Here is a 63,098-nt window from a genome sequence, read left to right on the forward strand (position 1 = left end):
TGCGGGATATGTTGCGTGCCATTCAAGCGTTGGGCGAGAGAGTTGAATCTTTGGCTACGGACCGTAATCAACTCATGGCGGATGTAAAAGTGTTAGTGTCAGAGTGCCACATTAGAAAATCGTGGGGATAAAGTGATTAGTGCGCAAAGTGTTATCAGTGTTGCGACCGAGGGTTCGTCTGTTCGTGCTTGTCGTTCGCCTAGTCCGAGACCTCTTGCAAGCTCCCATGCACCAGGGAGAAGTAATGTCGTAGGACTTATGGGTACGAGAGGCTTTAACCAACGAACAGACGTTCCCTCTATGGTTTCGGGCGTGTCTCGTCAAGACCGCCCCTACCATAAGACGAGCGAGGCGGTTTTCTCCTCGTCATCCGAAGGCTTCTTGCGTAAGAAACCGTGGAGCAAGGTTTCGAGACCCTTAAAGCGGAAGTCAGTCCCTTCAGGACAGGTCCAGCGTCCTGGCTGTAGCCATTGGGACAGCTCTGACCCTGTGCAGTCATCGGAAGACTGCTTGCCCCCTAAACAAAAGCGTAACACGGGCTCCGAGTGTCTTAGTTTAGGCAATGTTTTGCAGTCACAGACGTTACCATCGTCTCGACCCGTACCGACTCCCGTTGATCCTAAATGGGTTGTCCTGCAGGATATGCAGAATAAGCTTGCCTCCCTTATGGAGGAGTATACTGTTGAGCAGGTTCACGATGATCCTCGCCGTTACGCTGATCAAGATCCTGGCCGTCAGCCGCCCAAACGAGCCTTTGCTCGTCCTGTTGACGTTGACGTTACAAAGTCACGTCAGTCACGTGACTTGGAGCCTCACTCGATGCAGTCCCGTGTTGACTTTCAGCCGCTTGTGGACGTTCAGCCGCTGCCGCATGCTCGTGTTGACGTTCAGGACGTTCGCCAACCAGCTAAGTTGACTTGTTTTGACGTTGAGCGTCAAGCACCGCAGTCAAGAGTTGTTTTAACTGCTCAATCTAGGCAGTCAAGGCAGTCTCGACTTGACGTCGAGCGTCCTCCCGCTCCTGTTGTTGTTGCTAGTCAGTCCGTTAAGCAGTTACATGACGTAGCGTCCTGGACTGCTACTGATGCTCCTTTGCGTGTGGACTCTGCTTGTCAAGCATTGCCACCAAGGCAGGTCTCTCCCTTGCTTGAGACTCATCAGTTGTCGGACGAGGTTCCTTCAGATGAGGACGTTGCTGATCCTCCTCATAATGATAATCCTTTGGACGTTTTATCAGATGTAGAAGAACCTAAGGCTGTGCAACCTTCGATGGATTTTAAGAAAATCATGATGATTTTCAAGGATCTTTTCCCAGATCATTTTGTTACTGTTGCTCCTCGTTCGCCTCCGTCTGAGTTTGCGCTAGGCTTAGCTGCTACCAAGCCTGCCTTTACTAAGCTAGTGCTTTCTCGCTCTTCTAAGAGGGCTTTACGTCTTCTAGGCGACTGGTTGGTTACCAGGAGGAGTTTGGGGAAGACGGCCTTTGCCTTCCCACCTTTTAAGCTAGCTTCTAGATCGAGCGTCTGGTATGACACGGGAGAAGTTCTCGGCTTGGGAGTCCCTGCCTCTGCCCAGGGTGACTTCTCAAGCCTCGTAGACTCCCCGTCGCCTGGCCATGAGACGCTCGAAAATTTGTTGGTCCTCCTCGGATCTTGACCATCTCTTTAAAGGCGTATACAGGGCCTTTGAAGTTTTTAACTTTCTAGATTGGTCTCTAGGAGCATTAAGTAGGAAGATCTCGTCTGCTGACCAAGATGTATCCTTACTTATTATGTCTTGTATGGACAAAGCCATCCGCGATGGCTCTAATGAGCTCGCCTCCACCTTTACGTCGGGAGTCTTGAAGAAGAGAGAAACCCTTTGCTTTTTCCTTTCATCAGGAGTTACTCCCTGTCAAAGATCGGAACTGCTCTTTGCTCCCTTATCGGCTGCCTTGTTTCCACAACAGCTGATTAAGGACATTGCTGCTTCGCTTGTGCAGAAGGACACACATGACCTGATGGCTTCTTCTGCTCGCAAGGGAGCTCCTTCTTCATCCTTTGTTGTGAGACTCAGAATCGAGACTCCTGCGTCTAGGTTTATCCCTCCCTTTCGTGGCAGAGCTCCCAGCAGGGGAGGCTCTCGTGCCGAGGGAAAGAGAGGTAAGAGGAGAGGAGCCAAGTCCTCCCGTGGCAGAGTCTGACTGCCCACGTCCTCAGACAGCGGTAGGGGCCAGACTGAACAGCTTCTGGCAGGCCTGGGAGAAGAGGGGTGCAGACCAAGAGTCTGTTCTGTTGCTCAAGGAGGGGTACAAAATACCCTTTGTACGCAGACCTCCTCTAGTAACAGTTCCCATAGACCTCTCTCCCAGGTATCGAGAGGAGTCAAAGAGACAAGCTCTACATCACGAAGTGTCTCTGTTGCTAGAGAAGGGAGCGGTGGTGAAAGTCTCGGACCTTCAATCACCGGGGTTTTACAACCGTCTCTTCCTAGTCCCAAAGCATACAGGAGGTTGGAGGCCAGTGCTAGACGTCAGTGCGCTCAACGTTTTTGTTACGAAAACAAAATTTACGATGGAGACCACGAAGTCCGTCTTAGCAGCGGTCAGAGAGGGAGACTGGATGGTCTCTCTCTCGACCTGCGAGATGCGTACTTCCACATTCCTATACACCCGGATTCCCAACCGTTTCTGAGGTTTGTTTACAGGAATGTGGTGTACCAGTTTCGAGCACTGTGTTTCGGCCTCAGTCCTGCTCCTCTCGTGTTTACGAGGCTCATGAGGAATGTGGCAAAATTCCTTCATTTATCGGGAATTCGAGCCTCCCTGTACTTGGACGACTGGCTTCTCAGAGCATCGTCCAGTCATCGCTGTCTGCAGGATCTACACTGGACGTTGGGTCTGGCAAAGGAGTTGGGACTTTTGGTCAACTTAGAAAAGTCTCAACTGATTCCATCCCAGACGATTCTCTATTTGGGGATGGAGATTCGCAGTCTAGTTTTTCGGGCTTTTCCGTCTGCCACCCGAATAGAACAAGCCCTGCTCAAAGTCCGACTCATGCTGAAAAGAGAATGTTGTTCAGTAAGAAGTTGGATGAGTCTCGTAGGGACTCTGTCATCCCTGGAGCAGTTTGTCTCGCTAGGGAGACTTCACCTTCGCCCTCTCCAGTTCCATCTAGACTCTCACTGGAACAAGAGCAAGACTTTAGAGGTTGTATCAATCCCGGTCTCCGAGCCAGTAAAAGCATGCCTGAACTGGTGGGACAGCAACATAAGTCTGAGAGAGGGTCTGTCCCTAGCAGTCAAGAACCCAAACCACGCGTTGTTCTCAGACGCGTCGGATTTGGGTTGGGGTGCGACTCTGGACGGTCGGGAATGCTCGGGTCTTTGGACCTCAGTTCAGAAGAGCATGCACATCAACGGCAAGGAGCTATTAGCAGTCCACTTGGCCTTGATGAATTTCGAGAGCATTCTTCGGAACAAAGTGGTAGAGGTCAATTCAGACAACACCACAGCTTTGGCGTACATCTCCAAGCAAGGAGGCACTCACTCCCACACGCTGTACGTGATCGCAAGGGACCTCCTCATATGGTAAAAAAATCGAGGCATCTCCCTGTTGACAAGATTCATCCAGGGGGACTTGAACGTCTTGGCAGACTGTCTCAGTCGGAGAGGTCAGATGATCCCCACGGAATGGACCCTCCACAAGGACGTGTGCAAGAGTCTTTGGGCGACTTGGGGTCAACCCACCATAGACCTCTTTGCCACCTCATTGACCAAAAGGCTCCCAATCTATTGCTCGCCAGTCCCAGATCCAGAGGCGATCCACATAGACGCGTTTCTACTGGACTGGTCTCACCTGGACTTGTATGCATTCCCACCATTCAAGATAGTCAACAAGGTACTGCAGAAGTTCGCCTCTCACGAAGGGACAAGGTTGACGTTGGTTGCTCCCCTCTGGCCCGCGAGAGAGTGGTTCACAGAGGTACTTCAATGGCTGGTAGACATTCCAAGGAGTCTTCCTCTAAGGATAGATCTCTTACGGCAGCCCCACGTAAAGGATCTTCATCAAAGCCTCCCCGCGCTTCGTCTGACTGCCTTCAGACTATCGAAAGACTCTCAAGAGCTCGAGGCTTTTCGAAGGAGGCAGCCAGAGCGATTGCGAGAGCTAGGAGAGCTTCTACCATCAAAGTATACCAGTCGAAGTGGGAAGTCTTTCGAGACTGGTGCAAGTCAGCATCTATTTCCTCTTCCAGTACCTCTGTAGCCCAAATCGCAGACTTTCTCTTACATCTGAGAAATGTTCGCTCCCTCTCAGCACCCACTATTAAGGGCTACAGGAGCATGTTGGCTTCGGTCTTTCGACATAGAGGCTTAGATCTTTCCAATAATAAAGATCTCCAAGATCTCCTTAAGTCTTTCGAGACCTCTAAGGAACGTCGTATGGCAACTCCTGGATGGAACTTAGACGTGGTCCTAAGGTTCCTGATGTCAGACAGGTTTGAGCCATTACATTCAGCCTCCCTGAAGGATCTTACCCTCAAGACACTTTTCTTAGTGTGCTTGGCTTCGGCTAAAAGGGTCAGTGAGAATCATGCCTTCAGTAAGAACATCGGCTTTTCCACAGATAAAGCCACATGTTCACTTCAGCTTGGTTTCCTGGCCAAAAATGAACTGCCTTCTCGTCTTTGGCCTAAGTCATTTGATATACCTTGCCAGTCAGAGATCGTAGGCAACGAACTTGAAAGAGTACTGTGTCCAGTTAGAGCTTTTAAGTTCTACTTAGCTCGTACTAAGTCCTTACGAGGTGGATCTGAGGCCTTATGGTGCTCAGTTAAAAAGCCATCTTTACCTATGTCAAAGAATGCTTTGTCATATTTTATTAGATTTTTAATCCGAGAGGCTCATTCTCACGAGTGAAAAAGACCGTTGCTTGCTTAAGGTTAAGACACACGAAGTAAGAGCTATAGCAACTTCCGTGGCCTTTAAGCAAAATAGATCTCTGCGAAGTATTGTGGACGCGACCTTTTGGAGAAGCAAGTCGGTATTCGCGGCATTTTACTTAAAAGATGTCCAGACTCTTTATGAGGACTGCTACACACTGGGTCCATTCGTTGCAGCGAGTGCAGTAGTGGCTGAGGGTTCTACCACTACATTCCCTTAATTCCAATATCCTTTTAATCTGTCTCTTGAAATGTTTTTAATCTTGTTTTTGGGTTGTACGGAAGGCTAAGAAGCCTTTCGCATCCTGGTTGATTTGGCGGGTGGTCAAATGTCATTTCTTGAGAGCGCCCAGATTAGGGGTTTGATGAGGTCCTGTTGTATGGGTTGCCGCCCTTGATACTTCAGCTCCTGGGAGTCTTTCAGCATCCTAAGAGGATGGCTGGGCTTCGTGAGGAAAGCAGACTAACAAGGCAGAGTAATCGTCAAAGTCAGCTTCCTTACCAGGTACCTATATTTATTTGGGTTTTGTTATGATATAACTGTCAAAAACTCTAAGCATATACGCCGTAAACTGTATTAATACTGGTCTCTACCCACCACCATGGGTGTGAATCAGCTATTATATATTCACCGGCTAAGTTTAATATTTAAAAATGATATTTTGATTATAAAATAAATTTTTGAATATACTTACCCGGTGAATATATAAATTAAAGGCCCCCCCTTCCTCCCCGATAGAGACCCAGCGGGATGAGAAGAACTGGAGCTGTTTACATGTATATGCGGTATCTGGCCGATAGTCGGCGCTGGTGGGCACACCCGCAACCTTCATGGCGATCGCTCGCGAGTTTTTGTGTTTTTCTGTCGAGCCGTCCGAGACGTCAGCTATTATATATTCACCGGGTAAGCATATTCAAAAATTTATTTCATAATCAAAATATCATTTTTATTCATTTTTGTTAGGCGCGTTCGTGAATGATAGAAAGTTTATTATTTATCTTTGATTATAGTGCGATAGTTCAGTTAGTTAGGAGTGTTCATAAGTGTTTTTCTTTTTTATTTTGGCAGGCCGTGATTCCTCCTTTGGAGAGACTTAAATTTTTGAAAAGTGGATATATTGTTGATGACCTGGCCTGTATTAGATTGTATTAAGACTGCTCTTGGATTACGCAACCGTTGATGACCTGGACTACGATTAGGATTACGATTTGATTGCACTGAACGATTCTCTTGATTTTTGGGCTCAAGCCATGGCGCCCTGATGGAAGGTTCCTTTCTGGTAGCTTCCTTGGGTATATAACTACTAAATATTCCCAGAGAATTTAACCACAGGTTATCACAGAATTCTAACTTCTGGAGCGAGTATCCTAAAGGTTTCCCTTTAAGACATCGTATGTCAACAGGGGACGCATGTATTAACGCGCCACATAGCTATCTGCACCCCACATAGAGTTAACACTTCGATGTGTAGGGGCGGAGAATAGCTGGGGAGCTGTTCCACAGCTAATCTCGTTCGTGGCTACTTTTGGTACTCGAGACGTAAACAAACGGGCGCCATTGCTAAATGACGTCACGTCCGTCCCCCATCCTTTGCTTAGTAGCTTGCCTTACTAGACAGATTTTTCCCTGTGCGTATCTTATCGACTTGCATCTTAGCCATGTCTCTACCCTCGGCCTCGCCTTCTTCTGGAAAGTTGAGTACAAGGTTCCAGTATTGTTTAAATAAGCTCTGACCGTAAAGTAACTTTTACTTTTCGAGATATTTTATGTTTTGTGGCAGAGCTGTGCTACTACCGGACCCGCCATTTTATGGCGCCGCTGTTGTTTTGCATGCCTTATTTAGCTAGCCTCAACAGCTTTTTCCGGCCTCATTAACTAATCGATACTATTAGTTATTTAGTCTTCATAGCTAGGAACTTTATATATCGTGTTTTGACGCTCTTTTATTGGTCATCGACTGACCCCATACCAGTTCGCTAGTCTAGCCCCTAGGCCAGAGTGCCTATCCTCAGTGTTCATGCATGATATATTACAGTGATCCTAGGTTTAGTTATGAAGATAGTGGCATTATTTTATGATACTGTTTACTGTGATGCAAGTCTTTTCACCTTCAGGGACCATATAGGGGATAGGTTTGACAGTGTGCCTCTCTAACCTAACCTACTTGTAGGCCCCCTATATGCTCCCTTCACCCCCTGCCTTAGGGCATTCCCTCTGTGTAGCCTTGTCCCCCCTACCACGTAAGGGGATCAAGCTCATACCAGAGTACTTATCTCTTCTCTGTCCTCCCTAAGGGAATGATTCCCCCTTAGGGTTGCGTCCGAGAATGAGGAACGGCCTGCCCTTCCTCTATTGCTGAGGTTAGGTTACCTGACCTTCCCTGAAATGCGATATGTCTTCCATCCTTCCTGGTTCAGGGTGTAATATCCCTGCTCTAGGTTAGGCTTGGGGGGAGTTAGTTCTGTGCCTTGCTGAAACGGTACCCATGCACCGTTCTCAGACAGGTTGCCTAACCTTAGGCTAGGGAGCGTCCTTCCTTCCTTGGTGGCCGCTTTGGTACAGAGCCTCCCCTATAGAAGACCCTTCTTCTTCTCCCCTCCCCACCTATCTCTTGTATGGCCTAGCCTATACTTAGGTTAGTCTATACCCATCTGTCCCCTGTCCTACAACTCCTCCTTAGGGTGGAGTGTTAGGGCTACCTTGAATCCCTGTGTGCAGTCCGCTCTGGTACATATACCCTTCATAGTGTCCTATGGGGTTAGCCACTGGATGCGTTTTGTCCGCAGGAGTTCTCCCCCCTCTTGGGTGTTCCCTAGCCCTCCCTTGGGCTACTCTGGCTCCCGGCCACCTGCGGCCCCTGCCTCTGGGTGATAGGGCTAGCCTCTATCATGGGTACACCCATTCAGGTGGGATGTCTTTGGGTCCGTGTCCGTACCCCTACATCCCTCCTTCTGTCTCTTTCTCTGTCCTGGTGCCGGTCCCTTGCCGCCTCTTCTGTCGGTGATACCGAACCCCCTCCCTTAGTGACTTTCCTTGCCCCCCAGGCCGTCAGTCCTCCGCGTGCTGGAGGGCTGCCGCCTCCCGTCGGCGTACAGCCGATGTCCTTCCCTTATACCTCATAGCTTCGGTCGTCCGTCCATCGGTCCGGCCCCCGGAGTGCCGGCATCCATTGCCGGCAGTCCGGTTCTGCTATAACCCATCCTTGTCCCTGTCACCAAGCCGGTAACCTTCGGCTGCCGGAGCCGCTGCCTCCCGCCGGCGTGCTGCCGTTGTGCCGGCGGCCGCCATCCTGGCATTACTCCTGACTTCTATATTTGTCTTCCCTAATGCCAGAATCTCTGCTGGAGTGGCCTCCGGCGTGCCGTCGGTCTGCCGGAGCCTTCCGGAGGCGTCAAAGCGACTTGCACCCCTTCTCCTAGCTATCAACTCATGCTGATAGCCCTACATTGCAACCAGATGGTTTGACTACATAAATAGATAGGTATTGTCTTACCTTTCTATTAATGGCCATGCTGTCTTCTTGCATATCCCAATTTTCCAGCATGCTGTGTGTATCTTAGCACGGCTGGTTGCCGGAAACAGTTACCCTTTGGGATCTCCTACATTCCCAACTCTATGGTCTGAGTGGTCTCAGTCCCAGTTTTATATCCTTGGCAATTCCTACCAGAATTCCCCCCTGCCTTCCTGGCAATCTATGAAGAATTCTGCCTTGTGCCTTTGGTCACAAACAAATTGCCTATGGATAAGGTTACGGTAAGCAGCCGGGCGGGTTACACGGAGTCTGCGTCTATCTCCTTCATTCCCGCCCACTCTCAAAAACATCACAATGTTTATATCACTTAAAATTAAGTTAAAGATTAATCCTTTAATATTTAACTTTAGAATATGTCATTAATATGACTACCCCATACTCATGTTCTCTTTCTCTTACAGGAGGAATACGTGAAGTGCGACCACGGCTTCTGTGGAGTGAAGCGCCCGCACTTCTATGGGCACACGGCGTGTAGGACTCGAGCCCCTTGCGCCAACAAGAAAGGCGATCTGAAGTTTTGGGACCCGCAGAACTGTCCGGTCTGCCAGGACCGCCTGGTCGAGGCGTTCAATAATCCTCCCTCAGCGGAGGTTAGGGACGCTTCTCGAGAGAAGCTATGCAAGTGGGTGCGTGGCTTCCAGAAGAACGCCACTGGACCATACCTTGCCACTGAAGACTCGAGGGCCTTGCTTTTCCCGAAGTCATCCCCAGACTCTGTGGTCCCCAAGGATCAGATCCCCACCGTCCAGATAACGGTGGAGCCCGATGTAGTCATGGCCCAGTCCATGCACGAGTGTCGCCTGGATACCGACAACGCAGAACGTATGTCGGAGGTGTCGGAGACCACGGAGAGGAACCTCATGGCCGAAGAACTGGACTATGAGGAAGACTAAGTGGAATACACCGAGTTGGAGCAAGAAGTCGCTCCACCTTCCAACCCCGCCCCAACTCCTACACCGACGGATGTATCACTCCCGTCTACCTCCGCCACCCCGGACCCCATCCCATCCAGCGCCCAGGAGATGTTCCGTATGCTCGAAGCTCTTATGGACAAGAAACTCCGTGAGACACACGAATACATCAGGACCATGGGAAGTTCAAAGGAGCCGAAAACTATTTTGGTTAAGGACCTCCCGGCATGTTCGCACGCCAACCCCTGGAGGTATGCCGAACACATGCCTATCGCAACGGGCAGGATCTTCGTCAGTGAGAAGGTCAGCTCGGTTGCCCTGGAAGAAGTGAAATTCCTCCCGAGTTTTGAGGCTTATCCGGACTGTTACGTCCGACTTCGTTCCGAACCTGCCTCTAGAGAAGAGACCGAACCTAAGGAGGTGATAGTGTTCGATCTCCCGAAGGCCCAGGCTATGCTGGCCAATGCTGTTAAAAGTAGGGGTTTTACCTGCTCAAAGCTTCCAGCGCTGAGCAAGAAGCACCCTACCTACGTCGCACCAGATGATGCAATCCTCCCCTTCATGGAAAAGGCCTTCGCTGCGGTACACAAGGCAGTGGAAGAAGGGAAACCTTGCCCTACATTGGAGGAGTGCAGACCCTTCTCCCTGGTTACTCCCCCCGATGTTCGACACTGGAAAGATGTCCAGCATACTTTCGTGGTGGGGAAACTAGAACCTGACATTGCTGGACGTCAGTTTAACGAAGACCTCCCGAAACTTAATGACCATCTCCTTCGTCGGGAACATGACACGAAGGAAAGGCTCGCCGCATCCATGTCCCTCCAGGTACAGCTCGACGTCATGGCCGGTGACACTAGAGTCCCCGATCACTACATGGTGCTCGCCAAAACGCATTTGGCGACTGTGGTTAAAGACCTGTACAGCTTCATGAAGGCTCGTAGAGCCTGTCGTGAATTCGTGTTCTCCAGTGCCACAGTGAGACACGAACCCCGGAGGCTGATTTCCTCCAACATCTGGGGTAAGCACCTCTTTCCCTCTGACCTTGTGAAAGAGATCACAGACAAGGCCGCCACGGAGAACAGGAACCTTCTCCACAAGTGGGGCATGTCGAAGAAGAGGAAATCCTCTCAGGATGACGGCCCTCAACCTAAGAGGAAATCCTCCAAGCAGAAACCCCAGCAACGTCAACAGAGACGACAGTTTCCGGGACCCGCTACTCCCCAAGTGGCAGCTCAGCCACAGCAGACCTTTCAGCTGGTCACCCAACCGGTCTTGTCACAGTCGCCGGTTTTCACCCCTGCTTTCGAGCAACAGACGACTACCTTTCGTCCCAAAGGTAGAGGCTCAAACAGAGGTGCAGGCAGAGACGCATCTCGCCGTCCCTCCAGAGGCAGAGGAGGAAGGGGAGCTAGCGGCCGAGGCAGTAAACCCTCGGGACACCAGAAGCAATGAAGTGCTTCCGGTGGGAGGAAGACTCCGCCAATTCCAGGATCGTTGGACCTTCGATCCCTGGGCACACAGCATCGTCAAGAAGGGCCCAGCACCCCCACCAAAACCGATCTCCTGGTCCCTGGACAAGGTGCTCCATTTTGCCTCCAACTTGGACAATGATTCGTGCCCTCTCAAGGATCTGACTCAAAAAGTTATTTTTCTTTTTGCTCTTGCCTCAGGAGCCCGAGTCAGCGAAATAGTGGCATTATCAAGGGACGAGGGTCACATTCTGTTTACAGATTCAGGAGACCTTACCCTCTTCCCGGATCCGACGTTTCTCGCCAAAAACGAACTACCCACCAAAAGATGGGGCCCTTGGAGAATATGCCCCCTGAAAGAAGATACCTCTCTATGTCCAGTAGAGAGCCTCAAGGTCTATCTTCGTAGAACTTCTGACTTTGGTGGAGGCCAACTCTTCAAAGGAGAAACATCGGGCAGCGACCTGTCACTGAAACAACTAAGAGCGAAAATCACCTACTTCATTCGCAGAGCGGATCCTGACAGTACACCCGCAGGTCACGATCCTAGAAAAGTTGCATCGTCTCTGAATTTCTTTCAGAGTATGGATTTTGAAAGCCTTAAGAGTTTCACAGGCTGGAAATCCTCACGTGTTTTCTTCAAACATTATGCGAAACAAGTGCATGAAGTCAAACATTTTGTGGTAGCCGCAGGTAGTGTTATGAAACCTGCACCTAACTCTGCATAGAACAGTGAGTTACTTGGGACTCTAACTCCTCGGGTGCCTATGTTGACCCTCGTGTGATACGTAGTGATTTCAAAGACATTTAGTGCTTTTTCATATACTGTTCTTCTCCCAGGTGAAATGTCATAGTCGTCACATGAGTGCCGCATGCCTAGAGCGTGATGTGTTTTCTTTTTAAAGACTGACGTTCCTCTGGAACGAGTGCCTACTAATAACTTGAAATTCCCTTTCAGATTCAAGAGCAAGTCTTTCATTACTATGTACATTATAATTTGTTGTAAATTACTTTTACATACCCTTTTGCATTTAATTACCATTTTCTGCAATTGTGAAATAAAATTTCTATTTTATTACTTGTGCGTCTCAATCCGCTCCTACTTATACTATGAAATACATGACTGTCATAGTTTTATTATCCTCTTCCTCTTATATACGATGAAGATTACTTAGGATTCAATCCTTATTATATACTCACCTCTGCAATGTAATATTCTTACACGAATACTTACTTACATCATGCCTTCTAGACCAGACGACTTTCTCTTCACATACAGTGCCTAACCACCACTTGTCTGCCTTGAGAATGTTCCTATATGAATACCAACCATTCAGTCTTTTCTCAGAGTTCTTCATGTTCTCCCAGCAAGGTGGGTAGCCCTTCGATGACCACTTTGATCTTCAGCATGGTCTGTGGGGACTTCACTGCCAGGGGGGCAGGAAGTTTTTCTTCCCTACGGTTCCTCTATTGAGATTACTATGCTAACCTGTTCAAAGCCCTCGGCACTTACACTACAAGGGGAAAATCTATCACGATACATTGATTCTCTGGTATTCTTCCATCAGGACGCCATGGCTTGAGCCCAAAAAACGGATTTTGAGCGAAGCGAAAAATCTATTTTTGGGTGAGATAGCCATGGCGTCCTGATGGACCCTCCCTGCTACTTCGTCCAGTTTTTTCAGGTCCCACCCTGTCCTGCTGTATCATGGTGATCGGCAAGCAACTGGCTTCAGGATGAGGACGGACGTGACGTCATTTAGCAATGGCGCCCGTTTGTTTACGTCTCGAGTACCAAAAGTAGCCACGAACGAGATTAGCTGTGGAACGGCTCCCCAGCTATTCTCCGCCCCTACACATCGAAGTGTTAACTCTATGTGGGGTGCAGATAGCTATGTGGCGCGTTAATACATGCGTCCCCTGTTGACATACGATGTCTTAAAGGGAAACCTTTAGGATACTCGCTCCAGAAGTTAGAATTCTGTGATAACCTGTGGTTAAATTCTCTGGGAATATTTAGTAGTTATATAACCAAGGAAGCTACCAAAAAGGAACCTTCCATCAGGACGCCATGGCTATCTCACCCAAAAATTGGATTTTCGCTTCGCTCAAAATCCGTTTTTGATGCCATAATGACCCAGCCCGTTTGAAGGATTTTCCGTTAGGATCACCGATAATAAGGATTGTGATGATGATGATGATTAATGCAATTATGAAATAACATTTGTCAGTGTTACGGTAGCTAGAGAGCTGTGGTTGGGCTGTAAAAGGACTGTTGGCCCTTGTGTGGACAAAGACGTCCACACATAAACAAATATTGGTTTTGGTGTATGGGATAATTTTAAGTCTGTTAAGGTTTTTGCGGGTTATATGAATGGTGCTTTTGGTTACTATATATATGTTATTTTGTGTTGAGTTTTTGATTAGTTTTAAGTGTTGATAATTTGAATGTGGATGGTTATTGATTTAGTTTTAAGTTTTGAGAAATATAGTTTTAAGGTCATGTTTTGTTTTTGTTGCCCTTCAGTTTGAGTCCAGTTTATGATAACGTCAGGGAAAAGATTGTGTTGCGGAGACAATTGTCAGAAGTAAGATTCAAGGGTGTGGGGGTTGTTTTGTTTACATCCCGCCACAATCCTACTTGGGTATGAACACAGACTAGTTTTGTAAGGAAATCTTGTGCAGTGCTGCGTATACATTCACCGAGTAAGGTGGGCAGACGAGCTCGTCTTCCTGACTAAGAGAGGCGTCTCACTACTTCTACACGTAGTGTTCTCTTTAGGGCGAGTCTTTCCATCAAGACCATCACACACAAGAAGCAAGGTCTAGAATAAAGGCGAGTTCTACGTTGTGATACCTGGGCGAGCTGAGAAAGGCACGCACGGTTAGATCCGTTACCTTTGAGAACTGGGAAAGGTGCACAAATCAGTGCACAGTTCCAACTCTCACCACCTTGTAGTTGGGCGAACTGGAACGAGCATGCTCTACCAGTTTTTGCCCTATGATCATGGACACACTCCTCGCAATTGCACACAGGTAACAATTACCTGAAAGAGCTGAGAAAGGCTCGCTTTTCCAGCTATCACCTTGGGAGTACACACTCCCAGTAGGACAAATAAGAAGAGGTGTGCAAGCCAGGGCACCTTACCAGCATTCGCCTTGCCAAAGCTCGCCCTTGCAAAGAGGTATGGCATATAGCTTCCCCTTCACAGACCGACCATCTTCAGACTGGTCCACCTTTGTTTGAGACCACACTAAGCAAGGTCTTTCTGTTAGGGGATCAAGTACTGGCAGAGCTTTCTCTGGAGAGGCAAATTGCTAGCACCAGTGGCAAAATGGCTGGGACATGTAACATCTCTCGAAGTTAGTTCCCCATGGCCGTCTCCACATACAGTCTCTATAGTGACAGCTGATGATCTTCTGGTCTTTACACAGAGACCCACCGAGTACCCTAGTGCCAGTGGGACCCGGACAGAAGAGAGACCTGAGTTGGTGGATATCAGACACCAAACTCCTCAGAGGAGCAGATCCTCTCTCTCCTCTCTTGGATTTGTTGCTCTTTACAGACACATTAAAAGAAGGGGAGGCTCATCTGTTACACTGGACATCATCCAGACTTTGTCCAAATCCGAATGGCAGTGCCACAAAACCTCCTGGAAATGAGGGCAGCCTACCTGACCTTCAGGTACTTTCATCAGCTCCTTTCAGGGCAATATGTAGTGCTGATGAGTGTCAACACTACAGTAGTGCCCCACTCAAATAAACAAGGAGAGACCTTTACACAGTATCTATATCTGCTAGCTGTGAAAATCCTAAGGTGGATGGAAGAAAATTTGGTAGCCTCAAGAGCCCACTTTATCTGGGGCAAGAAGAATGTACTTGCAAACAATCTGAACAGGAGGACTTAGATAGTTGGCTCCGAACGGACAATCAACTTGTACGTGACGTCGGGAAATTCTGATGTACCACTCACCAGTACCAGAACCATAAGCATTCAAGCAGGATGCTTTTCAACACCCTTGGGACAGGATGGATGTCTATGCATTCCCCTCCTTCTACCTTGTAAGGAGGGTATTGAACAGGGTAAGGACATCGCAAAATCTAGCAAAGACTGCAGGATCTGCTGTGACAACATAGAGAATGGTTTCCGGACCCTCTATATCTGCTCACAGAGGTACCAACGAGACTTCCCTCTACTTTTTGAGCTACTCAGACTACCTCACGTGAAGATTTTCCACCAAGCGATACCATGGTTAGGTCTTCACACCTTGAGGCTATCCAGGAACTACTGTAATTGCAAGAGAGGCTTTTTTAAGCCGGTTGCTATGCGCATGGCAAGAGACCTCCAGGAGTCGTCGTCTATGGTGTATCAGGCAAAGTGGTCCATCTTTTGTGGTGGAGGTTATTGATGGGGTATCTCTCCACTCAGTGCCGGTATTCTAGCAGTAGCGGAGTTTTTACTGTTCCTCAGGGGGGGAAAAATTCACTCGGTGTCGGTGGTGAAATTTTTGTTCAGCCTTGAACATTTTCTTCGAACTGTATCAAGTTAACGTTTCTTCCTCGACGGAATTGTCACTCCTCATATGGAACTTCAAGCATTCCTGCCCTCATTTGAAAGCTAGACCACCTCCTTGGAACATTGTCAGGGTCTTACATTCACAGAAAGAAGGCCCTTATGAGCCTCTACGTCAAGCATTGGATAAGGACTTGACCTCAAAGATGGTTTTCCTTTAGCTCTGACCTATGCAGGTAGAGTCAGCGAGCTACGTCGTCTTTCGTACGTCATCACCCATTTCAGGGGATGGTTGGCAGGTCACACTTGGTTTTGTCCCTGAGTGTTGCAAAGACTAAAAATCTGTCCTTAGCGAATCCTAGATTTGGCCCCTTTAGGATTGGGAGTCTCTGAACAGTGACAGACGATACTGATCAACTGTAACTATGCCTCATAAGAAAGATGAGGTTATATCTCATAAGGATGAGAAGAGCGCGCGACCCCAGATCAACAAGCTGTTCGTCAGCACGGCGAGACCAAGAGGAGAATTATGAAGAACTCGATCTCTTGGATTAGGCGAGTAATAGAAAAGGGCACGGGCCTCAGATACCTCAACGTCAGGTAGACGTCCCCCTGCCCATGATGTCAAGGGAATAAGTACTTCCCTGGCATTCCAAAATAATTTTTCTGTTCAGCTGGTACTAAAAGCAGGTAGGTGGAAACATCAAACAACATTCACTTCCTGCTACCTGCAAGAAATAACTGACAGGAGCCTAGACACATTCTCAATAGGTCCTGTGGTGGCTGCTCGTAACGTGATCTAAACGCTTCAGCTCCCTTGCGGGACAAATATCAGTGGTTCGAGGGTGGAGGATTACCCGCTAAGTAAGTCAAGGATGAATGTGGCAGTGACTGGCCACTTCCCACTTCATCTTCCCTCTCTTGGGGTGCAGCATTTGGGGAAGTCTGCACAGCTGACCTCGTTCTTCTGTTTGTGAGTTTCACGCTCTTTGGACAACCACATATACATTTACAGTATATATGTGTTATGTCCCCGTCCTCCTGTCACGGGGGGCCGGAAAAAAATATTAGTAGAGGGCACGGCCTGAATAGCTACGATATATGTTCCAAGAGATTAATTCCTTATTCGCCAAAAATGATTGACCAGGCCGTTTTACTATGAGGATAAGGAGGTGCAGGATCCCTCAACTATACAGAGGCCATCTCGGGACAGTTACCAGCCAGTTGGTTTCGGACTTCCACCTACAGGGGAGTCTCCACAAGTAAAGAGCGGAAGTTTTGTATTTTGCACAGGAACAAATGACAAATTTGGAAGTAATTTGTATTATTTCCGAGCAATACAAAAGAGCTCTTTAGACATACTGACCCGCCAGCACCAACCCCCTGAAAATCCTGCTGCAATTACAAAAGTGCTGGTGTGAGCATCAGGGTTAACCTACCCTGCTCCCTGTCCCCGCTAACTAGTGGTGGGTAGTTACACGCTGACAAAAAATCTCATCGGCTGGTTTTAGCTTCGCTAAAATAATACTCCCTAGTAAAGAACTCCAGGTTTGCATTGCTAGGAAAAATACAAATTACTTCCAAATTTGTCATATTTAATTAAAGCTTTATAGTATAAATATTTATTTTTTATTGATATTGGGCTTCAAATGTGTTAATCAGGCAATGATTGTATTCTGAAAGTAATACTGTACCTTGTTGTACTCTGAAAAATTTTGCTTAAGGTCTTTAGACGTTTATTGAAAAGTAATAGGATTTGTATTACCCTATTCAGAGGTATAGGTATTATTCTGATATTCCCTTCTGAGAAGTCAAACAATTGAATTTTTCTTCTGATATTTTTATTCAGTTTCAGGAGGATCAACGTTGAACACAAATTGATCGAGATACAGTACAGTGCATCATGCCATCCATCGGTAGTGGCTTAAGTCTGCTTGCCACGCATGCGGAGCATGCAAAGGTAAGTCATTGGACTAACTAGAATGATTTTACTTTGAAAAAAAAATAGGTTTTAATTGATGAAATATTGTAGAATGTGATGCCGTAAAACCATTTTTGCTTAGTACACTGATTATGCATTGTAAGGTGTGTGGGACACCATAGAGCTTTCTAGTGATCTTTTGAAGTGCTGTACAGAAGGTCCTCAACTTACAGACATTCGGAGATACAAACACAAATCCAACTGAAAATAACAAAGATCCATCCATCCATATACCAAGGCACCTCCCTCAATTTTGGGGGGTAGCCGACACCAACAATGAAACAAAACAAAAAGGGGACCTCTACTCTCTACGTTCCCTCAGCCTAACCAGGGACTCAACCGAGTTCAGCCGGTACTGCTAGGGTGCCACAGCCCAACCTCCCACATTATCCACCACAGATGAAGCTTCATAATGCTGAATCCCCTACTGCTGCTACCTCCGCGGTCATCTAAGGCACCGGAGGAAGCAGCAGGGCCTACTGGAACTGCGTCACAATCACTCGCCATTCATTCCTATTTCTAGCACGCTCTCTTGCCTCTCTCACATCTATCCTCCTATCACCCAGAGCTTTCTTCACACCATCCATCCACCCAAATCTTGGCCTTCCTCTTGTACTTCTCCCATCAACTCTTGCATTCATCACCTTCTTTAGCAGACAACCATTTTCCATTCTCTCAACATGGCCAAACCACCTCAACACATTCATATCCACTCTAGCCGCTAACTCATTTCTTACACCCGTTCTCTCCCTCACCACTTCGTTCCTAACCCTATCTACTCGAGATACACCAGCCATACTCCTTAGACACTTCATCTCAAACACATTCAATTTCTGTCTCTCCATCACTTTCATTCCCCACAACTCCGATCCATACATCACAGTTGGTACAATCACTTTCTCATATAGAACTCTCTTTACATTCATGCCCAACCCTCTATTTTTTACTACTCCCTTAACTGCCCCCAACACTTTGCAACCTTCATTCACTCTCTGACGTACATCTGCTTCCACTCCACCATTTGCTGCAACAACAGACCCTAAGTACTTAAACTGATCCACCTCCTCAAGTAACTCTCCATTCAACATGACATTCAACCTTGCACCACCTTCCCTTCTCGTACATCTCATAACCTTACTCTTACCCACATTAACTCTCAACTTCCTTCTCTCACACACCCTTCCAAATTCTGTCACTAGTCGGTCAAGCTTCTCTTCTGTGTCTGCTACCAGTACAGTATCATCCGCAAACAACAACTGATTTACCTCCCATTCATGATCATTCTCGCCTACCAGTTTTAATCCTCGTCCAAGCACTCGAGCATTCACCTCTCTCACCATTCCATCAACATACAAGTTAAACAACCACGGCGACATCACACAAAGATAACAAAGATAAGATGAAGAAATACAGTAATAAATCAATTCTATATCATTTAATACAGTAAGCAAATTGGCATTTGCAATAACGTGATATTTATTTCATATAAAACCTGAATATTTGTTGACTTCTGTAGCTGGAAATTATGGTTGTAGGGTTCAGGTTAAGCCTACCCTAGGCCAAAATGTAACAAAATTCAACTGACAAACACGCTTCTTGAAACCAATTTAGTTTGTAAGTTGAGAGACCTATATTTTAAGCCTGGTTGTTCCCCAACTGGTTAGTTTTAAATATTAAACATAGCCGGTGAATATATAAATATCTGACGTCTCCGACGGCCCGACAGATTCCAAAAACCTCGCGAGCGATCGCCATGAAGGTTGCGGGTGTGCCCACCAGCGCCGACTATCGGCCAGATACCGCATATACTTCTCAACCACTCCAGTTCTTCTCTGTCAGTGTCACCGACAACATTGGTTCCGCTCGCTCTAGACCTCGAGTTTTCTACCGAATTGGTGAAGTACTTTGTTTTGGGTTTTATTGGCTTTCGCTGTGTTGGTGTGTTCCTTCAATAAAACTCTTGAAACCTGTTTTGCTTTTTGTTTTTTGTTGATGAACTTTTGCTTTCCTTTGGATTTTCTCTGGTTTTTCATAATGGCTGACCCTTCTCCTGTATATCGCAAATGTGCGAAAGATGGTAACAAACGTCTTCCGAAAGCCTCTATCGACCCTCATACTGTTTGTGCTAATTGCCGGGGTAAATCCTGCCAATTAGGAGATCGGTGTGAGGAGTGTGTGGTTTTATCAGAATTCGAGTGGTTAGAGTATGAAAAGTATACTCGTAAGCTCGAAAGAGATAGGGTGAGGAGAAGCTCATCTAGATCTTTAGAATTTTCCTCCTCCCATGCCCCTGAACCTAATCCTTCCCCTGTAGTGGTAGTTTCTGAACCCCCTATTAGCACTCATGAACCTTCAATGCGCGATATGTTTTTAGCTATTCAAGCATTAGGTGAGAAGGTTGAAACCGTAGCCTCGGACAGGAACCAGCTTATGTCCGATGTTAAGCTGTTAGAAATCAAAGTGGTAAAGTGGAAAGTGCGCAAAATGTGTTTAATGTTGCGACCGAGGGTTTTTCTGTTCGTGCTTGTCGCTCCCCTAGTCCGAGACCTCTTTCAGGCTCCCCTGCACCAGGGAGAAGGAATGTCGTAGGACTTAAGGGAGCGAGAGGTGTAAACCGACGTACAGACGTTCCCTCTAAGGTATCAGACGTTTCTCATCAAGAACGTCCTTAACATAAGACGGGGGAGACTAAGTTCTCCTCGTCTTCCGACGATTTGCCGCATAAGAAACCTTGGCGTAAGGTTTCTAGACCCTTAAAGCGCAAATCAGTCCCTTCAGGACAGGTCCAGCGTCCTGGCTGTAGCCATTGGGGCAGCTCTGGCCACTTTCAGTCATCGGATGGCTGTTCGCCTGTTAAGCGAAAGCGTGACACGGAGTCCGAGGGTCTCGTTAGGTGCGATGATTTGCATGCACAGATGTTGCCGACGTCACGGCCCGTTCCGACTCCCGTTGACCCGCAGTGGATTGTCCTGCATGACATGCAGTCTAAACTTTCATCTTTAAAGGAGGTTTACGAGCATGAGCAGGTTCGTAAAGATCATTTGCTTGCGGTTCGCCAGTCCGACAAGCGTGACTCTGGCCTTCAGCCGCCTAAACGAGTGTTTTCTCGTCCTTATGATGTTAGCGCTAACGATTTCAGTGCTGTTAAACGCGATTCTGATCGTGTTCCTCGTCATTCACGTCAGTCACGTGACGTGGAACCTATTTTGCCGCAGACTCAAGGTGACGTTCAACAACTGTCGCCGCAGTCTCGAACTGACGTTCGTCGGCCGACTCCGTTGCCTCGACGTGACGTTGAGCGTCTGTCACCGCAGTCGGGTATTGTTTTTCCTGCTCAGACCCTGCAGTCAATGCAGTCCCGACGTGATGTCGAAGGGCAGTCGACTCAAGCTGTTGTTGTTTGTCAGTCACAAGACTTTCAGTCTTTGCAGCCTCGGCGTGACGTCGTTACCTCAGCTGTTGCTGCGGCTCCATCGCATGTTGACATAGCCTGTCAAGCGTTGCCTCCTCGGCATGTCTCTCCGTATCGCGAGACTCGGCCGTTGTCGGATGAAGTTCCGTCGGATGAGGAAGTCGTTGATCCCCTTCCAACTGATGTTCCTTTGGGGACTCTTTCGGATGGAGAGGAGCCTAAGGTTGCTCAGCCCTCTCTTGATTTTAAGAAGATCATGCTAATTTTTAAGGACCTTTTCCCTGATCATTTTGTGTCTGCTGCTCCTCGTTCGCCCCCATCGGAGTTCACGCTGGGCCTAGCTTCTTCGACTCCGTCGTTGACAAAGTTAGTGCTCTCTCGCTCTTCTAAGAGAGCTTTGCGGTTATTGGGCGACTGGTTAATGACCAGGAGGAATTTGGGGAAGTCAGCTTTTGCTTTTCCCCCTTTCAAACTGGCTTCTCGTGCGAGCGTCTGGTATGACACGGGAGAAGTTCTCGGCTTGGGAGTGCCTGCCTCTGCCCAGGGAGACGACTCAAGCCTCGTAGACTCTCCCCGTCGTCTGGCCATGAGACGCTCGAAGGTTTGCTGGTCCTCTTCAGACCTAGATCATCTCCTCAAAGGGATTTATCGGGCCTTTGAGGTTTTCAACTTATTGGATTGGTCGCTGGGAGCCTTGAGTAGGAAGATCTCGTCAGCAGACCGTGATGTCTCTGTTCAAATTATGTCCTGCATGGACAAGGCTATTAGAGATGGCTCTAATGAACTTGCTGCTACTTTCACGGCAGGGGTTCTTAAGAAGAGAGAGACTCTTTGTTCTTTCCTGTCTGCAGGCGTCACTCCTTGTCAAAGGTCAGAACTGCTCTTTGCGCCATTGTCTTCTGCCCTGTTCCCACAGCAGCTTATTAGAGATATCGCAGCGTCTTTTGTACAGAAGGACACTCATGATTTGATGGCCACGTCTGCTCGTAAGGCTGTACCTTCGTCCTCTTATGTCAACAGACCTAAATTTGATACTCCAGCGACAAGGTTTATCCCGCCTTTTCGTGGCAGAGCTCTCAGTAAGGGAGGATCTCGTGCTGATAGTAAGCGGGGTAAGAAGAGAGGATCTAAATCCTCCCATGGCAGAGTCTGACTGCCTGTGTCCTCAGACAGCAGTAGGGGCCAGATTGACCAACTTCTGGCAGGCCTGGGAGAGAGGGTGTGGACCGGGAGTCTGTTTTGTTGCTAAAGGAGGGTTACAAAATCCCTTTTGTACGGAGACCTCCTCTAGTAAATGATCCGATAGACACCTCTCCCAGGTATCGAGAGGAGTCGAAAGAGACAGGCATTACATCTGCAGGTGTCTCAGTTGTTAGAGAAGGGGGCGGTGGTGAAAGTCTCGGACCTTCAATCCCCAGGTTTTTACAACCGTCTCTTCCTAGTTCCAAAGCACACAGGAGGTTGGAGGCCAGTGCTGGATGTCAGTGCTCTCAACGTTTTTGTTGTCAAAACAAAGTTTACGATGGAGACCACCAAATCCGTTCTAGCAGCAGTCAGAGAGGGAGACTGGATGGTCTCTCTCGACTTGCAGGATGCGTACTTCCACATTCCGATACATCCAGACTCTCAACCTTATCTAAGGTTTGTATACAGGAATGTGGTGTACCAATTCCGAGCACTGTGCTTCGGCCTCAGCCATGCTCCTCTTGTTTTTACGAGGCTCATGAGAAATGTAGCAAAGTTCTTACATTTGTCGGGGATCAGAGCCTCCCTGTACCTGGACGACTGGTTACTCAGAGCGTCGTCCCGTCATCGCTGTCTGCAGGACCTACAGTGGACTTTGGATCTTGCGAAGGAGTTGGGCCTCTTGGTGAACATAGAGAAGTCTCAGCTGACTCCCTCCCAAACGATTCTCTATTTGGGGATGGAGATACAGAGTCTAGCTTTTCGGGCTTTTCCGTCTGCCAACAGGGTCGAGCAGGCTTTGCTCAAAGTCCGTCTCGTGCTAGAGAAAGACCGTTGCTCTGTGAGAAGCTGGATGAGCCTCCTAGGGACGCTTTCATCCCTGGAACAGTTTATCTCTCTAGGGAGACTTCACCTACGCCCTCTCCAGTTCCACCTAGACTCCCATTGGAACAAGGAGAAAACTTTGGAGGCGGTCTCAATTCCGATCTCCGAACCAGTCAACACTTGCCTGGCCTGGTGGGACAGCAATATAAGACTTTGAGAAGGTCTGTCTCTGGCAGTCAAGAACCCAAACCATGTGTTATTTTATGACGCGTCGGATTTGGGTTGGGGGGCGACTCTGGACAGTCTGGAATGCTCGGGTCTTTGGACGGCAGACCAGAGGAGCCTTCACATCAACTGCAAGGAGCTGTTGGAAGTCCATTTGGCACTGACGAGTTTCGAGTCTGCTTCGAAACAAGGTGGTAGAAGTGAATGCAGACAATACCACAGCCTTGGCTTACATCTCCAAGCAAGGAGGCACTCACTCCCACGCTCTTTTCGTCATCGCAAGGGACCTCCTCATCTGGTCAAAAGATCGAAACATCTCGCTTTTGACGAGGTTCGTCCAAGGGAAGTTGAACGTCTTGGCGGACTGTCTCAGTCGAAGAGGTCAGGTGATCCCTACAGAGTGGACGCTCCACAAGGATGTGTGCAAGAGTCTTTGGATGACTTGGGGTCAACCCACCATCGATCTCTTTGCGACCTCGCTGACCAAAAGGCTCCCGACTTATTGCTCTCCAGTCCCAGATCCAGAGGCGGCCCACATAGATGCCTTTCTGTTGGACTGGTCTCACCTGGACGCTTACGCCTTTCCACCGTTCAAGATCCTCAACAAGGTGTTGCAGAAGTTCGCCTCTCACGAAGGGACCAGGTTGACGTTGGTTGCTCCCCTCTGGCCCGCGAGAGAGTGGTTCACAGAGGTACTTCTATGGCTGGTAGACGTTCCAAGGAGTCTGCCTTTGCGAATGGATCTCTTACGACAGCCTCACGTAAAGAGACTTCATCAAAGCCTCCCCGCGCTTCGTCTGACTGCCTTCAGACTATCGAAAGACTCTTAAGAGCTCGAGGATTTTCGAAGGAGGCAGCTAGAGCGATCGCGAGGGCTAGAAGATCCTCTACCATCAAGATCTACCAGTCGAAGTGGGAGGTATTTAGAGATTGGTGCGAGTCCTCCTCTATTTTCTCCTCCAGTACCTCTGTAGCGCAGATTGCGGATTTTCTCCTATACCTGAGAAACGGTCGCTCCCTCTCTGCATCCACCATTAAAGGCTACAGAAGCATGTTAGCTTCTGTTTTCAGGCATAGAGGCTTGGATCTTTCGAATAACAAAGATCTCCAAGACCTCCTTAAGTCTTTCGAGACCTCTAAGGAGCATCGTATTTCAACTCCTGCTTGGAACTTGGACGTGGTCCTACAGTTCCTAATGTCAGACAGGTTTGAGCCTTTAAATTCAGCCTCCCTGAAGGATCTTACCCTCAAGACACTTTTCTTGGTTAGCTTGGCTTCGGCTAAAAGGGTCAGTGAGATCCATGCTTTTAGTAAGAACATCGGCTTCTCGACAAATAAAGCAATATGTTCTCTTCAACTTGGTTTTTTGGCCAAGAATGAACTTCCGTCTCGTCCTTGGCCTAAATCTTTTGAAATACCTAGTCTTTCGGAGATCGTAGGTAATGAAGTTGAAAGAGTGCTGTGCCCCGTTAGAGCTCTTAAGTTTTACTTATCTAGAACTAAACCAATACGAGGTTGTTCTGAGGCTTTATGGTGCCCCGTTAAGAAGCCCTCGTTGCCCATGTCTAAGAATGCGTTATCTTACGTTGTTAGACTTTTAATCCGGGAGGCACATTCTCATTTAAGTGAGAAGGATCGTAGTTTGCTTAAGGTCAAGGCTCACGAAGTGAGAGCAATAGCGACTTCGGTGGCATTTAAGCAAAATAGATTCCTTCGAAGTATTATGGACGCGACCTTTTGGAGGAGCAAGTCGGTGTTCGCTTCATTTTACTTGAAAGACGTCCAGACTCTTTATGAGGACTGCTACACACTGGGTCCATTCGTTGCAGCGAGTGCAGTAGTGGGTGAGGGTTCTACCACTACATTCCCTTAATCCCAATATCCTTTTAATCTTCTCTTGAAATTTTTTAATCTTGTCTTGGGTTGTACGGAAGACTAGGAAGTCTTTCGCAATCTTTTTGGTTTGGCGGGTGGTCAAAATGTTGTTTCTTGAGAGCGCCCAGATTAAGGGTATTGATGAGGTCCTGTTATAGGGGTGTTCACCCTGGATATAACAGCTCCTGGGAGTCTTTCAGCATCCTGAGAGGATGGCTGGGCTTCGTGAGGAAAGCGGACAAATGAGGCAGAGTAATCATCAGAGTCAGCTTCCTTACCAGGTACCTATACTTAAGTTTGTTTTTATGAAATATTTGTCAAAAACTCTTGAGCATATACGCCTTTATTGTGATAATACTGGTCTCTACCCACCACCATGGGTGTGAATCAGCTATTTATATATTCACCGGCGAAGTTTAATATTTAAAAAGGATATTTTCATTATGAAATAAATTTTTGAATATACTTACCCGGTGAATATATAATATTAAAGGCCCTCCCTTCCTCCCCGATAGAGACCCTGCGGACTGAGAAGAACTGGAGTGGTTGAGAAGTATATGCGGTATCTGGCCGATAGTCGGCGCTGGTGGGCACACCCGCAACCTTCATGGCGATCGCTCGCGAGTTTTTTGGAATCAGTCGGGCCGTCGGAGACGTCAGCTATTTATATATTCACCGGGTAAGTATATTCAAAAATTTATTTTATAATGAAAATATCATTTTTGTTAGGTGTAATGGTTAAACTTTGCTGTAAAGTTTTAGATGAGAAACATTCTAAATGCATTTGAAACAAGTGGTAGAAAAGACATTTCAGACCTCCATCAATGAAGAGTGTCAATTTGACTCAAGTCTACTGACCGAGCTTTCCCTTGTTCGTATGTTGACCGTGAATGATTTTAACGTATATTATTAACAATAATAACTAGAGTCGCTATCTTGACCTGGATTACCTCCATAATCTAATGGGTTCTCCTGAAGCTTAATACTTATCCGTTGTGAAAGTTGGTGAGAATCCCGAAAGAAGTTTTGCCGTATACCTGCTAACAGACAGACAAACAGCTGAATAAATGCAGGTTATTTTATTACCACCCTGGCAAAGGAAACAAAGCTAAATGTCTGCATAAAATGTGGAAGGCAATGTTAATGGATACATATACATTTTATCACAAGGGAGAAGTTTGTACTTGAAGGCTGTTAAGTTTCATCTTTGGAATCTGGAAATATTGAGAATATTTCTACTGCCTTTATCATGTTTGTTAATTTGTCTTCAGAGGTTGTTTGAAATGTGATTGTTATTGTTATTCTGATTAGTTAAGCTAAAACCCTAGTTGGAAAAGCAGGATGCTACGAGCCCAATGGCTCCTACAGGAATAAATCGCCAGTTGAGGAAAGGAAATGAATAAACTACATGAGAAATAATCAACAATCAATATAAAATACCTTATGGTCAGCATCAATGCTAAAACAGATTTGTCATACATAAACTATGAGAGACCTATATCAGTCTGTTCAACATAAAAACATTCGCTGCTGAACTCCCGAAGTTCTTTTACTCTAAAATTAAGTAATAATTCTACTTTATTAGGTGAATGAGTGAAATATTTAAAAAGTCTAAATGTAGATTTTGATCTTAGTTTAGTTTAATACACTTGATGACATAACGTACTTAGGAAAGATATTTTCTTTGGAAAAGTTTGCTCAAGTGATTTCACCAATTCAAGAATGAGAAAATTCCGACAATGCTAAAAACGGTTTGGTGAGATACTGTACTGTACTACCGCCAGAGTTATAGGGTACTTTCCCTGGATCCCTTTCTAGTTATGGCTCATTTTTTCTTTGCCTACACATACACCTAATAGTCTGGCCTATTCTTTACACATTTTCCTCTTTCCCCATACACCTGACAACACTGTGATAGCTGAAAAATTCTGCACTCAAGGGGTTAACTTCTGCTTTCCTCATGGTAAGGGTAGAAGAGAGACTTTTGTTATGGTAAGCAGCTGTTCTGGGAGAAGGACATTCCAAAATCAAAATGATGTTCCCGTCTCTTGGGTAGTGCCATAACCTCTGTAGCATGGTGTTCCTCTGTCTGGGGTGAGAGTTCCCTGTCTTAGGGTACACTCAGGGACACTATTCTATCTGTGTCTTTGTTTCCTTACTGGGCTATTTTCACCGTGGGCCAAGCCCCTTGGCCTTGTAGCACCCCGAGTTTCTAACTAGTTTTGTAGTTTAGCAGGTGGTAATAATAATAGTGAATATTCAAGAAAGTAATCAGCGCCATATTCGCAAAGATGAACTTTTAATTGAAGGCTCTCACGCTTGTGTTAGATTATGATCTGTATGACAATCTCAGAATAATAGCAGTTACTTCTCATCTCTTTTGCCTTCCCTTCGACATACCATTTCAATTTTAATTGTTTTCTTATGAGGATTCTAAAGGTAGCATTTTTGATTGAAGTAGTTTACTGGAAACATCCCTGCCTAACTATCTGTTGGACTGGGGTTCAAGACTCGCTCAAGCTCAATAGTTTCTTGTAGTGTTTGCAACTTCACCATCCTTGTGAGCTAAGGATTGGAGATTTCGGGAGCCTATAGGTCTACCTACTGAATCATCAGCAACCATTGCCTGGCACAAGTTGTATCCAATTGTAGGGTTATAGTATTTATATATAAAAAAAAACTTGAGACAACCCAAATGTAAAAATCAATCAGATATTTAAGTGATTTAGATAATACAGATGTGTTAGTCTCAAGTAGAACTTAGTGAGGGTTGTCATCAAATAGTTTTTTGTAATATAATTTTAATTTTAGAGAAAGATTACTTTACCTACATTTATCTTGAACTGTGCAGCACAGTAGCAGATATTTTGTAGACCATTAAATAGAACAGTTAATAGATTTCGTAGATGTTGATTAATTATTAAGACTATTGTATTACCCTTTGAGTTGGCAAGAGATTGAAATGCCCCTAATCTGCTAATTTATTCCAGGCTGATCAGCTGAAATTGAATGTAGGAAGGATAGAAATAGAATTCCATCCTGCTCCAACTTGAGACCTGAATTTTGGACCTCATAGACCTGGGGTTGAGCTGCCCCTTAACCCCTCCCTTGCGCTTGTGATCTGCTGGCTGTGGTTTTCTATATGAAAAAATTGACAAGATGCAAATACTCTAAGAGCAGAAGGAAACGAAGAATGAGGCATAGGCGACGTTAGCATGTACCCAAGTCTTTTTGGCATCTGGATACTGAGCATGTGACGGTAAGGCACTGATATAACTGGAATTATGATATTGTTATCAGTTTGTTCTTACGCGAATACAAACCCTTGTTATTTGAGGAGGTTATAAAATCAAGTCAGTTTATTTATTTGACTGTGTGTCAGTAGACAAGACTACGTCAAAACTACTCAATGGATTTTGACAGAATTTTCACCGCAGATAGATCTTAGACCATTGACAACTCCATTAATTATTGGAGATGATGCAGTACCAGGTCAAGATCTGAGATACGAAATTGAATTTTTTCACAATTTTAAAAATTATGGCAAAAGAAATTGGCACATTGGATTTTCACCAAATTTTAACAATGGATAGATACAGTAACTCCCCGTTAACACGAGGGTTATGTTCATGGAGATGTCGTGTTAAAGGAACATAATTTCTCCAAAAGAAATAATGGTAATAGGGGATGTTACGTTCCTGGACATTGGCAGTCTGTCTGTTTTGGGATTTTGTTACTATGAAACTTAAAACAAACACATTAATGTATTTGAAGGTCACAGAAACAACAAAAACACACATTCTTACTCTACTTTGTATTTATTTTATAGTAAAATAAGTTATTACCCGTGTACATTCACACTGACACATCACTCTCCTTACCGCTGTTGGCTCTCTCTCTCTCTCTCTCTCTCTCTCTCTCTCTCTCTCTCTCTCTCTCTCATCAAACAACAACAACAGACGGATCAGCTGTTGACGTTGTCGATCCACATCCTTCTACATAGGCGATGTAAACTAAGATATTGAATATAAATAATGGTAAATGTAACAATTAAGTTTATTTTATACTATCGCAATATAATTTTTATAACTTAATTTGTTATTCAACATTACAAAAATTTTCCATTTTATACTATCTTAGAACAAACCAGATTCACAAGTAAAGAGTCGCAATGTACTGTAAACATGTTAGATTGTAAACATCTACATTTAGAAGTATGGCTGTAGATTTATTTGTAAAATTAGATTACTCTTTTTGTTACATTAAAAACTAAAATTTATTTGTTTGTAAGCTTAAATGAATTCTTATTAACCTCTCTCTCTCTCTCTCTCTCTCTCTCTCTCGCTCTTGCTCTTAACCTGGAAATTCAACTTGCGTAACATTGGACATTTCGTGCTAACAGAATATATCTTAATAAATTTGGACTCGTGTAACTTCGAAATTGGGTTAATAGAACTCGTGTTAATGGGGAGTTAACTGTATTTTGCATCATAAGTAACCATGAAAATTTGGAGGTGACACGGATCAAGATCACAATTCTGGATCATTATTGTGCTATCTACTGTCCAGTCAGCATTTGAAAAGTGCGAGGGAATGTCAGTAGACTCAAGTAAAATGTTGGCAATATTCATTGGTGGAAGACTGAAATCTTTGATAGCTCTTATTTCCTCTTGTATGTGTTTCTTTCATTTCCCATTCCTCTTCCATTATCTTTTCACCATTGTGCCACCTATGCCTTGATCTGCCCTTAATTATTACCACAGATCACCAGTGTCTATTCTTGGTCTCTGCATTGCCTTAAGAAAACTACTGCATTTGCCTTAATCTTCCAGTCTTAGGGTTCAATTATGTATTTGACACCGATCTACAGTACTTGCACCGGAGGCAAATGTATTAGTGTTCAAAGATTTATTCACTTTCTTACTCAACTGTTGATTTTTTATCCTTACCTGAACAATCCACTCTAGGGATTGACAGACTGGCTTGGTTAAAGGTTGTCTGTGTAATATCATGTTATCACGAACGCATTGTAAACAATATAAACCAGTGATAATTTATGCTTGGTTGGGGGTGGGGGTCTGTTACGGTGGCTTTGTGTCTGTGATTTGGGGGTTGGGGTCTGTATTTTCAGTAGGAAACGATGACTTAATATTTTTCTAGCCTATCAGCAGTTCCAACTATTGATGAAATACTTGAATTCTATATGAAACTGTATAGAAGAAAACCGGTGGCTATGGCTACAATGTATGGTTGCACCGTAGCAATTGGATGGTTGTTTGCTTTGTTCCAAGATCGGGACTTTCTAACGAGTGCTAAATCAGTATTTATGATAATTTGGGATTCTCTGGAAGGTCACCCATATAGAGCTTGATCACAATCAATTATGTAGGTAGAGAAAAAGGTGTGATGTAAATTCCACTTGCGAGGTGCATAAAATGGCTGCCTCTCAACTGGGAAGATATGTAAACATAGAAGAAAAAATCTGGAAGGATTTGTCTTCCAGCCTTTATGTATATGTAATATTTATCAAATATGATATTTATTTTATTTTATTTTATACAGCTTTTCAACCTTGAATAGAAAGGAAGCGATGCTCTCCTCTGCTAGCTCTTTTTAAATGTATACGAGTCTGTTTCGTCGCATGCAAATACCGTGTGTGCTAAGTTCCTGTGGTCAGCTATTTATTTCAGATAAAGGAGATCAGGGAGACTTCTCTGACTAGGAAGATTTGCCTGTTCACATGCTACACAATAATATATGCCAAATAGTACACTGCATCAATTTTTAAGCCTATGTTACAGATATTTTCATACAGGTACTTTTCTTCTGAGAAGGAGTTAGTGAAAAATATATTCACAACCGTTTCTGTTACCCCAAGGGGTTCCACAGTTTTATCCTCTCCTAAGAAAGAAATATGTATCTTGTAGGAAAAATCAACAAATTATGTATTATTGGCCTAGTAATTGTGCTAGAGTATCGCTATATTCACAGTTCCACAAGTAGTCCCCCCCCCCCCTCCTGCGTTCTTCCACAGGGCCCTCTTAATGAGAGAATGCCTTGATGAAGTCATTGAGCTTAAGCACGGCATTTCATTCCCGTGCTAAATCTTGGTGACGGGCAAGAGGGCTCTCGAACTTCGGGAAATTGCTCCCCCGGTTCGAATCTAAATTTCTCTCTTTCATCTTTTTCATCTTTTTCTTCTGCTTAATATTACTTCGACCTTCTCCTAATTTTATCAACCTTCTTTCATCTTGCTGTCCTATCTCTTAGATTATTATCTTTCTTAGTTATATATATATGTACTATGAGATTCAGGGCCTCTGTAACACGGTTTTTTAGCAATAACTTTTTTTCTATGAATTTCATAAATATAACGCTTATTCAGAATGCACATTATATCTACACATAAATTTTGACTATATTCTGCATTACGTAGGTTGAATAAATTTGGTACTTTATTAAGTAAAAGTGACGATTTTTGAAGACGGGCCAACTTACTCAGAGAAAAGGTTTCGAACGTACTTGTTACGTAACTTATGACGGCATTTCTTCCCTCTTTCTCGATCGATGATTGGCTATACGTAACGAAGGCTATACCTCTGCCAACAATGACACAAAAGTTTAAATAAAAGCAAAGCAGTACACCTTTATGAACTCTGAAATCTCTCCACTGATAATTGTCATAACGAACAAACAAACAAAATATGTTAATAAATACAAAAATACTTCGATTATTAGTCTAACTCCCAAAATAAGTTTCCTAAGAAATTACAGTCTACTTTATAGGTCACAATCAGATTGACAAGGTGTAGGGAATAGTTGGTAATTTTCAAAAACGTAGTGAACAAGCTTGATTTGATAACTGCTATATCCAATGTCAAGCAATTTTTATTTATTGTCTATCTACCTACCTATTTACTGTAAAAAAAAAGAAAAAAATTAGCCGGTACCGTATTTTGGCTTTAAACCTTCACCAATAATTATTGTCAGAATGATGACTTCATGAGGCTCCACCCACTTTGGCCTGGTTATAATTCAGGATAACACTGAAGGCTATCATGGGCATTGTTGGATCAGAAAATTTAAATTCTGGCTATAAAAACTCATTTCTCGAGTAGTTTTAAGAAGTGCTAAATGATCCTCAAGGATCCCAGCAGTTGGCCTAAACGTTAAATACTACTGTACTGCTACAGTAGTATTACTACGCTAGCACAGATACCCCACCCACATTTATGTATCGTTCCGCCATTCATAAAGTCTTTGTAATGTTTTTTCACTGTGCAATAAGCCATGGTCTCCTCAGAAATTAAGTTTAACATTAGATGATAGGATATTTCATTAAGCTAACAAATTATGGCAACTGGGTATGTTATTGCAGATGTTGAAGCTAAAGATAAAGTATGGTATCATTCCTTCATTGCATTATCATCTTTACCACTATTCGTTTTGCTACATGTAGTAATTATTTTAAAGGATAAATGAATTATGTTCACTTTACTTTTATAAATTTCCATTAGTTGTACAAATAAAACTCCTAAAAATATTCCTGATTTATTTACAAAATGCAATCATGCCCTAGTCGTACGGACTAAGAAGAAGAAAAAAAAATATATATCGGATGATCCGTTGGTCTGATGGAGAGTTTAGCACAAAAATCTTATTTTAACAAAAATAGTTATATAAAGACTGTTTACATACAATCTCTCTCTCTCTCTCTCTCTCTCTCTCTCTCTCTCTCTCTCTCTCTCTCTCTCTCTCTCTCTCTCTCTCTCTCTTGGTGGCATAGTGAATAGTTAATGGAAATGTTCAAAAGTCTGAATGACATTACAAGTATTATAATCATGTTACGCTAAATACATATCAGACCATAAACATTGGATTTAAACTAGAAACTGAATAATTACCTATTCAGGCGATAGTAAATATGGCCACGGGCTTTCTCTTGACTGTATAAAGTTGCAAGTCGTAAGACAAATGCAGTTTTGCAACAACGGGGGCAATTCCAAATCCTGTTAGCCATTCTTGACTGTTTTGGGTTTCAGAGCCGATGGAACAAGGTGAATGGGTGTCTGGTGGATGGGCGGGGCAAAATTTTGTCAAAAGGTGTTTACATTGCTTACGTAATGAATGTTTTCGACTCTTGGCTCGTTATCACTGGCTATGGCGTCGACTAGATAATTTTTACTCTATAAAAATTAAAACTATTGGGTTTAGGTTATTGATAATGCTGACAAAATTTGTGTGTGGTTGTAAAATATACATATGTCAACTTTCAGCTACATCCGATGCTTTGATAAGGAGCAAAGTCCAAAAAACCGTGTTACAGAGGCCCTGAATCTCATAGTAGATGTATGCATATATATATATATACAGTATATATTTATTTTATTTGTTCATTCATTTATTTATCTATTTTTTTTCTATTTTATTTAAATGGCGTGGATATTTCCACATTCGTTATTACTGCCTGCTCAGATGAATGGGAGAAGGGATCACGGTTGGAAGGTATTCGCATTCAAAGCTATATATGAGAGTATTGGATGATCTCAGCCATCCCAAAGATGGTTTGGACCTTTTTGGCGGAACTACTCTCAAGGGTTGGGTCATCGGAATCCAGGGGGATCCAATCCTTGAGGTGGGACTCTTGGCTTTTGGCCGGAAGTCCATCATTACAGATATGGGGAGGATGATTCCATATTACCTTGGTCTCAGTCCTAACAGGCGGGTTTAGCTTACACCTGTGCCTCTATATCTGTTTTGATGCTATCCTTCAGGTAGGGTATGGAGTGGACCATCTGGGAAGTATATTCTCACTGTGCCGATAGTGCAGAATACAAATTTCCTTTCCAACGTATGATACTTTCTTAAAATTCTCAAGCAGGTAAACCAACAAAACAACAACAAAAAACATGAAAATCCCACCCTTAAATATGGACCCTTCAAATACTGACTCCCCATCCCCTGGATTTGCTGACCCCCCCCCCCCCGGCACTGTTGACGACTTCTGCTACTATAATTAAGGAAAATTCTGTTGACGACCTTCGAACTAAAAAGGACCACTCTACTGATGTTAAAAAATCTAGCAATTTGGGTAATACAGGGAAACTACGATTCCTTCATGTTTCCCAAATCCCATTAGAAACAAATTATGATGATATATATAGAGCATTTGAGTGCTATGGATTGATAAAGGAAATAAGGATGAGACTTTGAGATTAAAAATGGGACTCTTGGATATCTTTTGAAAGTCATGATAAAGAGTTTAATGCCTTAAGTAATATTAGTAGTATCAAAATCAACGAATTGAATATCATGGGAGCTCTTTGTGATAAGGTCCCAAAGGAATTGGATGTGTACAAACCAGCTGATTGGTTTGAAAAAGATAGAAATGTACCCATGCCTTCACAGAGAAAACCCAAACCACCAATGTGGCTCTTAGCTGAACCTAAAGGGATAATAGGGAATTATTTAAAGATATGTAAGTTTATCCAAAAAAAAGTAGGAACCATAGCACCTGGAGATATATCTCGTTTTGGGAAGAATAGTTATCTCATCCATGCCAAATCTTCGACTCAGTCTGCAATACTATCTAACCTACAGACAGGCAGTGATGAAATTACATTGGAAATGAAACCTCATCTAAATTTTAGTTATGGAAGGGGAGTGGTCTTTAATAAGGACCTGTACGAATTTACAGAGGAGGAGATACTTTCTATGTGTCCATTAAATGTATGGAAAGTGCATAAGGTTCCTGGAACTTCAATGATTATACTTACTTTCCAGGATGCTGATGTACCTTTCCATATTTTTATTGAAAATGAAAGGATTAAAGTTTGGCCTTTCAAACAAAAGCCCCTGCAATGTTTTAATTGTTTTAAATTTGGACACCCATCCAAAGTTTGCAAAAATGGAAAAATGTGTGGTATTTGCTCCAAAACTTATCATTGAGAATGTACACTTGAGGCCAGGTGTTCAAATTGCAATTTGAATCATAAATCAACTGATAGGAGATGCGAACTGTATAAGTTGGAGGAAGCTCCCCTAAACAAATCAAGTTTAGAACACATAAGTGTGGGACATGCAAAAAGACTGTTGAATAAATCAACCAGCTATGCAAAGGCCTTAAAATCAAAGGTAAATTTACCACAGGAGACAGCAACCCCACCTAGCACTGCCAGTAATCCTAAGAAAAGAAATACAACCTCTGATAATAAAGTACTGCATGACAAGGTAATCATATTGCCTTCTGAGGCTCTGCCACAGTGTATTAAAAATGGGTCATTGCCCATTTCTGTACAGCCTTCGTCCCCCATTACCAACAATAGTACTAACCTCTCCCAGGCCATGTCCTTGCCTGATTTGATGGAGATGCCACCTGACACCAAGTTACCAGGTGCACCTGTATTGGGGAAGGTGCAAAAACCTGGTAGCTCAAAACCTACTAATCGGAAAAGAGAGAGACCTCCATCTCTCTCGCCCCCTTCCATAAGAAATATCAAAATTACGACGTCAAATAAATATGATGATTTGTCTGTTGATATTTCTGATCTGGAAGTCAATTTAAATAAATCGGAAATTCAAGTGGAGGTCCACCAACCTCCTCAACAATCAGATCAAAAAGACAAAAAGAAAATCATAAATGCTAAACCCAATCTATCAAGACCCTCTTTAATAAAACCACCTAAAATTAGTGTTAGATCAAAAACTGCTAATGGGAAGACTCCATCCAAGGGGTCTACCAAATTATAAACCATAGTTTTTTCCTCCATTTTGCAATGGAATTGTCAGGGTTTAAGGGCCAAATATGAAGAACTTAAGCTCCTTATTCATGAGCATTCCCCCATAATTATTTGTCTACAGGAGAGCAAACTTGATCATAATACCCCTTGTCCTCGCGAATATATTAGTTATAGGATACCATATGATCACCAAGTGGGGAGCCATGGCGGAAGTCTCATATACGTTCGTTGAGATGTTCCCCAAGTTTCTCTGTCTATTCGTACACCTCTGCAGGCAGTGGTTGTACAGATTGACATAGGGCGAAAATATACAATTTGTTCTCTGTACTTGCCTCCAAATGATAACATTTTGTATGATAACTTAGTGGAGGTGATTCAACAACTCCCTCAACCTTTTCTTTTACTTGGAGATTTGAATGGTTGACATCCTTTGTGGGGTGATGTTTTAGCAAACACGAGGGGAAATATCATATCATCAATTGTGGAAAATGAAGATATGGGACTCCTTAATACAGGAGAGCCCACACACTTTCATGTCCAGACAGGTACCTTGTCATGTATTGACCTATCAATCGTAAGCTCTAATTGCCTTCTCGACTTCGATTGGAGAACATTAGATGATTGGCATACTAGTGATCATGCACCCATCATTATAAACACCAACAATGGTCCACCTTTACAGGGATCGCCACGATGGAATCTTGACAAGGCGGACTGGGATAAATTTCGTGAGCTAAGCGAAATTGAGGGGGTTGCAGGACAGGTTGAAAATATCGATGATGCCATAGACTTACTGAATGGAACTCTCCATACAGCAGGAGTCAATTCAATTCCCAAAACAACAGGGTTATTCAAACGATGACCAGTCCCGTGGTGGTCTTCAGAGCTAACTGCCCTCCACAGAGCCACAAGAAGATCTCTAACACGATTGCATAGACGCAGAACTGATGAAAATTTAATTATGTACAAGAAATGTAGAGCACAGTTCTGTCGTGCCATGAAAGAAGCAAGGCGCCAGTCATGGATGTCTTTTGTTTCCTCCATTAACAGTAGAACACCACCATCTGTGTGGAGGAAAGTAAAAAAGATAGCTGGCAAATTCACCCCCAACCCACCACCAGTGTTGAAGGTGAATGGCCAGTATGTAACTGAAGCAAATGATGTTAGCAATGCCCTGGCTAATCATTTTTCAAATGTATCCAGAAAGTGTGAAGGAGCCCCTGGTCACCAGTATAGGAGCACTGAAGAAAAGAAAATTTTAAATTTTGCAACAAGAAGGGAAGAGTCGTATAATTCTCCTTTCACTGAAAGATAATTTGATTCCGCACTTGCTCATTGCAACGATACAGCCCCTGGACCCGATGGAATTCCATATGCAATGATTAAACATGTACATTTTAATACAAAGCTATTTGTTTTAAGCATTATTAATAGAATATGGCATGATCATAGTTACCCAATTGTTTGGGAACTAGCCATTATTTTAGCCTTTTTAAAACCCGGTAAAGACAAGTTTTTAGCAGCAAACTATCGTCCTATTGCAGTGACATCTTGTTTATGTAAAATCATGGAGAAGATGGTCAATGCAAGGCTGATGTGGTACCTTGAAAAGAAAGGTATTTTATCATCGATTCAATGTGGATTCCGAAAAATGCACTCAACGACTGATGTGTTGATACGACTTGAGTCTTCTATTTGTGAAGCCTTTGCTCCCAAACAGCACCATGTTACAGTATTTTTTTACCTTGAAAAGGCATATGATACCACATGGAGATATGGTATATTTAAAAACCTTCATGAATTGGGATTGAGAGGAGAGCTGCCACTATTTATTCAGGCATTTCTTTCACGTAGAGTTTTTCAAGTGAGAGTTGGGGAAACTCTATCAGAGAGTAAGTGCCAGGAAGAAGGAGTTCCTCAGGGTAGTGTGCTGAGTGTGACCCTTTTTGCACTAGCAATTAATGGGATATCCTCAGCCATTCCCCGGGATGTTCTCTCAATATTATTTGTGGATGATCTCTCAATATCATTTGCTGGCACTAGAATGGCAATGGTTGAGAGAAAAATCCAACACTCTATTGATAAAATTATCCATTGGGCCGACATGAATGGATTTAAGTTCTCGACAAGTAAAACTACCATTGTCCATTTTTATCGTATTCGGGGGAGTACATCCAGACCCGGATATATACATTAAAGGTCAACGGATACCATGTGCAAGAGAAGCTAAATTTTTAGGTTTGATATTTGATTGTAGGCTTACATGGGTTTCTCACTTAAAAGCGTTAAAAGCTAAATGTGTTGAAGCTCTGAATATCTTAAAAGTATTGTCCCATACATCATGGGGGGCAGGCCGCAATACTATTCTAAAATTATACAAGGCCTTGATTTTTCCCAAAATAAGTTATGGTTGTGAAATATATTCTTCAGCCACCCCAAGCCGGTTAAAAATATTAGATTCAATACATCATGTAGGTATTAGATTGTCTACTGGAGCTTTTAAAACCTCGCCTATCCCAAGTCTCCTTGTTGATGCTGGAGAGTTACCTCTAGACCTTTACCGAATGTCTTCCATTATTCGGTATTGGTTTAGATTGCAAAGACTCCCTAACTCTCTAGCCTTTCAGACTGCAAGCCTTGTAAGACACGAATCATACTTTGAGTTGCACCCAAAATCTCCTAAACCTTATGGCTTTCGGGTGAAACGATTATTAAATAGTCTGGATATAATTAGAAATAAGGTACTTCCATTCAAGGTATCATAAATGCCTCCATGGAAGTTACCAGAGATATCATTTTGTAAATATTTTATTGGAGATAAGAAGAATATGTCAGACCTAGAAGCCAGGTCTCTTTTTAATGAACATGTTAAAGAACATAGAGGATCAACTTTTATCTATACTGATGGCTTCAAATCTGATGCTGGCATTGGATTTGGAGTACATAGTAATGGTTTTAATTGTAGAGGTGCACTTCCTCTGAGCGCTTCCATATTTACTGCCGAATTGTATGGCATATTAACCGCTATTGAGAAAATAGCATTGGAGAGGGAGGGTAATTTTACAATTTTTAGTGATGCAAGGAGTGTCCTTCAAGCTATAGAAGTTTTTAATTCTAATAACCCTCTAGTTTTAAAGATTTTAGAATGGCTTTTTATTATTGGACGGAGAGGTATAACAGTTCAATTTTGTTGGGTTCCAGCACATGAAGGTGTGTCTGGGAATGAGAAGGCAGATTCACTGGCTAAGAAGGCTGCATCCGAGTTGCTGCCAAGAAGGAATCCCATTCCCTGTAATGATTTCTTACCTGACATCAAGAAATTGGTTTGCAATAAATGGCAACAGCAATGGGATAGCCTAGATGGGAATAAAATGCGAGAGGTAACAAATGACATATTTCATTGGAGGTATAATATGATGCCCCGAAAATGGGAGACGTCTCTTTGTCGTCTCCGTATTGGTCACACTCGGTTGACACACGAGTTTCTGCTGAAGGGCCAACAGCAACCGTATTGTGACGACTGTTTAGTACCTCTAACAGTGAGGCATTTGTTGACCGAATGCCCCAATTATAACAACTTAAGGAATAGATATTTGTTTGAGGCTCGAGGTGAGGGTGGCAGGTTCATCCTTGCCAAAATTCTAGGAAATGATGTGTCCTACCATGCAAGTGGCATTTTTAGATTTATTTCAGAAGCAGGTCTTCTGAAAACTATTTAACTTTTATGACATTCAACTTTTATGATCTTAATTGAATATTCTTTTATTTTTTATTTTATTTTATTTTTTATTTTTGTATGCATAAATTAAATGTTACCGGCGTCAATGACCTTGGATGTCAGGATGCCTGAAAACTCTAAATTAATCAATCAATCAATCTTCCACAGGGTATCAGAGAAGCATCTGCTAAAAAATCCACTGGAACGTACCATGCGTCTCAATATACGCGAACCACCTGAACGTTGGAATAGCAGCTGAACGCACCACTAACTTCACACATTCTTGTGTCAAACGTCGATCTAACATTAAGTTATGTTTTTTTGCAATGCATCCAGGGACTTGATATAGGGAAAATTTTCATGATTTTAGATTCTCCAGATATTCATCATTGAAGCCGTCAGAATATACCAACGAATCTTCGCATTTTAACAGCTTAGAACATTATATTGATATTATTTAAGTGCAAAACAGTATCTCCTGACTTAACATGACGAGCTATCACTTAAACAATAGGAATTAGATCTTTCTCTTTATTCATATCGCGAATATAATCAATTTTCGAGTGGAGAGTTGGGGAACAAAACTAATTATTTCAGAAATAATGTTAAATTGCAAGGATCTAATTTTCATCATTCTTAGGTTAAGAAAACGGATTTTGAGCGAAGCGAGAAATCTATTTTTGGGTGAGATGGCCATGACGTCCTAATGAAAGGTTCCTTTAGTAGCTTCCGAAGGGTATATATGACTACAGTGATATTCCCAGAGAATCAAACCAAAGGTTTCACAGAATTCTAACTTCGGGCGCGAGTACCTTTAAGATTACTCTCAAGGGTATCGTATATCATCAGGGGACGTATTCTTGACACGCCACATGGCAATCTGCACCCCGAATAGCCTTTACGCCTCAAGGGGAAATACGTGGCAGAATAGAAGGGTAACCGCAACAAAGATTACCCTGGTTCCCCTACTACAATCGTATCGACAACCGCGCCAACTCCCTCTGGCGGTCATTCTTTGTAGCATTGAGCAAGGTGCTACAGATACAGTAGATCAGGGGGGGAAACCGTGAAGATCTTTTCATAGAAAAGAAGGGTGGGTCCATTAGGACGTCATGGCCATCTCACCCAAAAATAGATTTTTCGCTTCGCTCAAAATCCGTTTTATGGGCTCAAGCCATGACGTCCTAATGGAAGCATACCAGAGAATTAATGTATCTGTGGTTTTGTGTCAGTGCCTTAACCTTGGGACAATATTTCTACAGCCAAAAAGGGCCAATTGAGACAAATGACGTTACCGTTATCCGTCATCATCACTAAGCATAACAATGTTAGTGCTTCCTGCCCCCTGCAGGGAAGAGTCATTTTTAGACGTTAGAAAAGGGCCTCAATGTAGCATATATTGTATGAACAAACATAGGTATACACTGAGAATACAAACGCTCTTAAGGATTGTATATATTGCGGAACCAATATCAGTGTCCTCATTCATTGATTGTAAGCATACAATGATATGAGAAATACTTACATGAGTAAGTTAAGGAACTCTGGTATTCTAAACATGCAATTGTTGGGCGAATTAGGACGCAACTGCATTTTAATAGACATTTATTCCTAATAAATGACTACATGCTAAATGAATGTAGCATGATAAGGGAATTATACGAGAGACATACACAGAAATTAATGTTCCCCTTTCTGAAAGGGGAAAATGATGATTGCCACTCTCAAACTGAAGAAAAGCTCTTTTAAAAAGACTTTTCTTTATAATTTCTGTACATGAAATAGTCTAACAACACTGTGTACTATGTACACACGGCACTAGTGGTATCCGTATAATTTCACACCTGAGATTCTGAACAGATTTAGTGTTACCTTGGCAACACTTATTCAAAGGGAGGTCACACAAAAATTGCTGACCCCTTCTCCTTTTAATTGATAGTCCCAATCAATTTACTGTTTATCGCAGAGCTAGACGACAGGGTCCAAATAGCACCTGCCTCCACCACATAATGCTTCAATCCATAGATTTGCTTAGTATAGTGTCTGTAAGACGCATTGGACAACCTCCTATCAGTAGGTTAACGAGGAGGCTGAAGTCAACACACTGAAAGGTTCAGTGATGAAGCAACTTTCCTCGGATCTTTTATCTGCAGGAGTACTGTCAGGATCCGCTCCGCGAAAAAGGTAGGTGAGCTTTGCCCTCAGTTGTAGGGATAATTTGATCCAAAGTTTTCTCCTGTAAAGAGCTGTTCCTCCTGAAGTCTGAAGTTCTATGAAGATAGACCTTAGACGCTCTAGCAGACCTAGAGAGACATCTTCCTTCAGAGGGCAGATTCTCCAGGAGCCCCACCTCTTAGTAGGTAGGACGTCTTTAATGAGAAAGGTTAGATCAGAAAGAGTTGCAGTTCTCCCACTTAATGTGGCCCTCATCTCTGGATAGGGCCACTATTTCACTAACTCTAGTCCCAGAGGCTATAGCGAACCGAAAAAATAACCTTTTAGGTTAGATGCTTGAGGGAACAATCCTCATTGTTCACAGGTGAGGCATAATGTAGGACCTAGTCCAACAACCATGAGATGGGCTTTAGTGGCGTTGCAGGCCTAAGCCTGCACATGTTATCGGAAATTTATTAAAGATTTCAATCGTTAGATCCATATAAAGGGCATATAGAAGAGGTCTAGTCGGGGTTGACTTGCACAGAGATAATGGTCCATGGATCCAAAGATCCCATCAAGTGACCTCTCTTGCAAAGTCGGCCATACCCTTGGTGCTTACTCAAGGGTTTATATGGAGACATGGCCGAAGAACTAGCGTTCTCATAGTATCCAAGGATACACTGCCTCCTTCCTCAAAGGCCAACGTGCTGTCGTCCGCCAGACCCTGAATATAGGGGTGGACAGAGAAGGACAGGCAGAAGATTATGAGATAGTTTTCGGGCCCTTTTGCTTTACAAAACAATTTACTTTTCCCAAGAAGACTCGTATTGTCTTCTCGTTGACTATACTTGTATTCTTCTAGGAATTCTATTTTGCCTTTAAGATCCCAGTCTTTTTCCCAACCATTAAGGGCAAGGAATTCATAAAATGAAGGGATCAGGTGTACTGTGATAAATCGAAGGCAGAAAACTTCTGAACCTCCTGGATAATCCTAGGTGCATAACTAGGACTAGCCTCAGCCTCAGTTCCTTCATTACAGGGAACGGGATGTTCTTGGGATTTCTGGGAGCCAACAGAGCCCCTCTTCCCTGGAAGGGTCTTAGCATGTAGAGAGCCTTCCGGAGGAAATTTGATGGGCTGAACAGGAATTCTAAGTCCATCACTTCTAATGTAGAGACATGGTGTCTGTTACCTCCATTAGAGGGTCCTAGTATGGGACAAAATAACGAGATAGTATCTTGATAACGCTCGTGATGAAGAGAACGATCTGCAGCTCGGTGACTTGTCCCCTTCTGGGAGGGAATGGGTCTGCGTCCGTGTACCATTCCAACTCTATTGGGTTGAACCCGAGAAGAGCATCCGCTGTCACCTTGCGGATCATATATAAACGAGCTGCTGATAGGCGCCATTCCCTTAAGGAAGGGATGGCTAGCATTCCCTAATGAAATGAGACGTCCTTATCCTCGACAGTTTCGACGCCTCCTTATCGCTCGATGCCTCCTTATCGCTTCGATGCCCCAGATCAACCTGAGGAGGTCCGATCTGTGTGGAGAGAGTTTATCCACCCATTACAGGGCTAAAATGGCCTACGGGTCCGTGGCCTTTGGTCATTGTAGGGTAAGCGAAGAGGGAATGACCATCATTGGTCTTATTAGATCTCTTCGAGCGTTTGATGCGTATCTTCTCCAGCCTCTTAGCGCATGTTATAGTTGTGCACGTAGCACTGGGTCTGTCATCATCGTGAACTGGAGGGAGTTCAAAACTCCTCCCTGTTAGCGTCATGGAATCCTGACTGATTTCAATAGTCTCTTGACAGAGCTTGCAATCTCCTTTTACATCCCTAGGGGAAAAGGGGGCGTTAGGGTGACTACAGGTTTCAATGATTTTTTAAAACATTGAAGCCCCTAGGCTGGAGAGAATAAAGATTTCTTGAAGTTATTTGCATCCTCGATGTTCCGGGGCCGGATCATCTCCATGGATGCTCATAGACAGTCATTTCGGGTGCTGCCCACCCCAGCCTGTCGTCCAGGGCCATCGTTACCTGAACTCTTTCTAGGCTTGGTTTCGCTTGACTGCGTCTGCTAATTCCGTAAGGATCCTAGAACTGAAACTAGTCCAACGAGAATCTCGTCCAGGATATATGTTATCTCCTGTAACTTGGATCCTAGGTAGGAGGGGAGGGGGTGACAGACTGGAAGTTGCTGATAGACATCTTCCAGGGCTGGCTAGATTGTCAACACCCCTTACTGAATAGGGTCCTTATGTTCAGAAGGATTAACATTCTGAACTTGCTGTTCTATTGGAACTTGTTGCGTGGCGCCAAGTCCAGAATGACTCAGAGTTTTCTTGAGTCTTTCATGTGAACACTAAACCGCCTTCATTGGAAATCAATGGACTCTACTTTCCTCACTGCTAGTATGCTCTAGAGCTCTAAGGTATACTCTTCTAGGGGGGATTTGAATATAAGAAGAGTTGAGGAAAGGATGGTGGAGGTATGTCCATTTCCATTCTAGTCTCATCTTGGTCAGACCTAGGACTCCAGGGATCGAAGGTCCGGCGAACCAGGAGGAACTTCCCTCCTACCAGAAGCGTCTGTTTGCTTCGCATGATCCGAAGGTGTATATATCTGACCGTCTGTGGAACAACGGTCATTGTAACTGTGGGATGCTGTCTAACATCCTAAGGAGAACTAAGAAACCCTTCCGTTCTCCTTTCAGGCCATACCTGACTGTTTGCCTATATCAGCTTTTCAGTGTTTCACTGTAATAGAAGATTCCTTTCTATTGTATAAAGCTTAGGATAAGTACGCTGGAAAAGAGGAGAGACACAGACGTGTAAATCCTTCCAGCCAACTGCTGCGGTCTTCCTAATTATTGATTCTAGGGCATCCCCTTTCAAGAAGGGGCCGATGGAAGATTCTAGTCCATAAGGATAGAGTAGCGCCCTACATCCGGGGAATTAATAATGAGAATCAAGAGACTCATGAAGAATCAGCGTAAGGAAAAAAAGGGGGGGGGGGGGAAAGTGGATCCCCCAAATCAGGTAGGTCTCAGCAAGGGGTTGTGCTTAGAAGCACAACCTACTGGAAAACCATTCTATTGTATGGTTATGTACCAAAGGTTTTTGTCTGCGATATGGTCCTAAACTGCAGGTGTACAGGGTATCGTATACTCCTATACAACTGGCATGTCACTGTCAAGGCTAGTGCTTGGGGGTAAGTTAACTGGCACAGTACTTCAGTACCGATATGGCTAGCAGGTCTTCGACATATCAGTGACTTGTCGGCTGTCAGCGGGTCGCTGACAGACGTCACACCATCCTAGCCAGTATTCAATGTGACTGGGTAGTGGTGAAAACTATACGCATAGTCAGCGGATCTCTGAACCAGAGGCGACTCCTCGGGTGTCGGCAGACCGCCGGTAATCGGCGGGCTGTCGATTGAAGGTATACCAACTCGGCTATTGACTGGGTGGTGACCAAGGGCACACACTGCCGGCTCTTGGCGGCGGAGTCAGATGTGACAGTGAAACAATGACTGCTGTCGTTGATTTCACTACAAGGTGTGGCTTGATTGTGGAGTCTCTGCCCAGTGTTTGTCAGTCGGGGGTTCGAGTACCGCTCAGACTCACCAATGCTGTTAGTGTCTGCAACCTCATCTTGAGAGGCAGGGTGGGGGGGGGGTTAGACCTTAGAAACCTATAAAAGGAGCACTAAATCGGCAGTTTTAGTAATGTGGGTAAACCTGCATATATTATGTCCGTGAAAATACTCATCTTTATAACTGCAGAAGACTGCAATGCATCATCTGGTGTCCCTCCTGTAAGGAAGGGAGAACAGAAATGAGTATTCAATTGATTATCGCATCTATAAACAATTTGCAAAATCGTCCCTTGACAAAATAGCTTAGGACAGAAAGCTAAAAGAGATAGTTGGAGACACATACCCGTGTATCCCCTGTGAGCCAATACTTTTACTTCTCCTCAGTCTTAAGATAAGGAAATTCCTCCAGCCGGGGAATTCCCTGAAGAAAAGGGGTTCGAACACCTAGGTGTAAGGAAGTGTACATGCACTGTCCCCTTCTATACTTAATGCTGTGAGGTAAGGAGGATTGATACACAATCAGAGTATCGAAGGAATGTCATTCTTTCGAAATAGGAGCTGTAACAGCAGAAGTTCGCATCCAAGATATGTTGATTAGAGATTAAAAGACATATATTTGTGTATCCCAACCCATCTATTTGCTGTAACCTCCCTTACAATATTAAATCAGGAAGTTTCCTGAACAGGGAAACTCAGTGATAAAGTTTCCTTTGAAATTTAATATTGCAGGTAAATAGAAACTGACTCAGAATATTGATGAAATATTATTCCATCAATATAGAATTGGGTTCAGCAAATATCTAGACAGGGACACCCAATATATATCGGAAATAACTACTAGTATAATCTATACGTTAGTTATCCATCTGCCGTATTTACTATACCACAAATATACTGACTACCTATATACAGTAGACCTATACCGTAGTTCAGCCAGCAGAAAATAAAAGACATATACTTATGCATCCCAACCAATCTATTTGCTGTGACCTCACTTACAATATTAAATCAGGGAGTTTCCTGATCAGGGAAACTCAGGGATAAGGGCTCTCCCCTATAGGGGTTAGAGGTGTCACACCACCAGCCCTTTACGAAATTCAATATTGCAGGGTAAATGGAAACTGATTTCAAATCAGAATATTGATGAAATATTATTCCATCAATATAGAATTGGGTTAAGCAAATATCTGGGCAGGGATACCCAAGATATATTGGAAATAACTACTAGTATAACATATACGATAGTTATTCATCTGCCGTATATACTATACTGCAATTATACTGATTACCTGTATAGACATATACTGTAGTTCAGCCGGCATATTGCCGGATTAGCTAGCTATTGCCGGAGCATCTAGCAAGCTAGAAAAGAGAGAGAGAGAGAGAGAAAGCATGGAGTGAAGGCTATCTATTACTGTATATGTATACAGTAATAAAAGATGTAAAAGTCTAATTTTACTGCCTTTCTCCGAAAAGAAGGTTCACTTCCATTTAGCCACAGTGTTATTGTCGGCTTACTACTGTAGGCCAGCCTACGGCAGCACGAGTACAGTCGGCATTCTACCTACTGAGTCAGTATCTACTGCCGGCCAGAACAAAACGCCGACAACAGAAACTGTGACTAGCAGTTCAAGGGAGAACTGGAGAACCTTGGTGACAAAAGGGATCTCCCATCCACAGGCGCTGGAAGCCGGCAGTCGGCAGTCGCTGACGGCTGAGGAGGGGGGGGTCTGGGTGGCTCCAGCAACCCACCGGCAATGATAAGGTTGCAGGACTCCAGCACAGGAAAGACAATGGCTCGGCCATCGTAAAAGAACAGAGAGGGGAGGGGAAAGGGTCCTATATGAGGTATAGAAGGGACCGGCAATGTTGCCGGATCTACACACCTTGAAGAAACTCTGTTTCAGTACTGGCACGACCACAAGCGGCAGGAGAATCATTTATCCTCCAGCTTAGGAGGTGCTAATACAGTTAAGGGGACGGCAGCTCATGTCGTTCCTCTCAACAAGGGAGAAACAGAGTTCCAAAGCCGGCGCCATCCTAGGCCACAAGAGTATACGACTCTATAGCCTAGGGTCGGCGAGCATAGGACTAGTCTACTAGACCACAGGGAGAAGGTGGCGGCAACATTCGACCACTTCAGGTGTAGTCTAGGGAGGGCTAGCCTCCTATTCCGGCAGTTCCGCCGGCAGGGGAATGCAATCACCCCCCCCCCCAACCGACTGCCGACAATGACTAAATATTCTGAGGTTCTGATCGAATCCCAAAACTTGCCGTTAAGGGATGAGACAGAAAACTCTAGGTTAGTCATGCCTGAATTTGAAATTCAAGGCCGACGCAAAGAGTTGTAGCCTAAGGCTACTCTCAGAGGGAAGAGAGATTACCCATAAATCTCTAGTAAGATTAATAACGGTTAATATAATTCCAGGAGATATCGATCTCCAGGAATGATAACCAATACACAAGGGTAACCGGGGAAAATGACGAAAGTATATGTTGTCTAGGTTATGTTACCAGACAAGACGAGATTTTGGTTACCTAAATCACCAAAACTCTGACATATACGATCGCCACGGAAAAGGGAAAAATATGCTTATTGATATCTTTACAATATATAATGCCTAAATAGCTTTCATAATAATGATTAAGCTATTTACACCGGAATATCGTTCTGCTAACTAAATAGCACATGTACAAAGAATGACAGAGCCATGGCGACACCGGCGATCGGCTAAGATCCGCACACAATGAATACACAAATTCATTGTGAGGCTGGAACTAAATCACATTTTGTAAAGAATCAATACTCAACTTTCTGGATGGAGAAAGAAGCCGTAGAAGCATAAAGATTCCCAGAAATCGATCGAAAATGTCAGATCGACAGGGAACACCACCGTAGCGAGTCGCTACAGATAAAGGAATGACCGCCAGAGAGAGTTGGCGCGGTTGTCGATACGATTGTAGTAGGGGAACCAGGATAATCTTTGTTGCGGTTACCCTTATATTCTGCCACGTATTTCCCCTCGAGGCGTAAAGGCTATTTGGGGTGCAGATTGCCATGTGGCGTGTCAAGAATACGTCCCCTGATGATGTACGATACCCTTGAGAGTAATCTTAAAGGTACTCGCGCCAGAAGTTAGAATTCTGTGAAACCTTTGGTTTGATTCTCTGGGAATATCACTGTAGTCATATATACCCTTCGGAAGCTACTAAAGGAACCTTCCATTAGGACGTCATGGCTTGAGCCCAAAAATATGTTAAACTGTATCTTTTTTCACAGTCATATTACGAATTTACGTTAACAGAATGTAAAACTACATTTTTGTCAATATCCTCTGCTTGCAAGTCAGTCTCTCAGGGAACAAGAAGAGATTCCAGAGAAGGGAAAGAGCTTCAAGTGAATTTCTCAATAGGAACCAATCCCATCAGGATCTACACTTGGATCCAGATCCTTCCTCATTTATGATTATAGCAGATTTGTCAGTATTTGTGTCCAGGTGAAGCATTATATTTTACAAAGGTGCGAGTCTTTTCTGCCATATTGTCATCTTTGGAGATCCTCCCTGTGCTCAGATGATTGGTAGGTGTTGTGTAATCGGTGGCTTCTTGCCGACAGTCTTCCATTTAGCTCTAGTTTCATTAAAAGCGAGCAAACTACATAACCTATCTTATCTTTTTTCACCCGAAAGTTCTGTCATTTACTTTCATTACAAAATTTGCAGCTAAGATCCAAAATGCTGCTATTAATAATATCAGATTTGACTTTTATAATATCAGCATTAAAGGAAGTATGGTTTGCTACTTTGTCCCATAAGGGCAGTTTGCTTATACCTTAAGAGGACTGTTTCACTACTGCCTGACCTTTCCTATCATGTTTGTTAGCACAAGTCAAACAAGAAGGGAGAGTCTGAGATCGCAATCCCTTTCTGGTTTTGAGAAGTGGTTATGAGGGCTTATATCTTAAGGAGAAGCATCGAATGAGTCCCTTACCAAAGCCCATAACTTTTGTGTTGTTGCCACAACCTTAGCATTTGGCATCAACCACTTGATAGACACTAATCGAGAGGCTATTAATAGAGCTTTCAAATCCTTTGGAGACATGATTACTGTGGCAACTCCAACGGCTCACAATATTCATGGGCTAGCCACAACCATAGCTTCCTATAAGCCCTAAAATCCACCTTTTTGTGACAAGTGATTTGACTTTTTTTCATCACTCGAGGAGGAGACTGATGACGTAGTAGATTTACTACTATGCCCTGTTGGGGCAGTGAGTCTCTATTTGATAAAGACTATACTTTGTGTTTCCGATGTCTCTAATATATTTGTCAAGATTGGATGGAAGGAGAAAAGAGTAACAGAAGGTACCATTTCTCTTTGACTGCTAGAGACTATCATGAGGTTTATAAACCCTTTGGGAGAAGCGTCTTCTAGGGCCTCTTCCAGGGCTCGTGACATCCGTGGTCGTGTCTCAAACATTGCTTTCCACAAGAACCACCCAGCGCTCAAAAGACCCAAGACACCTGCACTCTAGACCCTGTAGTGGCTGTCCAATAGTCAATGTAGAAACTATGCTTCTGCAGCACAATTATCCTAGTGTCAACTCATCTGTTACTTATTAGTACTTAATGCCAAATGTAAGTAACATTTCGCCCTATCCTAATTCTCGTGGCCTTGGGAGTATCAGCATTGGTAGACACTCAAGCAGGTGAGGACATTTTGAATCATACCTTATAGAATATAGCTATGATTTTATAATACATATGATTGTCAGTTTCGAAGCATTTTACTTTTTTTGTTGAGCAGGGATAACATAATTGAGTATTTAGGTTTGTCCCTACCTCGTATCGGGGCCGAGGGTCTAACAGGCGGCCTTTTCCTGCCATTGGGACTCCCTCCCACCTAAGGAAGACTCCCTATTAAAATGACTCGTGTTTGTATAGCTAGGAAAAATACAAATTATTTTTGAGATTTGTAGTTTATCTTCCTTAATTGATACTGATATACAATAGAAATTATGAATTTTCCCCTGCACAATACTCAATACACAATTCAAGCAAGATGATTTCAATCATATGTCCTCAAAATAAGTTGTCAATGCATTGACGACGGAATGACCATTTCATCAACGCTTAGCGCAATGACGCTGAAGTTAGAAAAGTGTCGCAATGATGTTGCCGCAAATACATCGTCGCAAATTAAATTTTGCGCCTGTTTCCCCTTAATGCCAAATTTTCTGTGTAATTAGCCCAAATTAATTATTGAAATGAAATCCAATAATAACTGTGAATGTGATTATTCTAATACTGTAATCGTAGTCTGATTCTTAGATTTCTTGCAGCACAAAATTTGAAAAAATTGAAATTTCATCTAATCAGCTTTAGTACCAATTTCATCTTATTTTGGTTTCTTGATTTGTTTTCCAGGGGACTTCTCGAGAGAGAGAGAGAGAGAGAGAGAGAGAGAGAGAGAGAGAGAGAGAGAGAGAGAGAGAGTGGAATATACTTAACTGATAACTACTTCTATTTAAATCATTCAATTTATTTATATATGATTTATACCCTATGAGGCTAATACAGTAGATTATAGATTGTAGTTTAAGTTTGTACTACTGTGATACTATGATTATGATACAGTGATTAGAGGTTTTTGCTTCCTCAAAATAAGCTAACCTGAAGAAATTTGTTTATGATGAAAAAATGTAGTATTATAAATTATGAAATAATATATTTCACCTGTAAGTTTATAATAATGCATGCTCCAAGTATCAGTTAAACAGGTTATATGAAACATTTTAATCAGTCAGGATCAGCAGTGGGTTTTTTTCTTCAAATCATTGTTTCATTTAATTAAAGTATAGTTTTTATTATGATAAAGTGATAAGCTATTTGAGTGTGTGTTGTTGACTGTATTGAACTTGCTGACAGCTAATAACATTTCTAAAGAACCTTATTTTCCTTTACAGAAGTCCTTCGTTCAGGATGTCGATTCCCACGTACGAACTGTCTCCCCTATTGTCGCTGAAGACTCCAACGAAGTTAGATTTCTTCAGTCAACACATCTGAGTGGCCCAGTTGAACCAGTGGACCAATTTGTGCTTTTTAAGATTAATGTACTGACCTCTTTCATTTAACATTGTGTTTTTTGGTCTTAAGAGATCTAAAATAGTGTAGTGGTAAAAAGTATTATTGTGTTAGGTCATAAAGTCTAATAGGTCGTATAGTTTAAAAACTATTAGGTGTTTGACTTTAACAAAGAGTATCTAAAGTTCAATGTGATTTACCTTATTTTTTTTGCTCTTTGTATTAGAAATTATTTGGCATCATGTTCTTCATACGGTATTATACTATTTTATGAGTCCTCAACTTATAAACTGAATAGGTGCCAAGTAGCTGTTTATAAGTCAAATTTTGTCATAATTTCACCCAACTCACACACCTACAATTTTAAGCTGCAAAAGTCTCCATAAATAGTCCCGTTTCATGTTGCAAGTGTCGTTTTGCGGACTCTATCAAATTGTATAATATTTATTACAGAATTTCATTATGAAATTTTTATACAATATCTCAGATTTATGACTTCAGTTGGATTTGTAAGGTGAGGACCATCTGTGTTTTGATAATATTGTTAATAGGCAGGACACATTTACATTTTAGGGAAACTTTAATTTTTTCCGTAACTGAAATACAAACCACGCTGTTCGGCGTAGCTGAAATGACGAGCCATTAGAATTTTAACGAGGGTTTACTACCCCACCGCTAGTTAACGGGGGTTAGGGAGGAGTAGCTTGCTACCCTCCCTCCCTCACACACACCTGTGAATACTTCACTTTGCTTTTGGCTCGGGTGATGAACAGACGTGTCTGCTCTCACCCTCACTTGACTGCCATTAATCTGTCTTTGCTTTCTCTTTTTCTACAGTGTGTGAAGTTGGCCTCTATTAATAATAATGCGTACGTGTCCTGGATTACCTGACCGCCCTTGTGGGACTTTTGTGTCGGCGGTCGACACAGATCCTCACACCTTGTTTCCTCATTGTAGGGACCAACGGTGTGATAGTGGTAATGTATGCGGTGAGTGTAGGGAGTGGTCTACCTCCCAGTGGGAGAGGTTTGCCCGGCGCTGGAAGATGAAGTCCAAAAGGGATATTTCTCCTTCAAAGGCTTCTTTAAAGAGAGAAAATTCCAAGCCCTCTTCTTCCGTAGCCCAAACCTCCTCCGAAGCTCCCACTCGATCGGTCTCTTCCGAGAGGCCGTCGAGTGGTAGCATAGGCTGTAGTTCTATTGACCGATCCCGGGGTGCGGGAGAGGTAGTTGCCTCCCATAGCGAGGCAGCTGCCCCTCCTCCCTCGGAGGAGGATATTGATTTCTCTGTGAATAACAATGATTTGTTACAGCTTTGGGCTTCCTTGGGGCTTCAGGGTTTGCCCTCCAATGAAGCCCTATTTGACATGATCCAACTGGGAGCAGCTGTTAAGCAATCGCCGACGATAGCAGACATAGATCCTCTGTCTATCGTTGACGTTGTTGTAACGGAGGCCTCCTGTGTGTCTGATCAAACTCCTGCTCCTGTTGTTGCTGAGGTAGCTGAAGGCTTAGCTTCCCCCTCTGAACATCCTTCGAGGGTGGAACTTAGTCCTACGATCCCTCCTGTTAGTGATTCTCCCCCTCGGGGGAGTTCACTTACAGAGACTCCTCTGCGGAGACCTTATGATGGTCAGCTTGCTGATCCCACGGCCCCTAGAGGGCATATAAGGCGGAAGGCTCGTCCTCCCCTTCACCGTAGAGGACTTCCTTCTCCTCACAAGGGAGTTAGGAGGCACCTATTCGGCTCGTCATCCCCGCAGTCCTCTGCGGAGGAGACTCGCCGTTCACCAATCCTGCCAGCAACCACCTTAGACCTCTCCGGAGATCGTTCGCGATCCCCTTCGGTGGAAGGTCGTCCTTCGGGAACCCCTGACCTGTCACCCTCCAGACCTGCTGACCTGCCGTCACCCTTCAAGGCTGCTGATGCGCTATATGTGCCTTCTATTCCTGTCATTGCACAGGCACCGGTCCCTTCGGGGCACAAGGGACTTGAGAGCAAAACTGCGCCTCAGTCCCTCAAGTGTCAGGTACCCCCTGCGCGCCCTCATGCTGCTGCTTTTCCTGACTTAGCGCCCCAGCGCGCACCTGCGCGCGTGCGAGCACCTATTCCTGTTCCTACGCGCCAGGGTTCCCCTGCGCGCCCACAGTCTCCTGCGCTGCAGCGCCCACCTGCAGTTCCTGCTATAGAGCGTCAGCGCTCACCTGCCCGCAAGCGCTCATCTGTTCCTGCTACAGCGCTCAAGCTCTCTCCTACTTGTCAGCGCTATCCAGTGCCTCAGCGCACTTCTGGAGTTAAGCGCGCAGTCGCAGTTGTTCCTGATACAGCGCGCAAGCCCTCACCGGCGCGCCAGCGCACCCCTACATTCCAGCGCGCAGTCCAGGAGGTACCTAAGTTAGCGCACGGGGGCTCACAGGTACCCCTGCACTCTCCATCCAAACTGCGCACTCCTGTGCGCCCGAATCCTGTTGCGCGCCCATCGCAACAGCGCACTCCTGTGCGCCCGCATCCTGATGTGCGCCATACGCGCCCGCGATCTCCTGCGCGCCCACGATCTCCTCAGGGTACAGTTCCTGCACCACCTGCGTGCCAGCGCGCAAATTCACCTTTGCGTTATCACGAGGCTGCGCAATCACGCCCTCGCCCCATGCTTCCAGATACGCGTGCTCCACGCCCACGCGCTAGAGACATTTCTCCTGCTCACGCGCGCCCAACAGTCTCGTTCGCACGGGCTCTTCAGCCGGTTCCTGTGCGCCTGCACCCGCGCGATCAAATGATTGCTCACGCGCAAGCGCTCATCCAGCCTTCAACCCCGCCCCACGTTCCAGCTCCTGTGCGCCGCACGCCCTCGCCATCACCTACGCGCCCTCGCCATCACCCTCGCGTGCGCGAGAAATTCCTACCGTGCACGATCCTCCCGCGCGCGATCCAGGGCAGGGCTCATCGCGCGACCACCAGCGCGATTTGCGCCGCGATCGCCAGCGCTATCCCGCACGCAATTTCACGGGGCTTCAGGCGGACAGGTCATCGTCTCGTTCCCCTCCTCACAAGCGCAGAACAGCGCGCTCGCTGGAGGAGGGGAGGTTTCCGGACAGGTCTAAGGACACTTTTTCTTCAGCTTTGTTTCAGGCAAACCCTCGTTTGTCGACTCCTCCTAGGGATCGATCGATCCCCTTCCCTCCAGAGGGAATGTCTGACAGCGCGACTGTCAGCCAGCAACCCTGGTTTGGGACCATAGTCAGAGCTCTCATGCAGGGTTTTAAGCCTGTGTTCTCTGAACTGGGTCACAAAACAGTGGCGGCTTCTTCTCCCCTGAAGAGGAAGAGAGGAGTCCCCTCCGTGGTGACTTTGTAGTGGTTTGCGGACTGTGGCCAAAGGTAGCACCCAAACTGCCTAGTATCCGAATGCCGACCACAACCCGACGTTCACTACACAACAAACATACAACGGTGGAATACCCAAAAACCTAAGTAACAGTTCAAAGCACTGGGCACCACCCCTTGATTTATAATGGGCAAGGGGACCCAGCTAGATCCTGACTTAAACCTTTGCTTCTCCAGCTTGCTGATCATAAGTATAAGAACATTAGGTGAAAGGGATTATTATAAGTTATTTGAAAGATTAAAAAAACAATGGCTGAGTAGGGGAACTCAGTGGTTTAAGGAACTGGAATGAGATGCTGTACTGTATACATAAAAAACAAGAAATGTTTATTTGGAAAAACTAATAGGAATAATATTACAGTACATCAATTAGAATAAATAATCAAAGGAAAAAATTAGCATCCCTTTCGTAAAACTTCAGCATCCGGGTAACAAAATAAACATTACACAAACAAGATTTCCACTGGGGGGACACTCATAAGTGTTCCTATACAGTTCAAGTATAACCAGAGGCACTTCTAACCGTGTATCTATTTGGGCAAGTACCAGTATGCCATCTATAAAGAACATATAACGGGGAAAAATACAGTACCACAATTTTCCCTAAATCAATACTGTTCTCATCAATCTCCCGTCCACCATTGGGATGCAAAGTCACTTAAACAGTCCTAATTTCTGAAAAGTACAGCCGCAGACTATGTCGTACAGGTCTCTACGGGCCCACAATAACAATGTCTCAAAAATTTTGTCAACAACACGAGCATTCGCCAATGGCCTTATAATACATTGGTTGTGGTGTTATTCATTCAAACACATGATGGTACTTACAGTTCACAGGCAGTGAAAAATGAATACAGAGCAGACACACCCACCACTACACACTGGTAACAGGCCATCAACTACATTTATAATTGTAATGAACAGTACTAGACAGATACTCTGTTCCTATATTCTTTACATACAGTGGTCTCGAGTAAATTTCCCTTACAATTGGGAACTTCTGTCAACATAAAGTCTGCCGTATCTGTTCTTTTTTCTTTTCTTGATGAAGGAACCTATTCTTTTAAAGTACAGTACTTCTATTTACTCAAACTCTGGTTACACATTCAAACCCTACAGAGAGTAGGGCGTGCTGCAAAAACAAATGTGATTAGACAACTGGTAGGACCAAAAAATATTACAATACCCCTTAAAACTATAAATAATGCTTCTATTCATGAATTTCTGTTATAAAAATAAATGAATTTGTTGCTGGCAAAATATGTAAATCTATTTAAGAAAAATTGAAATCTTTACAGTGAATATAAGGGAAATCATTATAGTACAGTACTGGGGCAGAATATCAGACATTATGACAAAAGGGAATTGATAATGAGAGTTACTTTAAAACATTTATAACCCAAGCTCGTTATATGTGGAAATGGTTTGTATTTTCCCCAACTATTATTAATTTATTTCACAACTTCTCCGAGGGCTAAGCTGTCTCCTCGGAAATCCTTGCGCAAGGCTCTCTCTCCCCCCCAGACTTTCTCTCCCTCCCCTGCGGATGAGGATTTCCACTCCTCAGGGGAGTCGGACGAGCTGGTTCGTTCCCCCATCGCACCAATGGGGGAAACTCCACCTCTCCCTGAGAAGTCTTCTCGCACGGGTAGAGAAGAGCCTGCATCCATCGTTATTAGTGTCCTGTATCCCTCCCAGGAGGGAGCCGAAAGACTCGAAGACTTTACCTAAGTCTTCGGCAAGGATCAGACAGGAGCCAGCTAGACCTTCGGAGAATGTCCACGAGTCCCCCCAGGAAGACTTTGCTGCTAGCCCTTCGGGAGGAGAGCTTCAAGAGTCAGAACATGCGTTCTGACAAGTTCTGACCCTCATGAGAAATCCCAACGGGTTTCCAGACCCAGAGATTCCTCCTCGTGAGGGTAAGGACACGGTCTTGAACCGAGTCTATGGCATCCAGAAACCATCTAGGGCCAGTGCAGCTTTGCTCTGGTCACAAGGGATGAAGAGTGCCAGAGACAAAGTCGAAGGCCAGCTGTCTGAGCTTGCCTCCTCCAACAGATCCAGCGCCGGTAACAAGCTCCTCCCTCCTCCTCGAGTCCACCAGAGGAGGTATTTCGAGGTCTTAGAGGAAACTTGTTTGGGTCTTCCTGTTCACCATTCTGTGGAAGAACTCACTGGGGGAGTCCCTCTAGAGAGACTCTCCACCGGCATGTTTAGTATTCTGCTACTGAGATCCTAAGCCAGGAGAAGGTGGCGAAGTGTGCCATGCAGGCAACCTCGTGGCTTGACATCCGGCTGGGGTCTCTGGACATCCTGGTGCGGTCTGAGGATCTGTCCAAGGAAAGCACCAGGAAGGCACTGGAGACATTCTTACTCTCAGGCACGCGGACCATCGAGTTTCTGGCCCACCAAGTCTCGAGCTTGTGGGCCAATACGATCCTGAAACGACGGGACGCAGTGGCTGAGAGATTTCACCAGAAGGTCCCCAGTTCCGACGTTAGCAGGTTCAGACATTGCGGACGCAGTGGCTGAGAGATTTCACCAGAAGGTCCCCAGTTCCGACGTTAGCAGGCTCAGACATTCTTCCATACTCGGTAAGAGTTTGTTTGAGCCTAAGGACATGGAGCTAGCTGCTGAGAGGTGGAGGAAGTCCAACCAGGATTCCCTCCTCCATAGGGCCCTGACATCGAGGCCCTACAAACTTCCAGCAACCCAACAGCCCCGTCCAGCTAAGAATGCGAAGAAGACGACAGCAGCAAAGCCAAAGGTGTCTAGCCCTTTCCTGTCAAGGACAGGAAGGGCAGGAAGTCCTCCAGGGGAGGTAAAAATCCTAGATGGAGCGGCCGAGGCCGTAAACGCTAGGATTGGCATTCCCCCTGCATGTCCACTAGGGGGGGGAATGCCTACAAAGTTGCGCGACAAGGTGGCAGCAACTCGGGGCAGATACCTGGACGATTTCTGTGATCGGCCAGGGATATCGCGTCCCGTTCACAACATCTCTACCTCCCCTGACAGCGAAGCCAGTGTCATTGAGCTCCCTTACCATGGGATCAGTAAGGGGGCAGGCCCTCCGGGCAGAAGTCGAGACCATGTTGAAGAAGGACGCCCTCCAAGAGGTGGCAGACGGGTCCCCAGGCTTCTACAGTCGACTCTTTCTTGTAAAGAAGGCGTCTGGAGGCTGGAGACCAGTCATCGACCTCTCTACCCTGAACGGGCTTGTCAAACAGACACCGTTCAGCATGGAGACGGCAGACACGGTCAGACTTGCAGTGAGACCACAAGACTTCATGTGTACACTGGACCTGAAGGACGCGTACTTCCTGATCCCAGTCCACCCGTCTTCAAGGAAGTACTTAAGATTTTGCTTAGACAACAAGATCTACCAGTTCAAGGTGCTGTGCTTCGGTCTCTCCACAGCTCCTTAAGTGTTCACCCTGATATCATCTTGAGCTCACAGGATTGGTATCCGTCTCCTCCGTTACCTGGACGACTGGCTGATCCTAGCAGACTCGGAGGCAACCGTTCTTCGCCACCGAGACAAGATTCTCGAACTTTGCTAGGATCTAGGGTTCATGGTAAATCTCGAGAAGTCCTCTCTGCATCCCTCTCCGAAACTGGTATACCTAGGCATGGTCATAGACACCAATCTCAACAAAGCTTCCCCATCAGATGACAGGATAGCAAGGCTGAGGAAGGTCGCAAGGCCTTTCCTCAAACGAGAAGAGCTTCCAGCCCAAGTGTGGTTACGTCTCCTCGGCCATCTCTCTTCCCTGGCCCGTCTGGTTCCCAATGGTCGCCTCAGAATGAGATCTCTCCAGTGGCGACTCAAGTCTCGGTGGAATCAAGGACACGATTCCCCGGACACTCTGATCCCTATGGGTCCTATGGAACAGACGGACCTTCAGTGGTGGGTGGCAGACGAGAACCTACGAAGGGGAGTGGATCTTCTCGTCCTTCCCCCGGATTTGATGTTGTTTTCGGACACATCAAAGAAAGGGTGGGGGGCCCACGTTCTGAACCACAGGACCTCAGGCCTGTGGTCAGAATCAGAAAAGTACCTCCACATAAACCTGCTAGAAATGAAGGCCGTATTCCTGGCACTTCAGAAGTTCCATCAGGTCCTGGCGGGCCACTCTGTGGTGGTGATGAGCGACAACACCACAGTGGTGGCTTATATCAACAAGCAGGGAGGTACCTTTTCACAACAGCTATCCCATCTAGCAGTAGAGATACTGAGATGGTCCGAAGTCCACTCAGTCACACTATCGGCTCACTTCATTCCAGGCAAGAGGAATGTGCTCGCCAACAGTCTGAGCAGAGCGACGCAAATAGTGAGTACCGAATGGTCTTTGGATCGTCAAGTAGCCAACAAAGTCCTGACTTTGTGGGGTTCCCCGACTGTGGATCTGTTCGCTACAGCACTGAACTTCAAGCTCCCGCTGTACTGCTCCCTAGTCCCGGACCCCAAGGCTCTCTGGCAAGATGCCTTCCAACAACAGTGGGACAACATCGACGTTTATGCCTTTCCCCCGTTCTGTCTGATGAGGAGGGTGCTCAACAAGACCAGAATATCGGTCAATCTATCGATGACCCTGATAGCTCCACTATGGCATCACGTAGAATGGTTTCCGGACCTTCTGCAACTCCTTACGGCGTCAATGACCTCAGATGTCAGGATGCCTGAAAACTTTAAATCAATCAATCAATCTGCAACTCCTTATGGAGCTCCCGAGAGAACTCCCTCCATGTCACGAGCTACTTAAACAACCACACGCCAACATCTTCCACAAAGCCGTAGCTTTGCTTCGACTTCACGCCTGGAGACTATCCAGCACCTCCTCGCTGAGAGAGGATTTGCGCAGCAAGTTGCGAATAGGATGTCTGGACACCTGCGCAGGTCATCCGCGGGGGTCTACCAGGCGAAGTGGCGAGTTTTCTGTGGTTGGTGTCGTGGAAGGGGTATCTCTCCACTCGATGCCACTATTCCAGCAATAGCAGAGTTCTTCGTGTATTTGCGGGAAGAAATGGGCCTTTCAGTCTCGGCAGTAAAAGGCTATCTCTCAGCCTTAAGTCTAGCCTTCAGGCTCAAAGGAGTGGACATTTCTTCCTCGCTGGAACTTTCTCTACTCATACGGAGTTATGAACTTACCTGCCCTCAGTCGGAAGTGAGACCTCCTCCATGGAACGTGGTTCGAGTTCTCAGGTCTCTGAAGAGACCTCCCTACGAACCATTACGCCAGGCTTCAGATCGCCACCTTACTTGGAAGATGGTGTTTCTGCTAGCTTTGGCTTCAGCCAAGCGAGTCAGTGAATTTCATGGTCTCTCGTATGACATCGCCCATTCAAGGGGATGGGGGGAGGTAACGTTCAGGTTCGTCCCTGAGTTTGTTGCCAAGACTCAGAATCCGGGAGTGCCGGACCCTCGGTTCGACTCTTCATTCTGTAACAGATGACGCAGACCATCTCCTACTGTGCCCAGTAAGGTGTCTGAGGTTGTATTTTAAAAGAACAGCTGCAGTTCATCCCCAGGTGCAAGCCTTGTTTGTGAGCACTGGGAAAACGAAGAGGAGGGTCACTAGGAATACCATCTCGGCCTGGATTCACAAGGTAATACACCTAGCCTGTAATCCTGACCCCCCTTCGTCACGTCGCCCTAGAGCACATGATGTTAGGGGCATAGCTACGTCCCTGGCCTTCAAGAAAAACTATTCAGTGACGCAGGTCCTGCAAGCTGGGGTGTGGAAGCGTTAGACGACCTTCACAGCCCACTACCTGCAAGACGTGACACACAGGAGACTCGATACGTTCTCTATCTGCCCTGTGGTGGCTGCACAACAGCTGGTCTAACCTTAGGCTCCTTAATGGACAAGTAGCAGAAGGTTGAGGGCATTGTTACCTGGTTTTAGTCTGCATGAATGAAAAGGTTTGTCTGGCCCTTATTCTTTTCTTCATCCTCTCCTCCCTTGGAGAAAGCAGCATCCTGGGTTCTCTGCACAGCTGACCTCAAACCACTGCAGGTAAACCATGCTTCCTTGTGTTCCTAGTATCAAGGTTAATACTGTCACATCCCCATACCCTGACGAGGTGGTATTGGGAGAGTCCTAGCCTAGAATTCCATCTGAAGAACTCCAGGTCAACTTCCTAGGACGAGTCACACTTCTCACCTTCACACACAGCTTATGTAGGCCGCAGCAGTTACACAGCAATGCTAGCGAGGCGCAGGGACTCCTTATTTCTTGAGTACTTACACACTCAAATATTGAGTCCCCGGGCAAAGCCAAAGCCAGTATGGCAGGGACTTACCACCCTTCCTAAGGGGTGAGTCACCATATTAAATAGCGTGGTTTGTATTTCAGTTACGGAACAAATGACAAATTCGTAGATAATTTGTATTTTTCCTAACTATACAAACCTTAGCTATTTAATCAAACTTGCCCGCCAGCCCTGTCCCCCGTGAAGTCCTACCTCTAAGCAAAGTGAAGTATTCACAGGTGTGTGAGGGGGGGGGGGGTAGCAAGCTACCCCTACCTACCCCCCGCTAACTAGCGTTGGGGTAGTAAACCCTCGTTAAAATTCTAATGGCTCGTCATTTCAGCTACGCCGAAGTAATAACCCATATTAGATAGCTAAGGTTTGTATAGTTAGGAAAAATACAAATTATCTACAAATTTGTCATGTTTAAAAACAAATTTCAGTTGATATATTGTAGAAAGCTTCTGTTTTCATTATTGCATTTTAGTCACAGCAAAAGATTTTTAACTGAGAAAGAATAATTTGATAAAGTCAAAACATTTTTATCTCATGATAAATTTAATCCAGAGACAAATGATCTGGTTTGTATATCACTCGAGAATAATTGTAGCTGAATAGGTCACTATTTTTCTAATAATTCTCCAATTATTTTGAGTGCCGCTAATTCTATTTTTCATATGTGATAGGAAAAGGACTTGTCCTAGTATGCTAAGATCCTGTAAATGTATTCTGCCTGTTAACTATTACTGCAGCAGTGGCCAAGATCTCTTTCATTCGTAAGAGTCCTTGTAGTTTTCATTGTGGATGTGGCTCCTGTAAGGAGTATATATATATGTGTTCTTATGAAAAACAAACCTTTATCTGTGGATTATTATTATTATTATTTTTTATTATTATTATTATTATTATTATTATTACTTGTTAAGTTACAACCCTAGTTGGAAAAGTAGGATGCTATAAGTCCAAGGGCTCCAACAGGGAAAATAAGCATGAGGAAAGGAAATAAGAAATCCGATAGAATATTGTGCCTGAGTGTACCCTCGAGCAAAAAAACTCTAACCCATGACTATGGCATTACCCAAGACTAGAGAACAAGGGTTTAATTTTGGAGAAGAGCCTCTTACCATAGCTCTTCTACCCTTACCAAGAGGAAAGTAGCCATTGAACAATTACAGTGCAGTATGTAATCCATTCAGTGAAGAATTTTTAGATTATCTTAGTGTTGGCAGTTGTATGAGGAAAGGAAAATGTGTAAAGAATAGGCCAGGCTATTTGGTGTACATATAGGCAAAGGAACAATGTGTAACCAGAGAATAAGTTATCAAAGAAGACAAATTCTATAGAACTTTGAATAGATAACACACGTAAAGGTATTTGCATTCTGTACCTTTAAATGCATCTCAGGAATTGTGTGACATTGGCAATTTGTGAGTACAGTTTTCCAGAGTTTTTTTTTTACATTGATGTTACAATGTTTTTTTTCTCTGGTTTTTAATCTGACCTCACAAATTGCCAATGTCATACCAGTTCAGGATATGGTCAGATAAGGAGTGTCATTCACATAAACTATCTGGACCTGTTAGCAGTATTCAAGGAAGTTTGGGCTTAGGAGTTACTGGTAAAAGGGAAGTGCAGAAAACACTGCCGCGGTCTCCTACATTCAGCGCCAAGTCTCTTTCTGGAGGCGACAAGATCCTCACTGTCGTATAGACTTTGACACATTTTACTCATGCTGTTGTAGAGTTAGTATTATTATGATTATTATTGCTAAGCTACAAACGTAGTTGGAAAAGCAGGATGCAATAAGCCCAAGGGCTCTATCAGGGACAAATAGCCCAGTAAGGAAAAGAGATAATCAAACAAATGAAGTGATGAACAATTAAAATAACATATTTTAAGAACAGTAACAGCATTAAAATAGATCGTTCGTAAATAAACTATAAAAAGAGACATGTCAGCCTGTTTAGCATAAAAACATTGGCTACAAGTTCTACCGATTCAAATACCCAATTAGGAAGATCATTCCACAACTTGATCACTGCTGGAATAAAACTTACAATACTGTGAAGTATTGAGCCTCATGAGAGAAGGGCTGACTTTTAGAATTAGCTGCGTACTTAGTATTTTGAGCCGGATGGTACTGTCCAGGAAGATCTGAATGCAAAGGATAATCAGAATTCGGAGGTCTATTTAGGTCTTTGACAATTAGTTCATAGTGGAAAGGCTGCAATAATGTTAGATAGATCATGAACAGTGGCTCAATGGAAACATGGATGGAGAGTCTATGTAGGACAGTATCAGAAATCCTTTAAAATTCA

General features: G+C 44.4%; 1 long non-coding RNA gene across 1 annotated transcript; it reads left to right on the forward strand.

Annotated features, from left to right (window-relative positions):
* Positions 1-17,198: 17,198 nt before the first annotated feature.
* On the forward strand, positions 17,199-51,791 carry LOC137620279 (uncharacterized). The gene is made up of 3 exons (XR_011040045.1): positions 17,199-17,305; positions 27,839-28,107; positions 51,028-51,791. It is a non-coding gene; the product is annotated as an uncharacterized lncRNA (long non-coding RNA).
* The last annotated feature ends 11,307 nt before the right edge of the window (positions 51,792-63,098 follow it).

The sequence above is a fragment of the Palaemon carinicauda genome, chromosome 26 (genome assembly GCF_036898095.1).
Source record: "Palaemon carinicauda isolate YSFRI2023 chromosome 26, ASM3689809v2, whole genome shotgun sequence".
Lineage (NCBI taxonomy): Eukaryota > Metazoa > Arthropoda > Malacostraca > Decapoda > Palaemonidae > Palaemon > Palaemon carinicauda.